The sequence below is a fragment of the Schistocerca serialis genome, chromosome 4 (genome assembly GCF_023864345.2).
Source record: "Schistocerca serialis cubense isolate TAMUIC-IGC-003099 chromosome 4, iqSchSeri2.2, whole genome shotgun sequence".
Taxonomy (NCBI): domain Eukaryota; kingdom Metazoa; phylum Arthropoda; class Insecta; order Orthoptera; family Acrididae; genus Schistocerca; species Schistocerca serialis.
Window position 1 is genome coordinate 861,576,612 of NC_064641.1, and position 72,089 is coordinate 861,648,700.

Here is a 72,089-nt window from a genome sequence, read left to right on the forward strand (position 1 = left end):
GTTGATACGGGGATGACCTCTTGGTTTAGCGTGGTGACATTTCTTAGGAGTGAGCCTCAATGTGCACGACACCAGGGCGTTGTCTGTGTTGCAATCAGCACTATGATAACTTCGTGTCAGTAGCACATTTTTGAGATCAGTACGCCTACCTATGACTAAGTCAAGTTGATGCCAGTGATGAGAGCGCGGGTGTCTCTAAGACACCTTGTGCTGATCCTTAAGCTGGAAATATGTGTTGTGATACAGAGTCCATAAAAGCAGCAAACTTCAAGCAGTCTCTGGCCATTTTCATTCATTTTTCCCACCCCATGATGTCCCAGGCAATTAGGCCATATGTCGTTATCTGATCCAACTCTAGCATTAAAGTCCCCTAGAATATACAGTGTCTCGGTGCTAGGTACCTTGGCTATTCTGTCACTGAGTAAGTCATAAAACAGATCCTTCTCTTCCATGCTGGATGATAAGGTGGTAGCGTACACATTTAGGATGTTGACAGTGCCACTTGAGGAGCATGTTTTAAATCAATAATTCGCTATGTTCCACCGGATGGTGGCACAGTACAGTCCAGGAGGGCGTTTTTAACAGCAAATCCTACGCCATGAAGTCTTGGCTCGTCTTGAGACTTCCCCTGCCAGAAGAATGTGTAATTATCCTCCCTGATACAGCCCGCGTCTGGAAGCCGCACCTCCTGCAGTCCCGCGATGTCTACATTCAAACGATGGAGCTCTCTGTCAATAACGGCAGTCTTACGGATGAAATCAACCTCTTGGGCATCGTCAATGCACCTTGGACACATGGTCCTAACATTCCAGGTGCCAATACGAAATAGTGATTTCTTTATTATTTCATTTTTGTTGTTGGTAGGTGTACTATATCAAACCGCTTGTCGAAGATTACTTCTAAGCTTCACACACCCCGTGAAGCAGGCGGATAGTGGCGGGACAGCACCTTATTGGCTGGCGGCTGCCCAGCTTGAGGGGGGCGGTAGCAGTCCAATGAGATGCAATGATCTCTCCCACCGTCGGAAGTGGCCCCTGGCACTCGAGTCTTACGCCAATCAGACAGAGCTTATAACCGGTAACTGCCTCTTCCCGTGTTGTGCCGAAGTCCTTGGACGTCGCTGAAGTGTCCTCTCCACGATGCTACAAGCCTGAGCGATAAATATGAAGACACGTGAGTTGCCCAATCATCACGGTTTCCCTCTCGACCTAAATGATAATATCCAGAGGAAAGGCAAACCAATACGTCTGGTATCACTTCGGTTGCAGGAGCTGCCGAAAGGGGACGTAGTATGCCTTCCAACCGCCTTTGGGGCCCCACTCCAGATTTTTTTTTTCAGGGTTTTCTCCCTTAGCCTTCATCCCTCCCGAGACCAACCACAAGGCACTGGTGTGTTAAGGTAATTAGAGAAATAAAAGGAATGGTAACTGAGGAGAGGGTATGGAATAGGATGTATAGGATATAGGATGTAAGACGGGTTCGTTGTGAGGCACACTTTGTCTGGCTCCTCTGCTGAGACCTGCCCGGCTAGGTTGGACCTGCCAGTAGCTACGCTACCGCCGATATAGCTCTCAGCTTCCTTGGAGCACACAAACTCTCCCGCCCACACGTACAGTGCTACGATGAGGCGGTGCCTCATGGGAGAGAATTCCCATCATACCCCGCAGACAACCGTGCAGTTTGAACATTCTAACTAGAGATGGGTCGTTCGCGAACTAACTGGTCCAAAGGAACGGTTCACCAAGATGAACGGAACGAGCGAGGAACGAATTCTAAGGAACGGTCTTTCATAGTTCACTTCGGTCGCGGCTTTCTACTGATAGTTGCCGGGAACGGGAAACGGTCGGTCTCATTCCCGCAACAGCACGTCGGCCGGTCTCGTTCTAGCCTCGGTCCCGTTCCCGTCTGTCTCGCTCGGCCGGACTCGTCCTTCTTCGCGTGGCCACTCGTCTCAGTTCCACTGCCGACTGCTCATGGTTAGTTCAGTATCGAGTTGTTGTTCGTTTCGTTCGCTGCTCACCCCTATTCATCTGCTTCAAACCTTTTTTGAACTTTAAACTTCTGGTTTGTTTTGTATTCCATTCAGCGTCCACGACTGGTAATTAAAATGTATTTATAGCTACGTTAATTACATAAAAATTACGTGTTATGTAATATACACATCTTCTCAGGTAACAAAATGGCATATCAGCTTACTTCACTATTTCGATAAACAGCAGAAGAAATACTTGTAAAAAGGCAAGGCACACAAGAGAGGCCATTTTCCGTCGTTTTTGATCCAAGGTAAAAAGGCTTGTTCATTGTTATGGAGGGCAGACCGACTTACAACCGAATGAAGCCCGTGCTATGTAATAGAGTGTTTGGTGTCAGATTTTGTAAAGAGAAAACTTCTACAATATTATTTCAGTGGTACAGGGTGGCGCATCACTGCGATCAGCCACATAACGCTACAGTTGGCTTAACGAGACGTTTTACAGAATCACGAAAATTACAAGCGTGTGAGAGTTCTGTTATGAATAAAAACTCTGTGCTCCATGGGAGGGGGTGGTGGTGGTGGTGGTGGTGGTGGTGGTGGTGGGGTGGGGGGGATGGGCGCCTTCCATCTTCAGTCACCTATGCTACTAATATTCAGTTTTTCATAAGAACCACATACCAAGCACCAATGAACGGTGAACGAGTAAAAATGAACGGTTCCCAAAAAAGAGCGATCACCCGTGTATTAATTCTCAAGAATGAACGAGATTGCCCGTCTCTAGTTCTAACGCAAGCCGCTCAGAAGTTAGACGATTTTATTTCATACAGTTCTATAATTGTAACGCTAAAAGTCGTACAAACCATTTTATTACACTTCACATTCCTGAACACTACCTTTTTAGTACAATAATCAGTGTCGTAAAACAGTAGCACAAGCTGTTTCAGAGACTAGGTAACGGGAAACAATGTATGAGAAAATGGAGTCAGACACATGAAGTAGAGTTGCTGTAGGAATTGTTTGGTTCACATTTTATTGTACAGGCAAATAAAACATACACTGTAAAGGGTGCGTAGAGCGGGCGAGTGCAGCTCTAGAGGCGTGGCAGGCGCGCCTCACTTGTGGAGCTGCGGGAAGTGCACCTCGTAGTGGTCTCCCAGGTTCGAGACCCACGCAGAGCCGGACTCGGCGTTCCGGATCACGTGCATCAGGCCCTCCGCGATCTGCTCCGGCCTGCAACACAGCAGTGGCTGCTCTGTACGACTCACCACCTCTCCCTCCTCATAGCTACTTTGCAACACACGAGGTGTATGGAAAACGGTGAGCAACAATGAAGCATCGGCTTAATGATGTATAAAGAGGAAGGGAAGTAATATCAAGACGGGTTTGGAAATGCTTAGTTAGCAAGATAAACTGTTTACTGTAATGTCAAAAAGCCTCAGAAGGGAGCTTAGGAACGTTCCTTGTGTAACAGGTTCTCTGTTTCCTTGAATAACAAGAGCTGTCTTCATGGACTACTGCATTCACGACTGTGTGATCACCGATAACTAAGTGCTAATTAAAATGGTCAGTGGATGGTGAAAGAGTGTAGCATCTTTTATTTTAATATTGTTTCGCAAGTAAATTATCAAAAAAAAAAATGTTCAAATGTATGTGAAATCTTATGGGACTTAACTGCTAAGGTCATCAGTCCACAAGCTTACGCACTAGTTAACCTACATTATCCTAAGGATAAACACACACACCCATGCCTGAGGGGGGACTCGAACCTCCGCCGGGATCAGCCGTGTAAATTATCAGTACAATAGATTTAATGTCACCAGATAGATCCGGCCTTTTTCGAAATTTTCTCACTGAAACTGATGTGAGTGACCGTTAGGCACTTGTGATAACAATGATTACCCACTTACCAAAGCAAACTAAAGGAACAAAAAAAGAGGTTATGTAATGTCTATAAGTGCAGATATTTCTATTGGTGACTGAGAATGGTGTACTGAACAACATTTCATCAGCATTTACATCATTAGCACACTAAGAATATACACTACTGGCCATTAAAATTGCTACACCACGAAGATGACGTGCTACAGACGCCAAATTTAATCGACAGGAGGAAGATGCTGTGGTATGCAAATGATTAGCTTTTCAGACCATTCACTCAAGGTTCGCGCCGGTGGCGACACCTACAACGTGCTGACATGAGGAAAGTTTCCAACCCATTTCTCATACACACACAACAGTTGACCGGCGTTGCCTGGTGAAACGTTGTTGTGATGCCTCGTGTACGGAGGAGAAATGCGTACCATCACGTTTCCGACTTTGATAAAGGTCGGATTGTAGCCTATCGTGATTGCGATTTATCGTATCGCGACATTGCTGTTCGCGTTGGTCGAGATCCAATGACTGCTAGCAGAATATGGAATTGGTGGGTCCAGGAGGGTAATACGGGACGCCGTGCTGGATTCCAACGGCCTCGTATCACTAGCAGTAATGTAATGACATGTCAGTTCTAGTATAATATATTTGTCCAATGAATACCCGTTTATCATCTGCATTTCTTCTTGGTGTATCAATTTTAATGGCCAGTAGTGTAGCTATTAGGAGCTATATGTTTTTAGGTTGGATAGTACCTCCAAATATGTGTGACAAGAGCAAGCCATTAATACTTATTTTCCCCTGGGGAGCAGGTCAGGTGTTGAAGGGTGGACACGAAACAGTTACTCTATAGTGACAGCAGCAGTCCATTCGGTGCTGCAGTTACGACTGTGCAGAACACATCAGGTCATAAAGTTTGTGACGTCTTTGTGGGAAGAGTGTTAGACACAGAGGAAAAACAACCAGTACCTTGATATTTATACATATTAACGTGCCGTATATAAAAGTATCAGCAGTTACACTCGTTACATCCTGCGACAAAAAAAAATTATAACACGAAGAAGGAGTTGTGTGAAACAAATGAAAGTTGGTAGGCATGTTTCGACATATGAAAGACGAGATCTATTCATATTTCGCTCCAGTCGCATAAGAGTGGCGCTGTTGCGTCGCCGTGAGAATTCAAACCAGTTTTGCTTTAAATAAGCTCCGTAGCGGGTGAGGACGATAGTTACCTTTGAGACTGGACATAGTAAGTTGATGCTGGTCAAGAATCCATTTAAGACGACAACGACACCATTATCAGCACCTCGCTGAGTTTGAACGAGGTCGCGTAATAGGGCTACGAGAAGCTGGATGTTCCGTCTGCAGAAACACTTGGCAAGAATATAGCCACTGTGCCTGATTGCTGGCAGCGGTGCTCACAGGAAGGGACAGGGGCAACAAGATCCGGCTCCAGGCGGCCACGTGGTACTGCCGAGACGGAAGAGTGTCGTGTTTGCAGTGTATGGTTCCGGGGATTTCGTTTTTGCTTGTTCTTCAATTGAGAACAACTTTGTGAGGTGAAATGACAAGTTTAGTGTCGCAATATTTATCACCAAATTACAGCTTTTCACACAGTTTTCAACTCGCCAACATAAAAACAGCGCAATGGATAACGCATCTTGCCAACATCAAAAAGTGAAATAAGTCTATACACAACAATGTTAAATATTAAATCTCTGAAAGAACATTGATCTTAAGCACAATATTACGAAAGTTTAATTCGTAGTTTCTTTACATTAATCCTAAGCACAATAATATGAAACTTTAATAGGACGTTTTTTTACAAAATTGCTCCTACACATACGTTATGATGTTGGTCAGTACTACGAAAATCGACCGACTCCGGTTCAAAGTTCGGTGCTATTTAGAATGACAATCAAGTCTACGGTGGATGGTTTGTCAAGTGACAAATGTGAGCGCAAGATTACCCAAGGCCGCTCGAGTTTACAGTGGACGCAAGCTGGGGAACCAACAAAGTTCACACCTCTGCACGCATATTTACCTTAAGCTGCGACGTGCTGCTGTCTGCAAGGCAGCTCTCTCCCACTGAAATTTCTACAAAACCAATCTGGCCTTTGCTGAACTTTCCAGCAGAACTTTCCCTCTGTTTCTCGTTATGCTAGAAAACATGTACTCAGCCCTAGTCTTATTATGTGGCGATATACACGTGCATGGTTGGAGCAGCGTGCATACTATAGTGCCCTCTCAGTTCTCGCAGGAACAATTAACTAATCTGGCTGGTTCGTTTCTCCACAGTTGGAGCTAAACTTGCTACAGCTAATTTTAGCTGGAGTGCAGCCACAGTGAATGCAGTGTCCACACCAATTTCTTCTCTGCTTCGTACAGAGCGTTAAGCACTCCGTTCTGCACTTGACGCCAGTTCAGAGAAGTCCCAACACAAAATTTCTCTCTTGTTGTACTCATGACAGAACTGCCTCCCTCCACTTGGGTTCCTTTTTCACATCAAGGCTTTTTTCGACCAATAGGAGCGTTCCTCTCATTTTGTAGAAGCATCCTCTACCAACTGCAGTGTCCCTTCTATCAAACTGCATCGAACATTCAGTAGGTTTCTCCTTCCTAGGGAGTTTCCGCCAGTTGGGCGTTTTGCGCCCATTCTAGACGCCGAGAGTACATTGACCTTTCCGTGTGTCGCATTCGCTGGACGAAAATGCGTCACTTGCTTTTGTTCGTATCCCGTTGGAATTTCGAAACGCAGTTTTCTAAAGCTTCTTTTCTGCTCTTGTACTGATGCCCTCGCTTCAGGCGGCCCTCCAGCTTGAATCACCTGGCCCGGGGTCGCTGTCCTCCTTTCTGCCACCCCTTTAGGTGGTTGCCGGCGTAACTCCTGCAGCACAGTTTCGCTACACCGTTGTGGAGCTGGCTTTTCAAAACTAAGAGCGACTCGACTCGTGTTCCCTGTTCTACCTTCTACTCAAAGACATAGGAATCGTGTATTAATTTCCGTCGATTGACTGTCATCTCTTTTTACATTACATATTGATAGGAAAATGTTCTCATAACTGCCGGTTTACGTTAGGTGTCATCTTCACCTTCTCATTGCGATTTGTAAAGGTCTCATGTAAGGTGCGAATCTGACCATTTATTCTGCCACCTTACAGTAGTATACCTATGGCACATCATTCTGCGTCTGCAGCAGACATTAGAGCAGCAGTTGGCACCGTACTGACTCAACCAATTATGACAGATCGGTTACTTTAAGGACAGCCTCGAGCCAGATGCCCTGTAGCATGCATTCGGGAGGACGACGGCTCAATCCCGCGTCCGGCCATCCTGATTTAGGTTTTCCGTGATTTCCCTAAATCACTCCAGGCAAATGCCGGGATGGTTCCTCTGAAAGGGCACGGCCGACGTCCTTCCCCATCCTTCCCTAATCCGATGAGACCGATGACCTCGCTGTCTGGTCTCCTTCCCCAAACAACCAACCAACCTGTAGCATGCATTCCACTGACCCAAAACTACCGCCATTTGCGACTTCAGTGGTGTCAAGAGAGAGCTCATTGAAGGGCAGGGTGGAGGTCTGTTGTGTTTTCTGATGAACGCCTCTTCTGCCTCAGTGCCAGCGATGGCCGTGTGTGAAGGAGGCCAGTTCAGGACCTGCAACCAACCTGTCTGCCTGGACCTACACCTGGAGTTATGGTCTGTGGTGCGATTTCGTAAGACAGCACGAGCACACTCGTGGTTATCCCTCACACCCTGACTGGAAATTTGTACGACAGTCCAGCGATTCGACCTGGTTTGCTGCCAATCATGAACAGTATTCCAGGTGGTATTTTCCAACAGGATAACAACCGCCTGCATACCACTAATGTAACCCAACATGCTCTACAGAATGTCAACATGTTGCCTAAAGCTACACGAAGATACCTGTCGGCAATCCAGCACATACAGGACACCATCGGACGACAACTGCAGCATTTACCATCCCTATATTTACCGACCATGTGTAACAGGCGCGGAACTCAATCCCACAAACTGACGTCTGGAACCTGTACAACACAAAGCATGCACGTTCCGGCGGTTACCATGTCACCATTCCACATGTGCTTGGCTTGTCTCGCGCGTGCATTAACTTGCGATCATGGAATGTTATTCACTTAAATATATTACCTAGACGAATGTATTCCCGAAATTTCGTTACTGTACTTTGATTATTATTTTTTGTTGCGATTTTTTCTGTCAGTATGTGCACAAGAAATACAGATCGGTGGATAGGGCATCTCTCCAAGTTTCTGTTCGTAACGCATGCCGTGACGTAGTTGCAAGCGAGTCAGACCGCGCAGACAGATCGTCCGCTCCGAACTGTCGCACCGAATTACTCCGCGCCTGCAGACAGGCGACCCAATGAACAGATTTCCAAAGCGAGCTGCTGTCGTAGCTACGGCAGCAGTGAGTTTAATTAATTACACGCATGTGCCCTGCCGCCTGTATTGGCATTTTCCGTCTCGTATACTGTTCTTATTTTGAGCGCCTATAATGTGAGTCAAAAACTTGGAGAGATGCTGTATCCACTGCTACGTGTCATTTTTCGTTACGTCTTGTACATTTCGTGCAGTCGTCTTCTGAAGCCCTGGAGGTTCAGCACTGCGTATATATGGGCAGGAGCGTGTAGGAGCATTCTAGTTCATAATCAGAAGGCTATTTGACCATCCAATGGATCGATATGTGTCAATCAGAACAGTTCATCATTGGAGGAACCTTTCCTCGTACAGAAATACTATAAAGAAACTTCTAAGGATACAGCCGCTACTGCACAATACATACAGCTATATACAGAGTGAAGAAAAAAATGCCGCACTTGGAGATCGGCATGCGATTCCTCACCCAGAATAAAACATATGTATGAAAACGAGGATCTGGCAACATTGCCACTAGTGCAGCATATCAGAATGTACAGAGGAACGTGTACCACCTCACACTGCCATACCAGCCGTTATAGCCCACTATGTAGACTGCTGCGCATCATACTCACATCGGAAGCTATACCTCGAATCCTCGTCAGCTTTTTTTTGTATTTTTTTTTTCTTTTTGTTTGGTTTTTAGATGTCCGTTCCATACTTCTCGCCGTTTACAAGCAGGACACCATTTTGTCATGTGACAATAGCCTATCACATGACAATGGGATCCATTTAAGTGCATGTGTCTATGCCCAACGGCCTTGCCGCAGTGGTAACACCGGTTCCCGGCAGATCATCGAAGTTAAGCGCTGTCGGGCTCGGCTAGCACTTGGATGGATGACCATCCAGTCTAAATGGTTCAAATGGTTTTGAGCACTATGTGACTTAACATCTGAGGTCATCAGTCCCCTAGAACTTAGAACTACTTAAACCTATCTAACCTAAGGGCACCACACACATCCATGCTCCAGGCAGGATTCGAACCTGCGACCGTAGCAGTCGCGCGGTTCCGGACTGTAGCGCCTGGAACCGGTCGGGCACAGCGGCCGGCAGACCATCCGGTCTGCCGAGGGCTGTTGGCAAGCGGGGTGCACTCAGCCCTTGTGAGGCAAAATGAGGAGCTGCTTGATTGAGAAGTAGTGGCTCCGGTCTCGTAAACTGACATACGGCCGGGAGAGCGGTGTGCTGACCACATGTCCCTCCATAACCGCATCCAGTGACGCCTTAGGGCTTAGGATGATACGGTGGCCGGTCGGTACCGTTGGGCCTTCCAAGGCCTGTTCAGACGGGGTTTTGTATGTGTATGTGTATTGTGTGTGCATAACCGATCCTGTCAGGGTGATATAGGGCGGCTTCCCGATGGAGTACACAAACGCTGAATACGTCGATATGCTTTTGGTGCTAAAAGCATCCGATAACCAAGCTGCTGCTGCTGTTCTTGCGTGTGCAGCACAATACCCTCAAAGGCGCCATCCTGATAAGAATGTTTTTCGTCGTCTGGAGCAACGCCTCCGGGAAACTAGTAATCCTCGTCCACAAGTAATGGACAGAGATCGTCCAAGGACTAGACGTACTGCACAAACAGAGGACGCGGTTCTTGAAAATGTTCACGAATCACCTTGGTGAAGTACCTGTGATATTGCAAGGCAGTTCCAGATGTCTCGAAGAATGGTTGTTGAAGTATTACACGACGAAGAACTGCGTCCATATCATTACGTGTTAACTCAACGCCAACGGTCAGAAGATCGCTTTCGACGAGTACAGTTCTGTGAATGGCTTTTGTATCAATCGAAAGAAAATGAACAATTTATAAATAATGTGATATGGAATGACGAATCTAGCTTCACTCGGGAAGGTATTTTCAGTCTTCAGAAAAGCTGTTATTGATCGGAATACAACCCAAATGTCGCCTGTCATCGCGGCTTTCAGGTACGCCTTGGCGTAACACTGTGGGCTGGAACTGAGGGAGGAGTGCTTTTGGGCCCTTACCTGTCGTCTGACAAGTTGAATACGCCTCTGTGTCGTACGTTTCTTCGCGATACTTTGCCTGACGCACTAGAAAACGTTCAACTTGATGTTTGGCGATAGCAGTGGTTTCAGTACGATGGTGCACTGTCATACTTTGGAATATTTGTGCGTAACTATTTAAATGAAGCGTTTCCTGGGTTATGGATTGGTCGTAGAGGTTCAGTGTTTTGGCCTCTGCGCTCCCCTGACCTTAATTCACTAGGTTTTTATTTTTGCGACACTTAAAGGAACGTTTACAGTAATCCACTAATGGATGTATACGAAAGTGGTCACTTTGAACATCTGCTCCAATGTGATCGTTGCTAGTACTTGTATGCACCAGCCCTTTGCAGGTAAGCCTGGACGTCAAACGTACAGAATGGAATTATTGCGCATAGCATTATGTTCAATTTATTATAACCTACCTGTTATGTTTTTTGTACCTCATTGAATACAGACGATGTTGCTGCATCCATTATTATTATTTTCTGTTGGCTTTATTTGTGCCATGGACGAAACAAAGTTGTCGTTTACGTCAGTAAGAAGTTCATGTTATGTCTTAATATTTAAATAAACGTATCAGTAACAGAAAGAAACACACAAAATACGGCACTGTGGAGGTGTAAATTGGATACAGTTTGATGTTTGAACTGCAAAAAATATATTTGGTGCGAACGCGACTCTAACATCACCGAGTCTGCATATCGCTATGCAGGGCATTTCCTCGTCTCACAGTTGTGAGTTAATGGGACAGCTCGGGCACAGCGCAGAGTTCGTGCTGTTCTTGGCCATGCTGCACGCTGTTATAGCATTCCCAGAGCCTGGTTTTTTACATATAATTTCTGTTAAACCTATTGGCAAGGCTTGGTTTTGCTAGATACACTTTTGTCTTGAATTTCGATGAGCAGTCGCATGCCGACCTCCAAGTATGGAAATTTTTTCTTCATCATGTATAGAGAGAGATGCTGAAGGAAAGGCAGTGGCTGTCAAAAGAGTAATGCATGATGCGTTCAATGGTCAGCGTAGTAGAATCTTATCGAAAGAAAAAGCAAAAAGAGACCTTTCTCTTCCATGTACAGGCTGTAAGATGTCAGTGGCAGTGCGCCCAGTTACTCAAAGGAACTGATAATCAGGAAATCAAGGCAAAAGCAGAAATGGTTTACACAATGTCTGTATTTATAAGGAGCTTGTGTATTACATTATAATGACATTTAGACATGCTTGAACGTCTGAAGGAAGAGAGACGTTCTGAAGATTGAAGCATTAGTAAATATTACGAAATGGATTCGCAATTTGAGTACAGCTGAAAGTAAAAGGTAAACCGTAACCGTTACTTTTTTTGACGACGTATAGCTCTGCTATGTGATTTGATGATGATGGTATCCTTCTGGGTAGAATATTCCGGAGGGAAAAAAACGCTTCATTTGGATCTTCGGGTGGTGATTACTCAGGAGGATGTTGCCATCAGGAAAAACAAAACTAGCGTTCTTTGCGTCGAAGCATTTAATGTTAGATCACTTAATCCGAGATGTACAGAATGTAAGACAGACATGACAAAATTAGATGCAGTGGGAACTAGTGAAGTGTGGTGCGCGGAGAATAGGATTTCTGGACGGAAGACCACAATATATTCGATGTAAAATCAGTTAGAGGTAATGCAGTACTAGATGTAATAATAAATATGAAAACAGAAATGCGGGTGAGCTACTGTGAATAGCATAGTGAACGTAATATCGCAGCCGTGGATACAAAGTCGACACAAAACAGTAGGACAAGTTTATTAGCCTACTAATTCCGCCGGTGACGAAGAGCTTGAAGGAATATACGAGAAGATATAAGAAATTTTTCAGAATGTTAAAAAAGACTAAAAGTTAATTTTGATGTGAGATTGGTATTAGAGAGCAGGAAAAGGAACAGAAGGAAGAGTGGTAGGAGCATATTAACTGGAGGAAAGGAATAAAAGGAGAAGCAACCTTGTTTAATTTTACGCAGAGCCACGTAAAACAAGACTGTGTACGTGTAAGAGGCCTAGACAGAATGGAAAGTTGCATGCAGTTTACCTAATGGTAAGCCACATCTTAAACATTTCAGAAATTTATTGGTTACTAGCTACAGATTAAAAATGAAGAAATTGTAAGAAGTTAGTATATTAAAAAGAAGGGACGGGGATATGTTGAAACGAATTGAGGTTCTTGAGAGCTTCGAAGAGAGTATTAGGCGCAACTGATTGAAACAGGGAGAAGGAATACAACAGAAAATGAATGGGTAGCTTTGAGAAATGAAAGAGTGAAGCCAGCAGCGGATCACATATCCAAAAAAAAACAAAGCCCAGTAGAAATATATGGATAAGACGAGTTATCGAAATTAACTGACGGAAAGAAAACATATAAAAATGCAAGAAATAAAACATGCAAATGGGGATACTGAAGTCTAGAAAATGAGACTGACAGAAAGTGAAAAGCAGCAAAGCTCGAGGAGAAATACAAAGCTGTAGAAGAGACCATGAGGCGATATTAACTATAGGAAAACTAAAGATAGTTCAGTAGGAAAGAGAAGAAGCCGTATGAACATCAAGAGCTAGATAATAAGACAGTGGCCAAACAAGGCATGGTCGAAAGATGGATAAAGATGCCTGAAGATGATATTATGGAAACAGAAGAGGAAGTAGATGAACATAAAATAGGAGAAGCGATACTGCGAGAAGAATTTGATATCACATTGGGTAACATATGTTATCCTTGGATAACACATGAGACATGGAACTGAATTGACACAGCACGGAACCACACAAGTCGAAATAAGGAAAAAATTCCCCAATATTATTGGGATACTTGAGGCAACCTATTCCACGTGCTGTGCGAGATATATAAGAAAGGCGCAATACGTCTGAGCTAAAGAACAATGCAATAGTTCCATTTTGCTATAAGTTAGATGCTTACAGGTGTGAGTATCACCAAACCATCAGTTTATTAAGTCTTAGCAGCCAAATACTGACACAAATTAATTACAGAAGATTGGTAGACGCTGACGTTGAGGAAGATCAGTTTGTATTCCGGAGAAATGCAGGAACACGTGATGCACTGTGACTATGAGCTACCAGAATGTAAACTGAAGAAAGGGAAACCTATGTTTATGCTATTTGTGGGTTCAGAGAAAGCATTTGAAATTCTCGACGTATCAACAAAATTTATAAAAGGGTTAATAAATATAGTCGAATTAAATCAGGCGACATTTGAAGAAGTAGATAATTTTTGTTATTTGAGCAGAAAAATGACTTGCGTTGGTCGAAGTAGGGAGGATATAAAATGTAGACTGTTAGTAACAAGAAAAGCTTTTCTGAAAAACAGAGATTTGCTCATATCACATATAAATTTAAGGTTCAGGAAGTATTTTTAAGTATTATTTTTTGGATTTTAGCCTTGTACAGAAGTATAATGTGGATGATAAACAGTTAGACAAGAAGAGAACGGAATCTATTGAAATGTGGTACTGCAGAAGAATGGTGAATATTAGATGGGTGGCCATGCGGGGTAGCCACGCGGTCTGAGGCGTCTTGTCACAGTCCGCGAGGCTCCCCCCCCCCTCCCCCCCTAGGAGGTTCGAGTGCTCCCTCGGGCATGGGTGTGTGTGTTGTCCATAGCACAGGTTAGTTTAAGTTAAATTAAGTAGCGTGTAAGCTTAGGGACCGATGACCTAAGAAGCTTGGTCCCGTAAGGTCTTACCACAAATTTACAATTATTAGATGGGTGGATCGAATAACTGATGGGAATCATCCCATGTAGGCTTTCACGGCCGGCGTCTTCATCAGTAAACACTTCCGGGCTAAGTTGCCGTGGTCGATCTGTAGAACTTCTTCTCCCTGACGTTTCGTTCTCAACTACGGAGAACATCTTCCGAGGTGAGTCGACTCATCTCGGAAGATGTTCTCAGAAGTTGAGAACGAAACGTCAGGGAGAAGAAGTTCTACAGATCGATCACGGCAACTTAGCCCGGAAGTGTTTACTGATGAACTGATGGGAAGGTACTGAACTGAGCTGGAAGAAAAGAAATTTGTGGCACAACTTGAGTAAAAGAAGGGATTGGTTGATAGGAATTCTGAGGCATTAAGAAATCGTCGATACATTTGGTAATGAAGGGACGTTTAGATTGCAGAGGCAGGTTGAGGTTTGACTTCTTGGTCACCATGCACTGTTGCTGGATTTGGGCAGCTGACTCACTCTTAAGTGCCAAAGCTACCGATAGTGTTATTGAAGAGGTGGAGAATATGATGGAAAAGGCTGTAGATATGGAGATGATGGAGATGGCGATGATGATGGAGATCGACAAAGTGATGGAGAAGGTGATGGAGAAAATGATGGAGAGGGTGACGGAAAATATGACGGAGAAGATGACAGAGAAAGTGACGGGGAAGGTGAGGGGGAAGGTGACGGGGAAGGTGACACAGACCATGACAGAGATGGTGGTAGAGATATTACAGCACTATGAAAGTGGTCACTGTGCGTTTTGCTGTATGTGGCCAGCAAGCTCACTTGTAAATGCCAAAGGTGTCAACAACGTTCCGGAGATAATGAAGATGGTGATGGAGATGGAGAAGATGATGGTGATGGGGATGGAGATGTATATGATGAGGGAGACTGTACAGCATTGTGAAAGAGGCCACTGTCCATTCTGATAGGTGATGGCACCAGGTTCGTTTCTACATGCTGAAAGTGTCGATGGCATTCTGGATGAGATAGAGTTCATAATAAAGAAGATGATGTAGGTGGAGAAGGTGATGGAGATGAATATGATGGAGATGGAGAAAGTAGCTACCGCGCGTTTAGTTGGACGTGGCCATCAGACTCACTTGTTCATGCCGAAGGTGTCGATGGCGTTCTGGAGGTCGCCGGCCAGCTGTGGGTGCAGCAGGTAGTGCTTGGCGTCATTGAGCAGTGGCGTGTCGGTGGCCCCGGGACACAGCGCCACCACCTTCACGCCGGTGCGCTCCACGTTCACCGGCATCTGAAACACCACGTCGCACCAGTCACTACGGCATCTTACCAGCTGTACGTAAAGTAATAGGCATAAATCTCCATTTAACAATACAGGAATTGGATGAAAACACGAAAACACCGCGTGAAATGCTCTCTTGAACACAAATGCAGATACGGACCAAGCCTGCGCGTTCTGCTGTTGTATTTGACCACGAACGGCGCATATGCTATGTCTTCAGTACACTGCAAGTGCCAATCGTTCTCAAAAAAATGTTGCACATAGTTCTGAGTGCACTATGTCGGAGCCAAGCGAATGCCACCGTGGGCAAATTGTTGGCACTCGTGTGGTGGGTGCTTGCATAACCAAGGTGGTGTAACTGCGACCGGGACGGTCGTGGGGTTGAAATGACGGAAAGCGCGGTGGGACCCGCGGAGAGGCCAGCCAACAACACAACGGGAGAGACGGACACGACCAACTAAGGACAGAACGAACAACAAGATCGAACAACAGTCACAAGGAAACCTAAGAAACACGTCCACTCGTACACAGAACAAGAAAGTAAGTAATCTGTCTAACGCGAGGCGATGTGTCCACAGACGTACGCGAGATTGGACTGGCTGGCTGAGCGAGAGGCAGGCGCTTAAGTAGTCTATCGGGGGCGCCGCTATTGGCCGCTGGAACCACGTGTTCTACTGTGGCGCCCTCACACTAAAAGGTGTGCGCCGCCACTGCTTACGGCGCGATGGTGCACAGACCTCCAGGGGTCTTCGATGTCCATGACGTCTGGCGGGGATTCAAATTCCGCGGCGCGCTGTACCAGACAAGGGAGCCAAAATGTTTGGTGTTTCAAGAGACACAGTACCGAAGATTCATACCGCATTTAAGGAAAATGGGAAAACATCATCCGCTAAGTCACAATGCGAACTTGAGTGTGTGTGGAGTGATCGTGACAAACGGTCGTTGAAGAAAATTTAAACGAAGAAAGAGAGATGACATCTGGAAGTCGCTGCAGAACTGAATGTCACAATTGTGAACCCTCTTCGCATCAAAACAACACGAAGGGAACCCCATAAGCAGTGAATTGAGGGCCAGATGGAATTCCAAAAACACTCATTAGTGACGCAAATGGCCGTAACTTGAAAACGCAGTGGTGCAGCCGTAATACATGGATTATGGAACAATGGAAGAAGTCATTCGGTCACGTGAGTCTTGTTCCACACTATTTGCAACTTCTAGTCGCGGTCACAAGAATGAAGCATGACAGGGGTTTGGTGATGGTTTTGAGCAGCCATATTGTGGTAGTGAGGCAGCCGTAATACATGGGTTATGGAACAGTGGAAGAAGTTATTCGGTCATATGAGTCTTGTTCCACACTATTTGTAACTTCTAGTCGCGTTCACGTCCCAAGAATGAAACAGGACAGGGGTTTGGTGATGGTTTTGAGCAGCCATATTGTGGTAGTGAGGCAGCCGTAATACATGGGTTATGGAACAATGGAAGAAGTTATTCGGTCACGTGAGTCTTGTTCCACACTATTTGCAACTTCTAGTCGCGTTCACGTCCCAAGAATGAAACATGACAGGGGTTTGGTGATGGTTTTGAGCAGCCGTATTGTGGTATTCCACAGGCCCCACGTTTACTCTGTAAAGTTGCATTACTGACCATTTTGGTTGATCAGGTCCATCCCACGGTACAGTGTTTGTTCCCCAGTGGTGGCGCTGTGCCGGCCGCTGTGACCGAGCGGTTCTAGGCGCTTCAGTCGGGAACCGCACGCCTGCTACGGCCGCGGGTTCGAATCCTGCCTCGGGCATGGATGTGTGTGATGTCCTTAGGCTAGTTAGGTTAAAGTAGTACAAAGTCTACGGGACTGATGACCTCAGATGTTAAGTCCCATAGTGCTTAGAGCCATTTGAACCATTTGGTGACGATGTGGTCCTAGACAAGTCCCCCGTTTACACAGCTCGCATAGTCCAGGACTGTTTTTGTGAGCACAAGGATGAATTCTCATATCTCCCCTGACAACCACAGTCACCCGATCTCAACATCGTTGAACCTGTTCTGGATAGAAGGGAGCTTGATCATTATCCATCTCCATATTCGTTGTTTGAACTTACCACTCTTATGCAGTAACAAAGATGTAAGATTCCCTTGAAAACCATACAGGACCTGTATTAAGCCATTCCAAGACGACTGAATGTCATCGGGTTTCGTAACTTTATTAGGCTTGGTAATGTGTTGTGGTTTTGATGTTTTTGCGTTATTAGGCTTTCACGTGTAACATATCATTGCAAGCAACAAGTCATTATAGTGGCCATTAGTTGTACTTTGTAACCGTCCATCTATATCCATTTATTCTCCCTGTACCAGTAAATTAGAGGAGAACAATGGGGTAAATTTCTTCCATTAATCAGTTTCTTGTTGCTGGCTGCCTCAGAACCACTGAGCCATCGCTCAGCATCGCATATGGGGGGCTAAGTACCTGGGAAAGTAATGTGAATGCGACGGAAGTGGAGAAGAGTGGCCGCACAGAGTACGATGGGGCGCACACTCGGATGCGTTTTTCGGTAGGGACAGTTATTACTGTTTTGTAAGTGAATCAGCCAATGCTTTATATCCGAATTGGACTGTTAGTTTTGTTAGCGCCAGGCCGGGTTATGTTTGATTCACTTCTCCGTATAAAAAAGTTAAAAATGGAGCGAGACAGTGCCGTAACGTATCCCTGATGTTATTCAGTTTGTACATGGAGTAGTAAAGGAGCAGTAAAGGAAACCAAAGAAAAATTTGGCAAAGGAATTAAATTTGAGGGAGAAGAAATAAAAGCTTTGAGGTTTGCCAATAATATTGTAATTCTGTCAGAGGCAGCAAAGAACTCCGAAGAGCAGTTGAACGGAATGGAGAATAAGATGAACGCTAACAAAAGCAAAACAAGGGTAATTGAATGTGTTAGAATTAAATCAGGCGATGCTGATAGAATTAAATTCGGAAATGAGACGCTGAAGCTACTAGATGAGTTTTGCTGTTTGGGCAATAAAATAATTAATGATGAGCGAAGTAGAGATGATATAAAATGTAGACTGGCAATGGCAAGAAAAGCGTTTCTGAATATGAAAACTTGTTAACATTGAACGTACGAAATGCAAGTGTTAGGATATTTTTTCTGAAGGCATTTGTCTGTAGTGTAATATTGACATGTAACGTGAACGATAAACAATTCAGACAGGAAGAGAATAGAAGCTTCTGAAATGTGGTGCTATGGAAGACTGCTGAAGATTAGAGGGGTAGTGTATGAAACTAACGAGGAGGTACTCAATAGAACTGGGAAGAAACGATATTTGAGGCATAACTTGAGTAAAAGAAGGGATAGGTTGATAGAAGACATCAAGGGATCAGCAGTTAAGTACTCGAGGGAAGGGTGAGAATAAAAATTGTAGAGGAAGGTCACTAGATGAATACAATAATTAGGTTCAAAAGGATGTAGGTTGCAGCTGTTATTCGGAGACGTAGAGGCTTGTACATGACAGAGTAGCATGTAGAGCTGCATCTAACCAGCCTTCGTACTAAAGACTATAGCAACAAAAACATGCTTAAGTTTACATAAGACAGCGAGCGACACGTTGTGTCTGAAAATTTGAAAGAGAAAATTTCAAGTGTTTATTGTTTACCAACCTCACGCTTACGTGTGTGTGTGTGTGTGTGTGTGTGTGTGTGTGTGTGTGTGTGTGTGTGTGTGTGTGTGTTTGCGTGCGCGCGAGTTCGTCATGAATTGCTGTTAACAGACGCGAAATGAGTATTAACAAGAGTTTTATTTTATAAAAGTGCAGCTAAGTTTTTAACGAAAAATCAATGTATACAGTCTAGGGCAGTTGTTTATTCCTTGGAATTCCGAAGAAACTTGGAACAATAGGGGAACATTATAACTCGCAGTCAGATGAACATTCAGGACCCCAGCAATGTATATTTTGCTGGTAAAAATAATTTTCCCAGGGGATTTTTAACCAGGTCCTTTAAAAGCGGTTGCTCACCCAAGCTGAATGGCGCAGAAACAATTAATGCATTACATCCGCGATTTGGATAAAGGCTATATCAATTCTAGTGAGACAGACGTAGGAAGCTGCCAGGACTTCGCGAAAGACAGACAACACATGGCGCTAGCTGTGTGTTCTCAGGGTGTTTCGCGGCGGAGAACATTGGCGTAGTCCCATGGCTCATAATATTTCCACAGCTATCTGTTTATTTATTTAATCGCTACTATTTACTCTAGTATTCATTGTCGAGTCCTCATGCTTGTTGAAACAACACGGTGTTATCGTATTGTCTGTCTCATACAGGGTGTTGTTGCTAAATGGGGGTGAACTGCAGTAAACAACGCATGAGAGGATGATGAATAAAAAAAGGTCTTATTGACATGTGGCTGGAAATATGTTGCAAATAAGGCACACCGACTTGAAGCAGGAGATAAAAGATCTTTGACAGTGTAGGTTTCAGTGACTGAAAGCACACATCAGAAGACACTTGGCTGTCTGTACTAGTGTTCTAGATTCACACCTAAGAGAGTGGCAATGCTGTCCACAACTGCCACTATGTGTATCCATTGCACCGCCTGCAGGCCTCGTTACCTACAAACTTGCCTCTGCGGGGACCCTGCACCATACATACCACGCACGCCTTACTGACTGTGGAGCTAAAACCTTAATACAGTAGTGCAGACAGAACATTGTCAATCGCCTGGAATGTTCTTATGTACAATTCAAATCACTGAAACCTAGCCTGTCAAATATCTCTTACATTCAGGTGGGCGTAGCTCCCTCGGAACGCATTTCCGACCATACGTCCAGATGGCTTTTTTTTACTCCTCATCCTGTCGGGATTTAGCAAAATCACCCCGTATAGGAGCCAGACCACACGTAACGTGTGTTTGCTCACTGACCAAGGGACGTTTATCTCAAAGTATACACTCCTGGAAATGGAAAAAAGAACACATTGACACCGGTGTGTCAGACCCACCATACTTGCTCCGGACACTGCGAGAGGGCTGTACAAGCAATGATCACACGCACGGCACAGCGGACACACCAGGAACCGCGGTGTTGGCCGTCGAATGGCGCTAGCTGCGCAGCATTTGTGCACCGCCGCCGTCAGTGTCAGCCAGTTTGCCGTGGCATACGGAGCTCCATCGCAGTCTTTAACACTGGTAGCATGCCGCGACAGCGTGGACGTGAACCGTATGTGCAGTTGACGGACTTTGAGCGAGGGCGTATAGTGGGCATGCGGGAGGCCGGGTGGACGTACCGCCGAATTGCTCAACACGTGGGGCGTGAGGTCTCCACAGTACATCGATGTTGGCGCCAGTGGTCGGCGGAAGGTGCACGTGCCCATCGACCTGGGACCGGATCGCAGCGACGCACGGATGCACGCCAAGACCGTAGGATCCTACGCAGTGCCGTAGGGGACCGTACCGCCACTTCCCAGCAAATTAGGGACACTGTTGCTCCTGGGGTATCGGCGAGGACCATTCGCAACCGTCTCCATGAAGCTGGGCTACGGTCCCGCACACCATTAGGCCGTCTTCCGCTCACGCCCCAACATCGTGCAGCCCGCCTCCAGTGGTGTCGCGACAGGCGTGAATGGAGGGACGAATGGAGACGTGTCGTCTTTAGCGATGAGAGTCGCTTCTGCCTTGGTGCCAATGATGGTCGTATGCGTGTTTGGCGCCGTGCAGGTGAGCGCCACAATCAGGACTGCATACGACCGAGGCACACAGGGCCAACACCCGGCATCATGGTGTGGGGAGCGATCTCCTACACTGGCCGTACACCACTGGTGATCGTCGAGGGGACACTGAATAGTGCACGGTACATCCAAACCGTCATCGAACCCATCGTTCTACCATTCCTAGGCCGGCAAGGGAACTTGCTGTTCCAACAGGACAATGCACGTCCGCATGTATCCCGTGCCACCCAACGTGCTCTAGAAGGTGTAAGTCAACTACCCTGGCCAGCAAGATCTCCGGACCTGTCCCCCATTGAGCATGTTTGGGACTGGATGAAGCGTCGTCTCACGCGGTCTGCACGTCCAGCACGAACGCTGGTCCAACTGAGGCGCCAGGTGGAAATGGCATGGCAAGCCGTTCCACAGGACTACATCCAGCATCTCTACGATCGTCTCCATGGGAGAATAGCAGCCTGCATTGCTGCGAAAGGTGGATATACACTGTACTAGTGCCGACATTGTGCATGCTTTGTTGCCTGTGTCTATGTGCCTGTGGTTCTGTCAGTGTGATCATGTGATGTATCTGACCCCAGGAATGTGTCAATAAAGTTTCCCCTTTCTGAGACAATGAATTCACGGTGTTCTTATTTCAATTTCCAGGAGTGTACATCTACATCTACATGATTACTCTGCAATTCTCATTTAAGTGCTTGGCAGAGGGTTCATCGAACCGCAATCATACTATCTCTCTACCATTCCACTCCCGAACAGCGCGCGGGAAAAACGAACACCTAAACCTTTCTGTTCGAGCTCTGATTTCTCTTATTTTATTCTGATGATCATTCCTACTTATGTAGGTTGGGCTCAACAAAATATTTTCGCATTCGGAAGAGAAAGTTGGTGACTGAAATTTCGTAAATAGATCTCGCCGCGACGAAAAACGTCTTTGCTTTAATGACTTCCATCCCAACTCGCGTATCATATCTGCCACACTCTCTCCCCTATTACGTGATAATACAAAACGAGCTGCCCTTTTTTGCACCCTTGCGATGTCCTCCGTCAATCCCACCTGGTAAGGATCCCACATCGCGCAGAAATATTCTAACAGACGACGAACGAGTGTAGTGTAAGCTGTCTCTTTAGTGGACTTGTTGCATCTTCTAAGTGTTCTGCCAATGAAACGCAACCTTTGGCTCGCCTTCCCCACAATATTATCTATGTGGTCTTTCCAACTGAAGTTGATCGTAATTTTAACACCCAGGTACTTAGTTGAATTGACAGCCTTGAGAATTGTACTATTTATCGAGTAATCGAATTCCAACGGATTTCTTTTGGAACTCATGTGGATCACCTCACACTTTTCGTTGTTCAGTGTCAACTGCCACCTGCCACACCAAACAGCAATCTTTTCTAAATCGCTTTGTAACTGATACTGGTCTTCGGATGACCTTACTAGACGGCAAATTACAGCATCATCTGCGAACAACCTAAGAGAACTGCTCAGATTGTCACCCAGATCATTTATATAGATCAGGAACAGCAGAGGTCCCAGGACACTTCCCTGGGGAACACCTGATATCACTTCAGTTTTACTCGATGATTTGCCGTCTATTACTACGAACTGCGACCTTTTTGACAGGATATCACGAATCCAGTCGCAAAATTGAGGCGATACTCATAGGCCCGCAGCTTGATTAGAAGCCGCTTGTGAGGAACGGTGTCAAAAGCTTTCCGGAAATCTAGAAATACGGAATCAACTTGAGATCCCCTGTCGATAGCGGTCATTACTTCGTGCGAATAAAGAGCTAGCTGCGTTGCACAAGAACGATGTTTTCTGAAACCATGCTGATTACGTATCAATAGATGGTTCCCTTCGAGGTGATTCATAATGTTTGAGTACAGTATATGCTCCAAAACCCTACTGCAAACCGACGTCAATGATATAGGTCTGTAGTTTGATGGATTACTCCTGCTACCCTTCTTAAACACTGGTGCGACCTGCGCAATTTTCCAATCTGTAGGTACAGATCTATCGGTGAGCGAGCGGTTGTATATGAGTGCTAAGTCGGGAGCTATTGTATCAGCGTAATCTGAAAGGAACCTAATCGGTATACAATGTGGACCTGACTTGCAAGTAATCTTCTTGCGACCGGCTCGTCAGCCACACGGACAAAAGACTGGCGCGAAGATTCCTCCTGAGCATTGCTTGCGAGTGCGTAGACACTTCTCACAAGGGAACATCCCCATCGCACCCCCCCTCAGATTTAGTTATAAGTTGGCACAGTGGATAGGCCTTGAAAAACTGAACACAGATCAATCGAGAAAACAGGAAGAAGTTGTGTGGAACTATGAAAAAATAAGCAAAATATACAAACTGGGTCGTCCATGCGTAAGATAGGCAACATTAAGGGCAATGTGAAGCGAGGAGCGCCGTGGCCCCGTGGTTACCGAAAACAGCTGCGGAACGGGAGGTCCTTGGTTCAAATCTGCCCTCGAGTGAAAATTTTAACTTTTTATTTTCAGTTTATGTGAAAAACTCTTATGTTTTCATCACTTTTTTTGGAGTGATTATTACATCCACAAGAAAACGTAAATCGGGCAAGGTAGAAGAATCTTTTCACCCATTCGCCAAGTGTACTAGTTAGGTGGGTCGACAACATATTCCTGTCATGTGACGCACATGCTGTCACCAGTGTCGTATACAAAATATCAGACGTGTTTTCCTGTGGAGGAATCGGTTGACCTATGACCTTGCGATCAAATGTTTTCGGTTCCCATTGGAGAGGCACGTCCTTTCGTCAACTAATCACACGGTTTTGCGGTGCGGTCGGAAAACACAGACACTAAACTTATTACAGTGAACAGAGACGTCAATGAACGAACGGACAGATCATAACTTTGCGAAAATAAAGAAAGCAAAATTTTCAGTCGAGGGCAGATTTGAACCAAGGACCTCGCGTTCCGCAGATGTTCACGCTAACCACGGGACCACGGCACTCCTCGCCTGATATTGCCCTTAATGTTGCCTATCTTAAGCATGGACGACCCAGTTTGTATATTTTGCTTATTTTTTCATAGTTCCACACAACTTCTTCCTGTTTTCTCGATTGATCTGTGTTCAGTTTTTCAAGGCCTATCCACTGTGCCAACTTATAACTAAATCTGGGGGGGGTGCGATGGGGATGTTCCCTTGTCAGCGCGCGTCAGCATCGTCTGCAATAGGCCCGAGCGCTCCTTTCTGTTCACCATATGAACCGATAACATCTTTGTTGATCCATTATGGACTGTGGGGCAACGGCTGACATGTATTTCTTGATACAATAATTTATCAATTACCGTATGTATTGTAGAAATTTATTTTATGAACTTCTTATATGCAATCAGTTTCGGCATTACATTGCTGCCATCTTCAGGCCCCATACGTCATAGTCGTAAAGCCGCTATACACGGAGGGAGACATATAACTGGATCCGTGAATCAAATCGCTATGCAACAGTTCTTGGTGGCCAGGCGACACTCGCCTTAAGAGTGACGCTGTGCAGTGGGCGTGGCGGCGCTCGAACTCACCCCGTAGCCGCGCGTCATGGCGACGACGGCGTGCTTGGTGCCGCAGTAGATGGGCAGGTTGGCCACCACGGAGACGCCCACGATGGACGCCACGTTGACCACCAGCCCGCCGGGGCCGCCGCCCTCCTTGCCCATGTGCTTGAACGCCAGCAGCATCCCGTGCACCACCCCCTTCTGCGGAACAGACCAGCAGCCTGATGATTACAGCGGAACAGGCAAGGAAACACCCATCTGCCGTCTACCCAGCAGCTGTCTGGCATTCACAAGAGCGTGCAACGTCAAGACTGCTGTGGACATCAGGAAGATGAAAACGACATTGTTAGTGGCGACAGCAACAAAGACACTTGTCAATCGATTTTCAATTTACTCTTTTGACCTGCAGTCTGGAGGCCAACGTAGATCTTATTTCACAAGAGACAAGCATAATTTTAAATTACTCCCAGAGGCAAGTAAATTACTTTTCACTTCTCTTTGTAGAACTACTGCAACTAACTTATTCTACTGTACCTAAAATAAATATGTGTTTCAAAAATGAGACATAGAAATAGATATACAGAGAAGAAGAGTTAATGTCAACCTATATACCTGTATTTCTATAGTTACGTGCATTCCACACAATATATCTACTCATACGCTGTAACTATAACTTTTCCTGAACTTAAAAAAAAAATAGTTCAAATGGCTCTGAGCACTATGGGACTTAACTTCTGAGGTCATCACTCCCCTACAACTTAGAATTACTTACACCTAACTAACCTAAGGACACCACACACATCCATGCCCGAAGCAGGATTCGAACCTGCGACCGTAGTCTAGAACCGCTCGGTCCCAACGGATAGCTAAAATGAAGGAATACAGCTACTTTTACTTGTAATCAAGAGTTATTTGAAAATGACATGAAAAACAGATGTTACAAATGTTAGTAAGAAATTTATACAATAATGTTTTACCTTAGTGTGCGGTGTGTAGTGTTATTTATACCTGGCGATGTATGCAGACGATGTAGTGCTTCTCCATGTTGCTGTTACAGTTACTTGAAAATAACGCTTAGTCGAAATTAGATAATCGCACGACTTAAGTGTAAGTATAACGAAACTTCTGTCAAGTTTTGTCCTAAATATGACGAAGCGTTTCACCTTTTCTATTATGTAACTGTTGGTGTAAAATGTCTTCATGCCCGCCAGAGTGGCCGTGCGGTTCGAGGCGCTACAGTCTGGAACCGAGCGACTGCTACGATCGCACGTTCGAATCCTGCCTCGGGCATGGATGTGTGTGATGTCCTTAGGTTAGTTAGGTTTAAGTAGTTCTAAGTTCTAGGTGACTGATGACCTCAGAAGTTAAGTCGCATAGTGCTCAGAGCCATTAAAATGTCTTCCTCTTCACGACTGAACTGCAGGCTATTTGTACGTGGTGCACTCAGATAGCGCGGTCAAATAAAATACTTAACTTCTATTTTCTCCATTCCGTAATGACATATGGCTTTCGTTATAACTTTAAAAACAATTTAGATATGTCAGCCATATTTAGTACACAGCAAGGTATCGCCTAAAACGAACGAGCGATGTAGCCGGCGACGACATTTTTTACTGCAGTGCACACCCTTCAGATTTTATGCTGCAATGGACTTGGATAATAGGTAACACAGTAGCTATGTCCAATATTGAAAAAATAGGCATTTCATCATCAGGATGTGATATGAAGCTGTAAGACACGAAACAAATCAAACCTGTGTTCCCGTTAGTTTCCTCAGAATCAAATGAGAGGTATCATATAAAGAGCTGAAGAAAACACGCAAATGCAAAAGGAGTCGTTTCTTTTTAAAGAACAAGGAGAACATCTTCCGAAAAACTAGCTCGAGGAGCTGATGTAGCTTTGCTTCATTTACAGTCAATATGTTTTACCGTTTAGCCGCGCGGGGTTAGCCGAGCGATCTGGGCGCTGCAGTCACGGACTGTGTGGCTGGTTCCGGCGGAGGTTCGAGTCCTCCCTCTGGCATGGCTGTGTGTGTTTGTCCTTAAGATAATTTAGGTTAAGTAGTGTGTAAGCTTAGGGACTGATGACCTTAGCAGTTAAGTCCCATAAGATTTCACACAGATTTGAACATTTTGTTTTACCGTTTAATGAGCTTCTGTTGCAGCAAGAAAATCGGAAAGCTCATTTTTCTGATGTACTGCTGTCAGCCACTTCGTGGAAACTGCTCGTTCGTTACTTTCCTGTGTGGTCTTTTCTCTTACTACTGCTTGTTATATATGGTTCAAATGGCTCTGAGCACTATGGGACTTAACATCTATGGTCATCAGTCCCCTAGAACTTAGAACTACTTAAACCTAACTAACCTAAGGACATCACACAACACCCAGCCATCACGAGGCAGAGAAAATCCCTGACCCCGCCGGGAATCGAACCCGGGAACCCGGGCGTGGGAAGCTTGTTATATATTTCTAACTTTTACATAGCATCAAACAACTGTTTACTTGTAGGTAAGCACAGCAGCTAAAATTCACAACCAATGAAATGTACAAAACATACCCGTTCGCATCTCGCTTCAATATAGCAGACTTCCCACATGTGCATTAAATTTTGGCGCATGGATTTCAGCCGAGTTTCCATTCTCTGTATTCCCTATTCTGCGACTATAAACTATGGCAAATAAAACTAAAGTAAACTCCTCCCGAACAGGCCATGAAGGCCCAACGGTACCGACCGGCCGCCGTGTCATCCTCAGCCCACAGGCGTCCCTGGATGCGGATATGGAGGAGCATGTGGTCAACACACCGCTCTCCCGGCCGTATGTCAGTTTCCGAGACCGAAGACGCTACTTCTCAATCAAGTAGCTCCTCAGTTTGCCTCACAAGGGCTGAGTGCACCCAGCTTGCCAACACAGCTCGGCAGACCAGATGGTCACCCATCCAAGTGCTAGCCCAGCCCGACAGCGTTTAACTTCGGTGATCTGACGGGAACCGGTGTTACCACTGCGGCAAGGCCGTTGGCAAACTATGGCAAATATCCGCCGCTTTTCCAGACGTTCACAGACAGGTCTAAAAATCAAATGATTTTTCGGGCATCAGCAGGCAGAAGTCTAAAAATCACATAATTTTTAGACTGGCGTCTGTAAACACCGGGAAAAGTGGCTGATATGCAGTGATGAGACAAAACATTGTGACCACTGCTCACCCCATGGATGTATGTTGACTGGTGGCACTGCGGGCATGTGACGCAGTAAGAGAAGTGTGTGGTCGGAGGAGCAGAGGAGATTGGGGAATCAAAAAAATGTTCAAAAATGTGTGATATCTTATGGGACTTAACTGCTAAGGTCATCAGTCCCTAAGCTTAGCCGGCCGCGGTGGTCTAGCGGTTCAGGCGCTCTGTCCGGAACCGTGGGACTGCTACGGTCGCAGGTTCGAATCCTGCCTCGGGCATGGATGTGTGTTGTGTCCTTAGGTTAGTTAGGTTTAAGTAGTTCTAAGTTCTAGGGGACTGATGACCACAGATGTTAAGTCCCATAGTGCTCAGAGCCGAGCCCTAAGCTTACACACTACTTAACCTAAATTATCCTAAGGACAAACACACACACCCATGCCCGAGGGAGGACTCGAACATCCGCCGGGACTAGCCGCACAAATGGGGAATCATTCTAGCAATGGCACTGCGGAATTTGACAAAAGCCGGATTGTTGTGGCCCAGTGTCTTGGCGCGAGCATCGCGGAAACAGTGAAGCTGGTCTAATGTTCGCGTGCTATTGTCGTAAGTATCGACGGAAAGTGGTTGAAGAACGAGCAGGCGACAAGAAGTTGGACGTCTATATCTCATCACAGAAGGTAGGGATCAGAGGCTTGTCTGCTCTCTAAAGCAGAATAGGCGGCGAACTGTGGCAGACCTGACGACAGAGCACAGTGCCCGGCAGGCATAAGTGTTCTGGAGCTCACCGTTCAGCACACAGAGGACCCCTACGTGTTCCCATGCTGACCCAACAACATCGTGAATTACGATTACAGTCGGCGCGAGATAATCTAAAACGGGGCCACGGATCAATGGAATCGTGTCGCCTGGTCGGATGAATCCCGTTTATTGCTGGACCAGGTCAGTGGCCGTTTCCGGATAAGCTGTCATCCAGGCGAACAGTTGCTCCAAACACGTCACGGACGCAGGCCGGCGGAAGCAGTACTACACCACTGGCCATTAAAATTGCTGTACCACGAAGATGACGTGCTACAGACGCGAAATTTAACCGACAGGAAGAAGATGCTGTGATATGCAAATGATTAGCTTTTCAGAGCATTCACACAAGGTTGGCGCCGGTGGCGACACCTACAACGTGCTGACATGAGGAAAGTTTCCAACCGATTTCTCATACACAAACAGCAGTTGACCGGCGTTGCCTGGTGAAACGCTGTTGTGATGCCTCGTCTAAGGAGGAGAATTGCATACCATCACGTTTCCGACTTTAATAGAGGTCGGATTGTAGCCTATCGCGATTGCGCATTATCGTATCGCGACACTACTGCTTGCGTTGGTCGAGATCCAATGACTGTTAGCAGAATATGGAATCGGTGGGTTCAGGAGGGTAATACGGAACGCCGTGCTGGATCCCAACGGCCTCGTATCACTAGCAGTCGAGATGACAGGCATCTCATCCGCATGGCTGTAACGGATCGTGCAGCCACGTCTCGATCCCTGAGTCAACAGATGGGGACGTTTGCAAGACAACAACCATCTGCCCGAATAGTTCGACGACGTTTGCAGCAGCATGGACTATCAGCTCGGAGACCATGGCTGCGGTTACCCTTGACTCTGCATCACAGACAGGAGCGCCTGCGATGGTGTAGTCAACGACGAACCTGGGTGCACAAAGGCAAAACGTCATTTTTTCGGATGAATCCAGGTTCTGTTTACAGCATCATGATGGTTGCATCGGTGTTTGGCGACATCGCGGTGAACGCACGTTGGAAGCGTGTATTCGTCATCGCCATACTGGCGAATCACCCGGCGCGATGGTATGGGGTGCCATTGGTTACACGTCTCGGTCACCTCTTCTTCGCATTGACGGCACTTTGAACAGTGGACGCTACATTCAGATGTGTTACGACCCATGGCTCTATCCTTCATTCGATCTCTGCGAAACCCTACATTTCAGCCGGACAATGCACGACCGCACGTTGCAGGTCCTGTACGGGCCTTTCTGGATACAGAAAATGTTCGACTGCTGTCCTGGTCAGCACATTCTCCAGATCTCTCACCAATTGAAAACGTCTGGTCAATGGTGGCTGAGCACTGGCTCGTCACAATACGCCAGTCACTACCCTTGATGAACTGTGGTATCGTGTTGAAGGTGCATGGGCAGCTGTACCTGTGCACGCCATCCAAGTTCTGTTTGACTCAATGCCCAGGCGTATCAAGGCTTTTATTGCGATCAGAGGTGATTGTTCTGGGTACCGATTTCTCAGGATCTATGCACCCAAATTGCGTGAAAATGTAATCACATGTCGGTTCTAATATAATATATTTGTCCAATGAATACGCGTTTATTATCTGCATTTCTTTTAGCTGTATGTTTTATGTTGTTCCATACCGTACCTGTCTAGCTATATTAGAACACCTATCGAACTTTTATGTACTTCTGACACGAAGTAAATAAAGAAATAACCAGCAGAACCAATAACAAAAACTACAAAAGAGTCGACTGCCACTCTAAACGTTATGTATGGAAGACTTTTTCATTTGCTTGGTACTTAGTACGACCTCTATGTGACTCACCATATTAATGTCGATTTGCTTTTCCCAGATGCTGTCCCGCATGATACCAGCATTGTTGATGACGATGTCCAGGCGCTTGAAGGTGCTTTTCGCTTTTTTGAACACTTCTGAAAAACGAAACAAACAGGAGTATGAAAACATTGCACCACCTTTTGCGACACAGACGTTATCAGACTCGTCTATGTACATGGCACCCGCTGTTATGCCTCCGTTTTCAAAAATTTCACGCACCGAATACCAAAGACGAGTCAAGTCAAGCACGAACCTGGCACGGGAGCAGCAGAGTGACGTGTTGTAATTCGAAGTTAAAAATATGCGGATACTCCGTACTCAAATAGAATATCACTCTTCTCTTCCGGCTGAGGACAGCAACAACAAATGAAAGAGATGGCCCAGGTATACAGTACATCGGGTGTCTCCAATTACATCTGATGGCGTATGCTTCACCTGATCTGCCTGTACCAAGAATTTGCAAAATTCAACCAATGAAAGGAAGGAGTTGTGTACGAATATCTGTTTCTTTCTGTTGACTTGTTATACTGGAACAGAGCTGCTCACGCTCGGAAAATAGGGGCACGGTAGCAGGCCTGTCACAAGACCACGGATTTTGGACTGTTAAACTCACAGCTGTCCGAGGCAACTGCTTTTCATTCCCCTAATAAGTTTTCCTTTGATTTTTCTCTTCGTCAGATCCTGGCTTAGATACATTTCTCTAGAAAAACTACCTTGCTTCCGCTTTTATACGTCGCCAGTCTGGCGTCTTCAGTTTCATCTAGACTTAGGAGCAAAACATCTTCTTGTCATCATCCATTTGTCTCGGACAAAACCTAGTTTTGAAATGATGTAATCTGTGAGCTGTCTCCGTCATTTGTTTACTTGCTATTGGAGTACGCATTGGGAGAGCACAAGCTTTATGTTTATGGAAATGAGTGTTCTAGATAAAACAAAAATAATGAAGGGAAGCTTTCTAAATTAGTGTGTTCACTTTGTAGTAAGCAATATTCTCACTACCTCTATACTGTGCACCATTTATATAGTAAATAATTTGTTAGAACCACTTGTGAAAGTTACACTAGATATTGTTGCTTCTCTTACGCACACACTGGGAAGCTAATGAGTTGGTGGTGATCTTGTTGTGTTACTCGAAAAATAATTTTGTATCACATTTATTAACTACAAAAAATGTGCTTGACTGCAGCGTTTGCAATCAATAACAAATTGACATATTATGTGTGCCAACTGTTGAAATGTAATTACATTAAAATTGTTTATTTTCATAAGATATTCTGTTTTGTTCAACGGGCCAAATGACTGCAGTTACACTTTACAACATCTACTCTGATGTACTCTCTTTCCATCACACACTAAGATTTAAGATAATGTTAATAGGGCTATTGCGTTAATAATTATCTCATGGTTAATTCTTTGGGTATAAGTTATTACTTTCAGAGAAATAAAGCATAGAGAAACATGTACGTTGCAGGAGGGGATATTCAGCTCTTTGTTAATTGTTAAAATTCATGGTGTCCTTTATTTTGCGCGATCCGCTTCGCTACTACTTTCGGTCAAACAACCATTAACAAGTATAAGCTGGCATGAAGTGCTGGAAAGTTGTGTCATAATAAGAGTAATTTGTTCTTTTGAGCCCACCATAGTAGCACAAATTTTTTACAATAATAGCTGAGTACAATAGATATCATAAAGACGCAAAGTTCACAACGACAACTAGTCACACACTAGCTAGAAGATGACTCACTGCCGTGCTGAACTTTGCTTCTTTATGAAATCTATTGTACACAGATACTACTGTAAAAGAGCAGATTACTCTTATTACAGTATAACTTTCCAACCGTTCATGCCAGCTTACGCTTGATAATGCTCATTTTATTGAAACTAGTAGCGAAACCCACTGTGCAAAATAAAGGACAGCTGAAGGTTCACAATGAATTTTAACAAAGCATACAAAGCTAGAATTTGATAGCAGTGCCTTAGTTCGTGGTATTAGCAGGTGGTGATTGGTCTGTGGATGGTGTCTGCTGCTCGACAGAAAAAAAATCTCTCTGCGAGTGGCGGTAATCAGCTGCATTTCATGCATTTCAGTGGTCTAGTTGAGTTGCGTTTACTGGCGTTGGGTCTGAAAGATAATCAATGCCGTCCTGCAAAATTATTCTCTAGGCAGCTGCTTACTTTTGATTTGCCAGCTTGTGCCTTCAATTCAACTGCATGTTCTGTAAGAGCCTTACACTAGCGTCTCCATTATGTAAATATTTCCTACCTTGTAGTCCAACAAAATGCTGTCCCTTCTGGATGGACCATGGTGCTCAAATGAAATGGTTCAAATGGCTCGGAGCACTATGGGACTTAACATCTGAGGTCATCAGTCCCTATAACTTAGAACTACTTAAACCTAACTAACATAAGGACATCACACACATCCACGCCCGAGGCAGGATTCGAACCTGCGACCGTAGCGGTCGCGCGGTTCCAGACCATGGTGCTTTGGGGCTCTCCTTGAACGTCAATTTCTGATTACTTGTCAGTCTCCCTGCCTGCATCTGCAAGTGATTTCAAGTCTTCTCTTATAGATACTTCATGACTTTCAAATCGCTGAATATTGGTAGTGAACATCGGTGGAATGATTCATTATTGTGTCTTCAATATTAATTGTTTGTAATCTTAAACATGGCTGAAATCATTATATTCGTTACTTTACAGCGAAAGCAACTTGTGATTTGCACAAGCCTCTCCTACAGCTACACATTTGATCCATTTCCCATCTTTAGTTTTAATGTCGTTAAAAATATGCTTTTGACGTCTGGCTATTGGTCTTTCTCCAGAAATGTTCAAATCAACGTGTGCTCAGACTTTTGTGAAGACCCATTCCCTCCATATGATACACCATTACAATCGTTTTACTTCATGTATCTTAAATAAATTATTGCATATCCTTGTTGTTATCAGATATTTCCAAACTTTGTTTTATATATTTTTGTCATATGAGAACAAGAACAGAAGATCCTTCCTTTCTATTACTTGAAGATGTGTTTAGCTGATCCAGTGACTGCTGTTGCCTCTAAATCATAGGCCACAAAGGCACATGTCGCGTTTAGAAGGCTGTGAAAATATTTCATTCCAATGTACTTGACACACTACACGGTAGAGTTTGGTATCTTTCTGTTTTCTGTTCCAATACCCAAAGAGCGCCACTCAAGTGCTGTAAGTTATTTACAATTTCTATCTCTTCATTTCCTACAGAACAGGAAGCAAAAAGTTTCCTTATATGGATCAAGTAATTTAAATAAGTTTGCCACTTCATCTAACTGGGGTGAAATTACATTAGGTGTTCCACAGAGTTCAGTCATGGGTCCCCTCCTTTTCTTGATGTATGTGAACGACCTCCCTTCCTATCTGAAAAGGGAAGCTGAACTGACATTGTTTGCTGATGATAAAAGCATCATTATTAATCCAGTAAAAGAAAGTCATATTGAAAATGATACAAATATGGTCTTCTGCAAATCGGCTTGCTCTAAACTTTCAAAAAACGGAATACATTCAATTTTCTGCTGCAAAAAGTACAATTCCTTCAGTAAATATAACACATCAACAGAAATCAGTAGACAGGGTAGAGCATACTAAGTTTTTAGGTGTACATACAGATGAGAATCTTAATTGAAAAATTCATATTTTGGATCTCCTAAAGCGACTAGGTTCAGTAACTTTTGCGATCAGAATAATTGTCAATTTTGAGGATATAGAAATTAGTAAGCTAACATACTTTGCATACTTTCACTCTCTGATGTCATACAGAATAATATTTTGGGGTAACAACATTCAGACAAAAAGTATTCACTGCTCAAAAGAAAGTGGTTAGAATAATGTGTGGGGTTCATAGTCGCACATCTCGTAGGCATCTTTGTAAAAGATTGGGAATTCTTACAACAGCCACACAATACATCTACTCACTAATGAAATTTATTCTCAACAACATGGACCAGTTTAAAATCATCAGTGACATTCATGGTTACAATACCAGAAAAAAGAAAGACCTACACTATCCTTTACTTAACCTATCTTTGGTACAGAAAGGGGTAAAATATGCTGCTATAAAACTTTTTGATAAATTACCAGATGAAATAAAATGTCTGACAGACAGTAGTAATAGCTTCAAGACATATTGAAATCATACCTCCTTGCAACTTCTTCTATACCATAGGTGAATTCTTGAATAGGAATAAATAAATCTATAAATATAGTATATGCATTTTGTGCCATTTAAGAGAATGGGGTAATAAAAATAAATATTAATCTTTAACTCTGTATTGTAATATATAAATATATATTAAAAATTTGGTTAAATATGTGCATTTCTTGTGCACTTGACATGTTTCACATCATAACGGCTACTGTACCGTGCGATTGATCAATGGAACACATAACCAACTAACTAACTAACTTTGCAATTCTTAGAGTGATGCAGAATTTCTGTGCAACGCATAACCTACTTCCTTGTTTCTCCATACATTTTTCGTGTGAGACAGTGGTTTAGTTTATATTTGTACACTATACCATTAAAGTTAATGAAGACTAGAGCACTAGATGTTACATCCTTTCTTTCAATTGCTTTTAGTAGTACTTCAATTATGATAAAAGAAGCGTTTCCCAAAAGGGTAAAACCTTGTCTATGCCTGGAAAACAGACAGTTGACGAAGACATGTGGGGCGTAGAGTTGAAAACTTGCTAGCATGGCAGAGAAAGATCCTCAGGTGTGAAATCAAGAAACACCTGAAATCTTCAAATATCAGTTGCTAGTATGCAAACAGCGTTGTCGCCAACGGTCCCACTTGACTCACCCTCCAGCTGTGCTGGGTTGGTGACGTCCGCCTTGACGAAGACGACCCGCCCGCTGCCAAACTGCTGCTCCAGCTCCTGCGCGAACTTCTGGCCCACGGCCGCGTCCACGTCCGACAGCGCCACCTGCAAACATGGCGCCCGCTCAGCCCTCTCGCTACCAGCAACGTAAACAAAGTGAACACACGAAGTGGCTTCAAAATACACTACTTGCCATTAAAATTGCTACACCAAGAAGAAATGCAGATGATAAACTCGTATTCATTGCACAAATATATTATACTGGAACTGACAAGTGATCACATTTTCACGCAATTTGGGTGCATTCATCCTGAGAAATCAGTACCCAGAACAACCACCTCTGGCCGTAATAACGGCCTTGATGCGACTGGGCGTTGAGTCAGAGTTAGGATGGCGTGTACAGGTACAGCTGCCCATGCAGCTTCAACACGATACCACAGTTCATCAAGGGTAGTGACTGGCGTATTGTGACGAGCCAGTACTCAGCCACCATTGACCAGACGTTTTCAATTGGTGGGAGATCTGGAGAATGTGCTGGCCAGGGCAGCAGTCTAAAATTTTCTATATCCAGAAAGGCCCGTACAGGACCTGCAACATTCGGTCATGCATTATCCTACTGAAATGTAGGGTTTCGCAGGAATCGAATGAAGGGTAGAGCCACGGGTCGTACCACATCTGAAATGTAACGTCCACTGTTCAAAGTGCCGTCAATACGAAGAAGAGGAGACCGAAACGTGTAACCAATGGCACCCCATATCATCACGCAGGGTGATACGCCAGTATGGAGATGATGAATACACGCTTCCAATGTGCGTTCACCGTGATATCGCCAAACACGGATGCGACTATCATGATGCTGGATTCATCCAAAAAAATGACGTTTTGCCATTAGTGCACCCAGGTTCGTTGTTGAGTACACCATCGCAGGCCCTCCTGTCTGGAAGCATGTATTCGTCATCGCCATACTGGCGTATCACCCAGCGTGATGGTATGGGGTGCCGTTGGTTACACATTTCGGTCACCTCTTCTTCGCATTGACGGCACTTTGAACAGTGGACGTTACATTTCAGATGTGTTACGACGCGTCGCTTTACCCTTCATTTGATCCCTGCGAAACCCTACATTTCAGCAGGATAATGCACGACCGCATGTTGCAGGTCCTGTATGGGCCTTTCTGGATACAGAAAATGTTCGACTGCTGCACTGGTCAGCACATTCTCCAGATCTCTCACCAATTCAAAACGTCTGGTCAATAGTGGCCGAACAACTGGCTCGTCACAATACGCCAGTCACTACCCTAGATGAACTGTGTTATCGTGTTGAAGGTGCATGGGCAGCTGTACATGTACGCGCCATCCTAGCTCTGTTTGACTCAGCGCCCAGTCGTATCAAGGCCGTTATTGCGGCCAGAGGTGGTTGTTCTGGGTACTGATTTCTCAGGATCTATGCACCCTAATTGTGTGATAATGTAATCACATGTCAGTTCTAGTATAATATATTTGTCCAATGAATACCCGTTTAGCATCTGCATTTATTCTTGGTGTAGCAATTTTAATGGCCAGTAGTGTAGGACGCTAGTGTCCAGTGCGGCGATCCGGAATTTCACGCTGCCGCCTCTCTTGCTCTTTCTGGTCAAAAAGTGGTGCAGGAAGTTTCTTCCACCACCAGTGTAACGTACCTTCAAGAAATAAAGCCTGTGTTCGTGTGTGAAAATGGACTGGGTTATCAGTAATCGGAATCTAGCCTGCATAACTCTACGTGCGTGTTTTATTCGTATCAGTTTCACTATCATTTAAACCCTCAACAGATCGGTACATGAAAAACGTAAAACTTATGTTTCGATAAGCTGTCTGACTGCGTATTTGAATGTGAAAAACTACAGGAACAAATGAACCTGTAACGGTGAATACCTAAGCTATCTGACTGTGTATTTGAATAAGAATTTACAAGTGATACAGAATCTGGCTTGTGCAACGGAATGTACTGGATTAGAGTACATGACCTGTTGTGGTGTGTCAGTGTCTCTGGTTTGCCCTAAGTTTTCGCACTCACCTCTTTAGATGACTGCCTTTTTCCAAGTGGTTTACAGCAATTCGCAGCGGCATGCAGCAGCAGCGGCTAGTGCTTCCTGCTACTAAGGACGAATTTAATAAAAAGGAGTTTGCTTGGGACCTGTTAACTACTAAATAACATGCAAGAAAGGATTTCATACATCAAGTCTATTTAAAAACTGTAGAAATCATCATGACCAATAATAGTTGGAGAAGTATTAATAATGGCGAAATGCTTGACAATGATCTTATAAGTGTCAATAATGGGTGAGTGCCAGATTAACAAATTATTTCACTTTCGAAGTTACATTAACATTTAATAACCACAGTATATTTATGAATTAGATGTGGAGAATTATAATTATTATTCGATGGGTAAGGAGGCTTATAACTGACAAGCAAAACATGGGATTATTGCAAACTCGGGCTAACAATCAAGAGCCTAACCCTGTAATTGCGCTTTATGCAATGCTTGCGAATTTTACCTTGAGTTCCATCTTCAAGCGTAGTTAAGCCATCTAAATCTCTCCTGGCCATATAAATGAAATCAGGCTTTGAGTGTGGTAAGATCTGCCATCAACGACGTGAGGGCAGCGTGACACATCTTGATTTCTGAGGTTTTAAAATAGACTTAATTTATGAAATCCCATCTTACAAGTTATTTAGTAGTTAACAGGTCCCAAGCAAACTTCTTTTTATTAAATTCATTCTTCGTAACCATAAGCTTTAGCTACTGCTGCTGCATGCCTCTACGAATTGCTGTAACCCAACTGGAATAAGGCACTCACCTAAAGAGGTGAGTGTAAACTTAGGGCAAACCAGAGACACTAACACTCCACAAAATGTCATGTATTCTAATCCAGTAAATGTCGTTGCACAAGCCAGATTATGTATCAGTTGTGAATTCTTATTCAAATACAAAGTCAGATAGATTAGGTATTCATTCTTACAGGTTCATTTGTTCCTGTAGTTTTTCATATTCAAATACGCAGACGCCGGCCGCTAAGACCGAGCGGTTCTAGGCGCTTCAGTCCGGAACTACGCGGCTGCTACGGTCGCAGGTTGCAAACCTGCTTAGGGCATGGATGTGTGATGTCGTTAGGTTAGTTAGGTTTAAGTAGTTCTAAATCTAGGGGACTGATGACCTCAGATGTTAAGTCCCATACTGCTTAGAGTCATTTGAACCATTTGAATGCGTAGTCATGCTTAGAGCCATTTGAACCATTTGAATACGCAGTCAGATAGCTTATCCAAACGTTAGTTTTAAGTTTTTCGTGTAACGATCTGTTGAGGACTTAAATGGCAGTGAAATAACGCGTACACAATGTTATGCAGATTAGATTCCTATTACTGATAGCTCAGGTTGCTTATCGATTCCATTTTCACAGACGAAAATGGAGTTGTACGAGGGTAATCCTTAAAGTAAGGTCTCCTAATTTTTTATAAGTACATAGACCTGCTTATTTCTACAATGGTTTGCATCAGTTTACAGCTTGAACTTTTAGCTATTTTTCGACATAATCACCATTTCTGTCGATGCATTTTTGTAGACGCCGTGGCAGTTTTTGTATGCCCATGTCATACCAGCTCGGCGTCATGCTGTTCAGAAAGTTATGAACCTCTTCTTTCACCTCGTCGTCGGAGCTGAATCGCTTTCTGGCCAAATGTTCTTTTAACCCAGGGAATAGGTGATAGTCACTGGGCGCCAAGTCAGGACTATAGGGAGTGTGGGTGATTGTGTTCCACTGAAACTGTTGCAGGAGAACAACGGCTTGCCGAGCGATGTGTGGGCGAGCGTTGTCATGGAGAATGTGTACGCCCTTGCTCAACATTCCTCTTCTCCGGTTCTGAATTGCCCGTTTGAGTTTTTTCAGAGTCTCACAGCACCTGTCAGCGTTAGTTGGGATCCCAGCGATTCAGCTCCGACGACGAGGTGAAAGAAGAGGTTCATAAGTTTCTGAACAGCATGGCGGCGTGCTGGTATGACATGGGCATACAAAAACTGCCACAGCATCTACGAAAATGCATCGACAGAAATGGTGATTATGTCGAAAAATAGTTAAATGTTCAAGCTGTAAACTGAAGTAAACCAATATAGAAATAAACAGGTCTATGTAATTATAAAACAGTAGGAGACATTACTTTTGAGATTACCCTCGTACGTACTTTATACCAGGAGTCGCACGACTACTACGCGTCGAATGACACCCCACAAGATCGACTTAGCAACATCGACTGCACAAACCGCTCGTAGGAAAACGAGGTACTAGTCTTCTGACGTCTGGTGCACAATGGCAGATGTGTAAAGAAGGTCGACCTTGTTGCGGACAAATCGGTGGCTTGCGCAACAGTGCACATCCCGCGAGGCGCTCTTCAGCGTGGCTTATCAGCGCTGTGCGGACGCTGCGCACTTTCCTCGGCCTTGATCCAGACGCCTCGAACACGTGACCTGCGGCCACGTGACTCACGCCCACCCACCCACACACACACACACACACTGACCTTGGCGCCTGCAGTCAGCAGCGCCCTGCTGAAGGCTCTGCCCAGACCGCCGGCCGCTCCCGTGATCAGCGCCACCTTGCCAGAGGGGTCCATCCTGCAACACGAGAGAACTGCTGTGTGACGCGCGGCAGGACGAGAAGGGTGCAAACGATGCTCTGACAGCTCTGGAAAACATAGTTGCATAAATATATACAGGGAGGGCCATTGATCCTGACCGGGCCAAATATCTCACGATATAAGCGGCAAACGAAAAAACTACAAAGAAGAAACTTGTCTAGCTTGAAGGGGGAAACCAGATGGCGCTATGGTTGGCCCGCTAGATAGCGCTGCCATAGGTCAAACCTATATCAACTGCGTTTTGTTAAACAGGAACCCCCATTTTTTATTACATATTCGTGTAGTACGTAAAGAAATATGAATGTTTTAGTTCGACCACTTTTTTCGCTTTGTGATAGATGGCGCTGTAATAGTCACAAACATATGACTCACAATTTTAGACGAATAATTGGTAACAGGTAGCTTTTTAAACTAAAATACAGAACGTAGGTACGTTTGAACGTTTTATTTCGGTGGTTCCAATGTGATACATGTCCCTGTGTGAACTTATCATTTGTGAGAACGCATGCTGTTACAGCGTGATTACCTCTAAATACCACATTAATGCAATAAATGCTCAAAATGATGTCCGTCAACCTCAATGCATTTGGCAATACGTGTAACGACATTCCTCTCAACAGCGAGTAGTTCGCCTTCCGTAAAGTTCGCACATGCATTGACAATGCGTTGACCCACGTTGCCAGGCGTTGTCGGTGGATCACGATAGCAAATATGCTTCAACTTTCCACACAGAATGAAATCCGGGGGCGGCAGATCCGGTGAACGTGCGGGCCATGGTATGGTGCTTCGACAACCAATCCACCTCTCATGAAATATGCTATTCAATACCGTTTCAACTGCACTCGAGCTATGTGCCGGACATCCATCATGTTGGAAGTACATCGCCATTCTGTCATGCAGTGAAACATCTTGTAGTAACATCGGTAGAACATTACGTAGGAAATCAGCATACATTGCACCATTTAGATTGCCATCGATAAAATGGGGGCCAATTATCCTTCCTCCCATAATGCCGCACCATACATTAACCCGCCAAGGTCGCTGATGTTCCACTTGTCGCAGCCATCGTGGATTTTCAGTTGCCTAGGAGTGCATATTATGCCGGTTTACGTTACCGCTGTTGGTGAATGACGCTTCGACGCTAAATAGAACGCGTGCATCGTCCCGTAATCTCTCTTGTGCCCAGTGGCAGAACTGTACACGACGTTCAAAGTCGTCGCCATGCAATTTCTAGTGCATAGAAATATGGTACGGGTGCAATCGATGTTGATGTAGCATTCTCAACACCGACGTTTTTGAGATTCCCGATTCTCGCGCAATTTGTCTGCTACTGATGTGCGGATTAGCCGCGACAGCAGCTAAAACAGCTACTTGGGCATCATCATTTGTTGCAGGTCGTGGTTAACGTTTTACATGTGGTTGAACACTTCCTGTTTCCTTAAATAACGTAACTATCCGACGAACGGTCCGGACACTTGGATGATGTCGTCCAGGATACCGAGCAGCATATATAGCACATGCCCGCTGGGCATTTTGATCACAATTGCCATACATCAACACGTTATCGACCGTTTCCGCAATTGCTAAACGGTCCATTTTAACACGGGTAATGTATCACGAAGCAAATACCGTCCGCAGTGGCGGAATGGTACGTGATACCACGTACCTATACGTTTGTGACTATTACAGAGCCATCTAACACAAAGAGAAAAAAGTGATCCAACTAAAACATTCATATTTCTTTACGTACTACACGAATATGTAATAAAAATGGGGGTTCCTGTTTTAAAAAACGCAGTTGATATCCGTTTGGCCTATGGCAGCGCCATCTAGCGGGCCAACCATAGCACCATCTGGTTTCCCTCTTCAAACTAGACGAGTTTCGTTCTTTGTAGTTTTTTCGTTTGATGCTTATTTCGTTAGATATTTGGCCCGGTCACTATCAATGGACCACCCTGTATGAATTATCTCAATGCAGACTCACCTGGGGACTAATACTTTGTAAGGATATGGAATGTAACGATCGTGTCGTGTCAGTGGTAGCAAAAGTAGGTAGCCGTCTTCGGTTTATTGTCAGGACTCTAGGAAAATGCAATCGGTCAACAAACGGGATTGCATAGGAAACCACCATGTAATACTTTCCATAAAATGCGATAAAAAAGTTTCCTTTAAAAAGGCCGTACATTCCAAAATCGGTGTGCCAGTCAGGCAAAATTGTCGTGAGTGTTGAGGCAATCATGTACCCGGCGCACCAGGTTGAAGATGTCCTGCTGCGTGAAGAAATCCGTAACTGCCTTCGGGAGATCCTCGTCCTTTTTTGTTAAAGGAAGCGAAGGCGTGATAATCGCATGGGGAAAGATCAGTACAGTAGGGCGGCTGTTCGAGTGCCTCCCACTGGAATTGGCGTAACTTCTGCGTTACATTTGCGATATAGGTACGTGCGTCATCATGGAGCAGCATCTTTCCTTTATTCCTCAATAGTGCTTTCCGACAGACATGCTGCTCCATACCAGTGAGATATCAAATTGATTCCATATTTTTAGATTTCCTTTTCACACCGTTCCTCACAAACGAATCCTACAAAATTGCATGCCTATGGAGTATCGTCCCAATAGCGCCACTCGACTAGTGATTTCCTGTGAAGAAGGTCACAAGGTCACAGTTCCCAGAAACTGAGCGAAAGTCATCGAATAAAACAGAATTAATAGCTGGCGTTCCCCAAGAAGTTAAGCGCTGTCGGGCTGGGCTAGCCCTTGGATGGGTGGCCACACGGTCCGCCGAGCGCTGTTGCCAAGCGGGGTGCACTCAGCCCTTGTGAGGCAAACTGAGGAGCTACTTGACTGAGAAGTAGCGGCTCCGGTCTCGTAAACTGACATACGGCCGGGAGAGCGGTGTGCTGACCACATGCTCCACCATATCCGCATCCAGTGACGCCTGTGGCCTGAGGATGACACGGCGACCGGTCGGTACTTTTGGGCCATCATGGCCTGTTCGGGAGGAACAGCAGCAGCAGCAGTTCCCCAAGAAAGTGTTATGGGCCCTGTGTTATTCCTGATCTACATAAGCGATTTAGGAGACAGTCTGTTGTTCCGATCTACATAAATTATTTAGGAGACAGTCTGAGTAGCGCTGTTAGATCGATTGCTGTCTTTTGCCGTATTTTAAAGTCATCAGATGATCAAAATAATTTGCAAAACAGTTTAGTTAAGATATCTGTATGGTGCAAAAAGTGACTCTTTATTCTAAAAGATGTAAAATGTGAAGTTATCCACATGAGTACTAAAAGAAATCCACTAAATTTCGGTTACACGAAAAGCACACAAATCTAAAGGCTGTTAGGTCAACTACATGCTTAGGGATTATAATTACGAAAAACTTCAGTTTAAACGATCACATAGATAATTTTGTGGGTAAAACAAACCAAAGACAGCATTAGAAAATACAACAGGGCTACTAAAGAGACCGCTTACTCTACTCTCGTCCGTCTTCTTCTGGAGTATTACTGTGCGGTGCTGGAACCGCATCAGATAGGATCGACGAAGGACATCGAAAAAATTCAAACAAGGGCCGCTCGTTTTGTACTAGAGCGAAATAGGGAGGAGAATACCACGTATATGATACGAGAGTTACGGTGGCAAACGTTAAAACGATGGCGGTTTTCGTTTTGACAGGATCACCTCATGGAGTTTCGATCATCAACTTTCCCCTCAGAGTGTGGAAATATTTGCTGGCGCCCACCTACACACGAAGGAATGATCATGATAAAAACATAAGAGAAATCACAGCTCTCACGGAAAGATTTAAATGTTCGTTTTTCCCGCGTCCTGTTCCAGAGTGGAACGGTAAAGAAATAGCTTGAAAGTGGTTCGATGAACCGTCTGCCAGGTACTTAATTTTGAATTGCAGAGTAATCGTGCAGATGAAGATGTAGATGTAGACACACATTCTTCATTCTCCTATGGAAGAACTTGCCCCCCTTCTAACAGCCGTGTACCGCAAGTCTCTAGAGGAACGGAGGGTTCCAAATGATTGGAAAAGAGCACAGATAGTCCCAGTCTTCAAGAAGGGTCGTCGAGCAGATGCGCAAAACTGTAGACCTATATCTCTGACGTCGATCTCTTGTAGAATTTTAGAACATGTTTTTTGCTCGCGTATCATGTCATTTCTGGAAACCCAGAATCTACTATGTAGGAATCAACATGGATTCCGGAAACAGCGATCGTGTGAGACCCAACTAGCTTTATTTGTTCATGAGACCCAGAAAATATTAGATACAGGCTCCCAGGTAGATGCTATTTTTCTTGACTTCCGGAAGGCGTTCGATACAGTTCCGCACTGTCGCCTGATAAACAAAGTAAGAGCCTACGGAATATCAGACCAGCTGTGTGGCTGGATTGAAGAGTTTTTAGCAAACAGAACACAGCATGTTGTTATCAATGGAGAGACGTCTACAGACGTTAAAGTAACCTCTGGCGTGCCACAGGGGAGTGTTATGGGACCATTGCTTTTCACAATATATATAAATGACCTAGTAGATAGTGTCGGAAGTTCCATGCGGCTTTTCGCGGATGATGCTGTAGTATACAGAGAAGTTGCAGCATTAGAAAATTGTAGCGAAATGCAGGAAGATCTGCAGCGGATAGGCACTTGGTGCAGGGAGTGGCAACTGACCCTTAACATAGACAAATGTAATGTATTGCGAATACATAGAAAGAAGGATCCTTTATTGTATGATTATATGATAGCGGAACAAACACTGGTAGCAGTTACTTCTGTAAAATATCTGGCAGTATGCGTGCGGAACGATTTGAAGTGGAATGATCATATAAAATTAATTGTTGGTAAGGCGGGTACCAGGTTGAGATTCATTGGGAGAGTGCTTAGAAAATGTAGTCCATCAACAAAGGAGGTGGCTTTCAAAACGCTCGTTCGACCTATACTTGAGTATTGCTCATCAGTGTGGGATCCGTACCAGATCGGTTTGACGGAGGAGATAGAGAAGATCCAAAGAAGAGCGGCGCGTTTCGTCACAGGGTTATTTGGTAACCGTGATAGCGTTACGGAGATGTTTAATAAACTCAAGTGGCAGACACTGCAAGAGAGGCGCTCTGCATCGCGGTGTAGCTTGCTCGCCAGGTTTCGAGAGGGTGCGTTTCTGGATGAGGTATCGAATATATTGCTTCCCCCTACTTATACCTCCCGAGGAGATCACGAATGTAAAATTAGAGAGATTAGAGCGCGCACGGAGGCTTTCAGACAGTCGTTCTTCCCGCGAACCATACGCGACTGGAACAGGAAAGGGAGGTAATGACAGTGGCACATAAAGTGCCCTCCGCCACACACCGTTGGGTGGCTTGCGGAGTATCAATGTAGATGTAGATGTAGATGTAGACGTAGATGTTACCGGTGTTTGCCCTATGCTGGCAAGCGTAAAGTTATGCACCAGCCAAGAACTTTTTAACTACTGGGGCCCAAAGTTTTGCTTCTATCCTGGGTTTGTGATGTCATCTCAAAGAGGTGAATAATTGAATTAGGTTTGCTCGTTTCATAATAGGTCTGGGGATACATACATCTGTCTTTTAATTTCTAAAATTTGTAATTGGTTGAGTTTGACCCCCTTTTCCTCTGTGTATAAGACTTTCACATCTATTGTATATTGTTCAGGCGATGTTCTGCAAAGGCTGAACCAGGCTTCTTCAATCTCCAGCTTCTGTGGTGTTCTTTAAGCCTGGTACTGATTGACCTCCCCGTCTGTCCAACGTAGCAAGACTGACACTCAACGGCATGTGATTTTTTAAACCCCACTTTTTATGATGGCTGGTTGTTTGTCTTTTGTATTGAACAGGGAACTAGGTATCGTCTGAGGGACATAGCAAAACACAGAGAAACCCTTTGCCTTGAAGATGTCACTTATGCTACTTGATATTTTCCATATGGAAGGTAATCTGCCGCATTTCATTTCCAGTTATTCTGTGTTTTTCATTGGGGACAGTAGGGACCTGACTTGCTTCTTCTTCTTTTTAACTTTAGTAAGTTTTTAACTTTAAGTGGTGTGTTATTACTAATCAGTGTTAACTTTGCAGCGTAGTTCTAAGGTACTGCACTGAAGGGATTGAAAGATACTCCTACTATGCTTATGGATAAGCAGAATTCTAAAGAAAAATGGTATTCAGACATTTTTCTTTAGTTAAAACAAACTAAAAGATTTTTTCCGACGGAAAACGGATGCACCTCATTGCCTCCACAATGCAGGCGTCTATCAAGTGACATGTGGCTGCGGCAAAGTGTATATAGGCGAAACGGGAAGAACTGTTAAGGAACACATTAAGGAACACAAACGCCACATGCGGCTAAAACAAAGTTCAAAATCGGCAGTAACGGAACATCAGGAGAACTGTGGCTCTGACATCGATTTTAATAACGTACGTGTACTGGCTAAGGAAACAAACATTTATAGAAGGAAAGTCCGAGAAGCGGTTGAAATCTCCAAGAATGCATGTAATTTCAATAGAGAGGACGGCTATAGGCTTCCGGCATCATGGCTCCCCGCCATCAAGGAAGTGAATACGCGGCCGCGGTGTGCGAGCGACATGAACAGCGCGCTGTAAGTCACCTCGGTGGACAATAACATTATGGGTAAACATTCCCCCTCTGTTGCTCTGTCCGTTTCGAATCTAGCCAATGATGACGACCAACCAATGGCAGTAGCAGGAATTTCAACCAATACTCCCTTTTCCAGGTTAAGTGTGGAATAGTGAATTTCTATCCAATGACGATGGGCCGCCAGTGGTAACCACAGGAGATTAGCTAACAACGCCCCTTCTTCCGCATCAGAGCGGGAATATTAGCCTATGACTATGGCCCAGTGGTAGCCACAAGAACTGTAACCAATACTCTCACTTCTCCAGCATGAGCGCGAGAAAACTCCCTTTATAAGAGGACACGACACCAGTCTCTGACAGTGTTCTAGCAGTAGTGGACTCCATAAGATCCTGAGGAAGATCCCAGTAGAGGAGTCGAAACGTCGATCATTTTAGTAGAAATATGACGCGGCCTAATAACCCAGGAGATTTTAACTTCAGTGACAAAGGCCACGAAAGCCTGCAGAATTACATAATTCAGGAACGGTTAATGCCGGTTGTGGATGACGCTAGAGCTGTCGTACGATTATGTCCCACATGTGCTCGATTGGAGACAGATCTGATGATCGAGCAGACCAGAACAACAAGTCGACACTCCATAGAGCACATTGGGTCATAATAGCGGTATGCGGGCGAGCGTTATCCTGTTGGAAAACACCATCTGGAATGCTCCTCATGAATGGCACCAGAAAAAGTCGAATCACAAGGTTGACGTAAAACTTTACTGTGATGGCGCGTGTGATATCCACGAAAGTGCTCCTTCTGTCATAGGAAATCGCACCCCTAACAATAACACCAGGTATAGGTGCAGTGTGTCTAGTCGCACACAGGTTGGTTGCAGGCCAACTGTTCTATCCAACACCCGGCCATCACTGCCACAGAGGCATCAGAAAACACAACCGACCTCCGCTCTGCACTCCTATGAACTCTCGCTTGATCCCACTGGAGTCTCAAGTGGTTGTGGTTTAGGGTCAGTGGAACGCACGCTACAAGGCATCTGGCCGTCCTCGAAGCAACCGATTTGTAACAGTTCGTTGTGTCATCGTGGTGGCGGCTGCTGCTCAGATTGCTGCTGCAGTACGACGCACCAGAACCATACGCCAAATACGATGGTGTTAGCTCTCGGTAGTGCCGCATGGCTGTCCGGAACTCGGCCTTATGCGACCGATCATCGCTGCCAGCAATCATGCACAGTGCCTCCATTCCCGCCAAGCCTTTCTGCTGTATCGCAGAAGGAACATTCAGCTTCTTGTAGCCACATTCCAAGACCTCATTCAAATTCAGTGAGGTGCTGATAATGTCGGCTTGTCGCCTTAAAGGCGTTGTTGACTAACATTAACTCGCCACGTGACCCTAAGGTACCTAACGCTCAGATCGTTACAGAACCTATTTAAAAGGAACCTAATTTGCATCCTCATAGCGGCGCAACTAGCCACGGTGTTTCTGTTTGACGGTGTATATCAGGGCATTAGCAGTGCTCGTATCCCTGACTAAAGATTTGTGGTTAGTTCAAGGAGGAGTGTCAGCTTCCAGGCTTCCCTAAATGAAAGGAACATCTCCGCTCCATTACATTAGGAAGCGACGTCCTATTGCACAACGTGGCGCCATTGGGTTTGTGAAAAACCATCCGGAAAGTCAAACTTTCGAACAGATTAAAACTGTGTGCCGGACCGAGACTCGAACTCGGGACCTCTCTCTTTTGCGGGAAAGTGTTCTAACACCCCCACGCTGTTGCTAAGTCATATCTTCGCAATATTCTTTCTTCCAGGAGTGTTAGTTCAGGTGCCCGCATCCCGTGGCCGTGCGGTAGCGTTCTCGCTTCCCACGCCCGGGTTCCCGGGTTCGATTCCCGGCGGGGTCAGGGATTTTCTCTGCCTCGTGATGGCTGGGTGTTGTGTGCTGTCCTTAGGTTAGTTGGGTTTAATTAGTTCTAAGTTCTAGGGGACTGATGACCATAGATGTTAAGTCCCATAGTGCTCAGAGCCATTTGAACCATTTTTTTTTTTTTTTTTGTTAGTTCAGCAGAGTCTGCAGGAGAGCTTCTGTGAAGTTTGGAAAGGAGACGAGGTACTGGCGGAATTAAAACCGTGAGAATGGGTCGTGAGTCGAGCTTGCGTAGCTCAGGTGGTAGAATTGCCCGCAAAAGGAAAAGGTTCCGACTTCGAGTCTCGGTTCGGTACACAGTTTTAATCTGCCAGGAGGTTTCATATCAGTGCACACTCCGCTGCAGAGTGAAAATTTCATTCTGGCAGCCGGGAAGTACCTGTCACGGCGCAATATGTGAGCGGCTTCTCTTATTGCCGTGTACCTACGGCTGTTTTATTCACACGTAATACAATGAATCTTCTTCTTCTTCTGCAGTGGTCAATCCAAGGATTGGTTTGCAACAGCTACAATGGCGGCTTGTGTCCATTCTGTGCGTCTTTCAGCTTTTCTCTTCACTTCTTTATAGGTGTTACATCCCACATCTTTCACGATTTTCTCCATGTACCTCAGCCGTGGTCTTCTTCTTGGTCTTTTTCCCTCTATATATCCCTCTATGTGTTCAGGAGTCCTTTATGTCTTAATAGATGGCCTGTAAATTGCACTCTTCTTTTAACAATGAAACTCCAGAAGCTTCTCTTCTCACCTGCTCATTTCCAGAACCACTTCGTTTGTGACCTTGTCGATACATTTTATTTTGAGAAGCGTCTATAGCACCACATTTCAAAAGAATTTAGCTTCTGGTCTTCCTCTGTCCCGAGAGTCATGTTTCACACCCATTGCATACCCCACTCCACACATATGATTTCAGAAATCTTTTCCTGATTTCAGGGCTGATGCTCTTAGATGTTAAGATGTTTTTCTTCTTGTTAAAAGCAGCCTTTGCTTGAGCAATTCTACTTCTCACTTCTGCCTTGCTCCCTTCATCCCTTGTAATGTTACTGCCCAGATAAGTAAATTTATCAACTTGTTCAAGCAGTTCATTGCCTACGTGAACTTGGACTTTCACTTGCTCTTTTTTGTCAGATGCCATTACTTTTGTTTTTGCTTTATTAATTCTCATATTACATTCTTCCCCCCATAACTTCATCCATTCTATTCAGTAGGACTACAAGATCATCTTCACTTTCAGCTAGGACAGCTATATCATCGGCATATCTTATCATATCTATCCGTTGGCCATGAATTACTACACCTGTCAGTGAATTTTCCCTTATTTTTTTCAGCGCCTCTTCAATGTATAGGTTAAAGATAACAGGGGATAGTGCGCAACCTTGTCGGACACCTTTCCGAATCTGCACCTCTTCTTGTTTTGGCCGTCTTTCTTAGCACAACTGGCTACAGACGTCGCTTAAAGTAATGCGTGGTGAGGATCGAGAGGCGTGACGACACAAATCTGGAGAACGTGTGGCAACTAGGTTTGCAGGACGTCGTGTGGCCCTGAGCTTCCTGAAAAACAGTTGTAATTAGGCTGGTTATGTTTTCTTATTGGCAACGTTACATAGCGCTCTGTATGAAAATCACTGGCTGTGCTGTGTGCAGTCTGTGGCTAGTTTGCATTGTTGTCTGCCATTGTAGTGTTGGGCAGCGGCAGCTGGATGTGAACAGCGCGTAGCGTTGCGCAGTTGGAGGTGAGCCGCTAGCAGTGGTGCATGTGGGGAGAGAGATGGTGGAGTTTTGAAATTTGTAAGACTGGGTGTCATGAACTGCTATATATATTTTGACTATTAAGGTAAATACATCATTTGTTCTCTATCAAAATCTTTCATTTGCTAACTATGCCTATCAGTAGTTAGTGCCTTCCGTAGTGTGAATCTTTTATTTAGCTGGCAGTAGTGGCGCTCGCTGTATTGCAGTAGTTCGAGTAACGAAGATTTTTGTGAGGTAAGTGATTTGTGAAAGGCATAGGTTAATGTTAGTCAGGGCCATTCTTTTGTAGGGATTATTGAAAGTCAGATTGCGTTGCGCTAAAAACATTGTGTGTCAGTTTAAACACAGTCAAGTATAATTTTTCTAAGGGGACGTTTCATATGTCGACCCTTAGCCGAGGATACCTCACTGGAATCTTCTGATTTTTTCATGTAGTTTGTGTAATTAGTGTAGATTTTGTTTATTGCTAGCGCGTAATTGTAGAGAGAATTTCCTTTGTAGTTGCAGTCTTTCATTGTTGTACAGTAAAACAGGTGTCGCATGCACGTAAATTTGCACCAAGTATTTCGCAGCTTGCAATTAACTAGATATTATTTTCAGCGCTATGTTAATGTGTTCTCTTATTTTCTGTTTTATCGTGTGAAATATTGTGACAATAATGACGTGTGAAAAACGTAACACTAGGCTCCAAAGTAAACAGAGGAATAATAGTGACGACGAGCGTAGCTTACCAGCACCGTTGTGTAATGAATTAACAGACATTCAAAGTAGTAATTTGGTAACTGTGCATAGGGAAATGGAGCGGGCGTCAAATAATGGTGTAGACAGTGAAACAGGTAGTGAACAGGGAAGCATTATCGATCGATCGGTCGGCAACAGCTCGCCTCAGGAATCGGGAATGACAGAACACAGTATTGCAAATACTGTAGACTCAGGTTTTGGGTTCTCACCGTTTTCTCAAATGAGTCAAGACACATTATCCGCTTGTCAAAAAGTGAATGTTGCCGGTGCAAATTCACTGCCAAAAAGCACTGAGGAACATGTTTCAGACACCAGTACATTGTTATTACAATTAATGCAACAAATGGGACAAAAGCTTCAAAAGTTAGACACAATGGAACAAAATCAGAGACAAATACAGCAAAAGCTTCAAAAGTTAGACACAATTGAACTAAATCTTCAAAAGTTAGACACAATGGAACAACACCAGAGACAAACACAGCAACAGTTAGACGCAATGGAACAAAGTCTTCACACCACGCTTGAACAAACACGTAAAGATTTAACTACTGAGTTACATAAAATCGAATCGAAATGTCAAAAAGTCTGTAACGACGTAAAAACACAAATTTGTGAGCATTTTCAACCTATTTTTTCGCGGCATGAAAATGCATTACAGAATCACGAAGCAGCCATAAAAGAACTGCAAATTATTGTTCATGAAAATCATGAGACCTTGCAAGCTAAAATTGACTCAGTTGCATCTACCAATTCGGTTACGCAACTTGCAAAAACTCAGGAAAACTTAAAGGACACAGTAGAAAGACACATGGAAGAAATTAGTTCATTATCAGAGAAAGTAGTTGAACTTTCGGATCAGCTAAATAATTTATCTACGAAGGTAGATGATAATCTGAATGACACAAAACCGGTAGTCTTTAATGACACAGAAGAGTGCGAACAAATTAGGAAATTCAAACAAAATCAGAATCAAATTAATACGCAACACCAAAGAGAAATCCGGGAAGTACAAGATCAGCTGACACAAGTAATACAAAAATTACATATTTCAGAGGACACTCGCGCTCCAGTACGGGAAGAGGGACTTCGAAATACGGAAAAGTTACAAAACAATAACACAGGGCATTTCGGAAATTATGAAAGAAATTGGCAAGGTACACCGAATTTTGAGATGGAACCGCCGAAACGACGTAACAATGACCGACATGCGACTCGCCGACATGATGATTTTGACTATAAGCTGTTCATTACTACACGTAAATTCAAAATACACTCCTGGAAATGGAAAAAAGAACACATTGACACCGGTGTGTCAGACCCACCATACTTGCTCCCGACACTGCGAGAGGGCTGTACAAGCAATGATCACACGCACGGCACAGCGGACACACCAGGAACCGCGGTGTTGGCCGTCGAATGGCGCTAGCTGCGCAGCATTTGTGCACCGCCGCCGTCAGTGTCAGCCAGTTTGCCGTGGCATACGGAGTTCCATCGCAGTCTTTAACACTGGTAGCATGCCGCGACAGCGTGGACGTGAACCGTATGTGCAGTTGACGGACTTTGAGCGAGGGCGTATAGTGGGCATGCGGGAGGCCGGGTGGACGTACCGCCGAATTGCTCAACACGTGGGGCGTGAGGTCTCCACAGTACATCGATGTTGTCGCCAGTGGTCGGCGGAAGGCGCACGTGCCCGTCGACCTGGGACCGGACCGCAGCGACGCACATATGCACGCCAAGACCGTAGGATCCTACGCAGTGCCGTAGGGGACCGCACCGCCACTTCCCAGCAAATTAGGGACACTATTGCTCCTGGGGTATCGGCGAGGACCATTCGCAACCGTCTCCATGAAGCTGGGCTACGGTCCCGCACACCGTTAGGCCGTCTTCCGCTCACGCCCCAACATCGTGCAGCCCGCCTCCAGTGGTGTCGCGACAGGCGTGAATGGAGGGACGAATGGAGACGTGTCGTCTTCAGCGATGAGAGTCGCTTCTGCCTTGGTGCCAATGATGGTCGTATGCGTGTTTGGCGCCGTGCAGGTGAGCGCCACAATCAGGACTGCATACGACCGAGGCACACAGGGCCAACACCCGGCATCATGGTGTGGCGAGCGATCTCCTACACTGGCCGTACACCACTGGTGATCGTCGAGGAGACACTGAATAGTGCACGGTACATCCAAACCGTCATCGAACCCATCGTTCTACCATTCCTAGACCGGCAAGGGAACTTGCTGTTCCAACAGGACAATGCACGTCCGCATGTATTCCGTGCCACCCAACATGCTCTAGAAGGTGTAAGTCAACTACCCTGGCCAGCAAGATCTCCGGATCTGTCCCCCATTGAGCATGTTTGGGACTGGATGAAGCGTCGTCTCACGCGGTCTGCACGTCCAGCACGAACGCTGGTCCAACTGAGGCGCCAGGTGGAAATGGCATGGCAAGCCGTTCCACAGGACTACATCCAGCATCTCTACGATCGTCTCCATGGGAGAATAGCAGCCTGCATTGCTGCGAAAGGTGGATATACACTGTACTAGTGCCGACATTGTGCATGCTCTGTAGCCTGTGTCTATGTGCCTGTGGTTCTGTCAGTGTGATCATGTGATGTATCTGACCCCAGGAATGTGTCAATAAAGTTTCCCCTTCCTAGGACAATCAATTCACGGTGTTCTTATTTCAATTTCCAGGAGTGTATTTAAGAATTCTGGCAACGACATTCATCCACTTGAATCAGCAGTTGTCTTGTGACAGCCAGAGCGAGAGCACCAGCAGCAGCGAGTACTGTTTGTATAAATCGTTTATTTTGCATTTTGTTTACGACCTTCCACTAAGGAAGGGATTCTATTTGTGTTTATCTGCTCTGCATAGTAACTAACAGTTCTTGATAAAACTTTACGTAGTTTTCGTGTTAGATTTCTTAGCGTTTTCTTGATCGTTTAGAACAGAAAGCGCCCTAAAACCGTCTTTTGTTTGTTTCGCGGCCGTTAGCCACTAGTCACTTGAATCAGCAGTTGTCTTGTGACAGCCAGAGCGAGAGCACCAGCAGCAGCGAGTACTGTTTGTATAAAGCGTTTATTTTGCATTTTGTTTACGACCTTCCACTAAGGAAGGGATTCTATTTGTGTTTATCTGCTCTGCATAGTAACTAACAGTTCTTGATAAAACTTTACGTAGTTTTCGTGTTAGATTTCTTAGTGTTTTCTTGATCGTTTAGAACAGAAAGCGCCCTAAAACCGTCTTTTGTTTGTTTCGCGGCCGTTAGCCACTAGTCACTTGAATCAGCAGTTGTCTTGTGACAGCCAGAGCGAGAGCACCAGCAGCAGCGAGTACTGTTTGTATAAAGCGTTTTTGTACTTATTTGCTGCGCTTAGCTTTTAAATAGTTTTTCTGGGAAAACCTAGCGTAGTTTTCGCGTCTCGTATTTCAGTGAGTGTTTCTTGATTATCAGAGTAGCTCATCAGAAGATTATCTTGGGAATTTGTCACCGTATAGAGTAGGGTAAACATAGTCATGTGTAGGGACTGTGGTTGTTGTGAGCGGACGCAAGGAGAATTGGCCACTCTTCGGGGCAGGTGGAGGCTTTGTCTGCTAGGCTCATCGAGCTCGAGGCGCAGGCGTCGGCTCGTAGTGGCGTTGGGGCAACTGTGGTGAGACCTATGCCTACTTCGGTGGCCTTGGAATCACATGGAACCCCTGATGTCGCTGCGTCTTCCGGCAGTGAGCTTCTTACCGATCAACCATCACTCCAGGGTGAATGGCGGACAGTGGTGGGCTCGCGCGTGCCTGGCCGAAAGGCGAAGGTGGGATCTGGCCGCGTGGCAGCTGCCTTACCCCTTTCCAACAGGTACGGGGTGCTTCCTAGTGGTGATGACATCGTTTCCGAGCCTCCACAGGATGCCTCGCCTGTTGGGCCAGTGGCCGATTCTCCGGCAAGGTCCCGACAGTCACAGAGGGCGGGCCTATTAGTTATAGGGAGCTCCAACGTTAGGCAGGTTATGGAGCCCCTCAGGAAAATAGCGGGTAGGTCGGGGAAGAATGCCAGTGTGCACTCGGTGTGCTTGCCGGGGGGTCTCGTCCGTAATGTGGAGGAGGCCCTTCCGGCAGCTATTGAACGCACTGGGTGTGACCGGCTGCAGATAGTAGCACATGTCGGAACGAATGACGCCTGCCGCTTGGGTTCTGAGGCCATCCTTGGTTCCTTCCGGCGGCTGGCTGATTTGGTGAAGACAACCAGCATCGCACGCGGAGTGCAAGCTGAGCTTAATATCTGCAGCATAGTGCCCAGAGTCGATCGCGGTCCTCTGGTTTGGAGCCGTGTGGAGGGTCTAAACCAGAGGCTCAGACGACTCTGCGACTATAATGGTTGCAAATTCATCGACCTCCGTTATTGGGTGGAGAACTGTAGGGCCCCCCTAGACAGGTCAGGCGTGCACTACACACCGGAAGCAGCTACTAGGGTAGCAGAGTACGTGTGGCGTGCACACGGGGGTTTTTTAGGTTAGAGGGACCCCCCCTTGGGCGAAACGATAAAATACCTGACGGCTTACCAGAGAGGACATTATCATCGTTGATAAAGAACGTCCTTCCTCAGAGACCAAAAACAGGAAAAGTTAACGTAATATTGGTAAACTGCAGGAGTATCCAGGGCAAGGTTCCTGAATTAGTATCTCTTATTGAAGGAAATAGTGCGCATATAGTATTAGGAACGGAAAGTTGGTTAAAACCGGAAGTGAACAGTAACGAAATCCTAGACACAGAATGGAATATATACCGCAAGGATAGGATAAACGCCAATGGTGGAGGAGTATTTATAGCAGTAAAGAATTCAATAATATCCAGTGAAGTTATTAGCGAATGCGAATGTGAAATAATCTGGGTTAAGTTAAGTATCAAAGGTGGGTCAGACATGATAGTCGGATACTTCTATAGACCACCTGCATCAGCAACCGTAGTAGTTGAGCGCCTCAGAGAGAACCTGCAGAACGTCGTGAAGAAGTTTCGTGATCATACTATTGTAATAGGGGGAGACTTCAATCTACCAGGTATAGAATGGGATAGTCACACAATCAGAACTGGAGCCAGGGACAGAGACTCTTGTGACATTATCCTGACTGCCTTGTCCGAGAATTACTTCGAGCAGATAGTTAGAGAACCAACTCGTGAAGCTAACGTTTTAGACCTCATAGCAACAAATAGACCGGAACTTTTCGACTCCGTGAATGTAGAAGAGGGTATCAGTGATCATAAGTCAGTGGTTGCATCAATGACTACAAGTGTAATAAGAAATGCCAAGAAAGGAAGGAAAATATATTTGCTTAACAAGAGTGATAGGGCACAAATCGCAGAATATCTGAGTGACCACCATCAAACGTTCATTTCTGAGGAAGAGGATGTGGAACAAAAATGGAAAAAATTCAGAAACATCGTCCAGTACGCCTTAGATAAGTTCGTACCGACTAAGATCCAAAGCGAGGGGAAAGATCCACCGTGGTATAACAATCATGTACGAAAGGTACTACGGAAACAAAGAAAGCTTCATCATAGGTTTAAGAGTAGTCGAATCATAGCTGATAAGGAAAAGCTGAACGAAGCGAAAAAGAGCGTAAAGAGAGCAATGAGAGAAGCATTCAACGAATTCGAACATAAAACATTGGCAAACAATCTAAACAAGAACCCTAAAAAGTTTTGGTCATATGTAAAATCGGTAAGCGGATCTAAATCCCCTATTCAGTCACTCGTTGACCACGATGGCACGGAAACAGAGGACGACCGAAGAAAGGCAGAAATACTGAATTCAGTGTTCCGAAACTGTTTCACTGCGGAAAATCGTAACACGGTCCCTGACTTCAGCCGTCGCACGGACGCCAAAATGGAAAATATTGAAATAAACGATATCGGAATTGAAAAACAACTGCTATCACTTAGTAGCGGAAAAACATCCGGACCAGACGAGATACCCTTAAGATTCTACAGTGATTATGCTAAAGAACTTGCCCCCTTTCTATCAGCAATTTATCGTAGATCGCTGGAAGAACGTAAAGTACCTAGCGACTGGAAGAAAACGCAGGTCGTTCCCATTTTCAAGAAGGGTCATAAATCAGATGCGAATAATTATAGGCCTATTTCGCTTACGTCAATCTGTTGTAGAATAATGGAACATGTTTTGTGTTCTCGTATTATGACGTTCTTAGATAATACAAATCTCCTTCATCATAACCAACATGGATTCCGCAAACAGAGATCATGTGAAACTCAGCTCGCCCTATTTGCCCAAGAAATTCACAGTGCCGTAGACACTGGCGAGCAGATTGATGCCGTATTCCTGGACTTCAGGAAGGCATTTGATACGGTTCCGCACTTACATTTAGTGAAAAAAATACGAGCTTACGGAATATCAGACCAGGTTTGTGATTGGATTCAGGATTTCCTAGAAGAAAGAACACAACATGTCATTCTTAACGGTTCAAAATCTGCAGATGTAGAGGTAATTTCGGGAGTACCGCAGGGAAGCGTGATAGGACCTTTATTGTTTACAATATACATAAATGACTTAGTTGACAACATCGGTAGCTCCGTGAGGCTATTTGCAGATGACACGGTTGTCTACAAGAAAGTAGCAACATCAGAAGACTCGTACGTACTCCAGGAGGACCTGCAGAGGATTAATGCATGGTGCGACAGCTGGCAGCTTTCCCTAAACGTAGATAAATGTAATATAATGCGCATACATAGGGGCAGAAATCCATTCCAGTACGATTATGCCATAGGTGGTAAATCATTGGAAGCGGTAACGACCGTAAAATACTTAGGAGTTACTATCCGGAGCGATCTGAAGTGGAATGATCACATAAAACAAATAGTGGGAAAAGCAGGCGCCAGGTTGAGATTCATAGGAAGAATTCTAAGAAAATGTGACTCATCGACGAAAGAAGTAGCTTACAAAACGCTTGTTCGTCCGATTCTTGAGTATTGCTCATCATTATGGGACCCTTACCAGGTTGGATTAATAGAAGAGATAGACATGATCCAGCGAAAAGCAGCGCGATTCGTCATGGGGACATTTAGTCAGCGCGAGAGCGTTACGGAGATGCTGAACAAGCTCCAGTGGCGGACACTTCAAGAAAGGCGTTACGCAATACGGAGAGGTTTATTATCGAAATTACGAGAGAGCACATTCCGGGAAGAGATGGGCAACATATTACTACCGCCCACATATATCTCGCGTAATGATCACAACGAAAAGATCCGAGAAATTAGAGCAAAGACTTACAAGCAGTCGTTCTTCCCACGCACAATTCGTGAATGGAACAGGGATGGGGGGATCAGATAGTGGTACAATAAGTACCCTCCGCCACACACCATAAGGTGGCTCGCGGAGTATAGATGTAGATGTAGATGTAGATCCACAAGCATGGCTCCATCAATTCTCTCATTGTTTTCCTCCCAACTGGTCGTTAGAACACAGATTAGAATTTATGTGTGGCTACTTAGAGAATGAACCAGCTGTAAGAATGCGATCGGTCATTCACGATTGTCACAGTGAAGGAGAATTTTACCATACCTTCCTCTCAGCATATTGGGCTCAAGCTACACAAGACCGAGTAAAACATAGCATCATAATGATGAAACACTTTGAACAATCTGAATTTTCCAGTCTTGTAAAATATTTTGAAGACATGTTGCACAAGAATCAATACCTGTCAAACCCATACAGCCCCTCAGAACTCATCCACATTTGCTTAATCAAATTACCTGAACATTTACGACATATTATTTTGGCAGGACGTTGCAAAGACGATATTGAAGCATTTCAGGGACTCTTACAAGAATTAGAAATTGATACTGACAATCGCAGAACGCGAAAACAGGAACACAATAATTACAGGTCACATCCATCGCAATTCCGCGATGAAAGAAATAATAACTGGACAGGACAAGACTATTCTCACAACACAAATCGTGACCAAAACAGACACCACCCGTATGACAACCGTTGGCAGAGTAGTAATAATTACAGGGAAAGGTCACCTCTCCGCGGGAGTGACTATCACAGAGACAATCAGAGAAACAGACAATATGGGAACCAAAATAATTATTATCAAGGGAGACAGAATAACTTTAGACGCAACGGTCCAGCGCGCAGTTACGATTCAGGGAGAAGTTCTCCACCACGTGACCGACAAGAAAGTAACTATGGAATCTACCGACATGACGACAGACGATATAATCATAACGACAGATGTCAATTTCATCAGAACTGGCGGGATTCTAACACGGCTGGGCCCTCTCGGCAAGCCGAATTTGTTGAAGTTAGGTCTCCCAATCCCAGTAACGACGCGCGCCAACAAAGAAACAGACAATGACTCGCACCGCAGGCAGCCGCTTGCGCCGGCTGGCTCGAAGAAAAATAACATAGACGCTAACCTTGAGAAAAATTCCAGTATTGTTTACCGACGTATACTGCATGATAATTGCGTTTAATTTGAAACTCTGAGTACTATGAGGAGTAAAGGATTGCACCACATTTCACATGTAAAACCGTTTATTGAGAGATAATCTGCTTTTTAACTTAGTCTTTGCTATAAAATTTTTCACTTCACGTTACTGGTATGCTTTGTCACACATAGAAACTGTTAACATGCAACAATGTTTGAAGTTAAATATCCAGTCTAGAACCTAGGGAACATTTTTAAACAGAAATTACGAATGCATTGTTATAGTGAACAGATGACACAGTGTTGTATTTGTACATTCTTGCTTGTTAGTTGCACGATTACGTAATGACTATCAGGCTTACATACTTAGGACATATACTGGTACTGCTAATGAGATTTTAATGCAACATTTTGGTTTACTTGAAAATACATTCTGGATTGAAAGTACTTTCTGTGAGATACCAGAGGACACAGTGGTTAGTTTATGTGACAGCTACACGATTTTTTCACGAAGCTACTAATGAGTGACAATTTACAACGTTGTTTTTGCGGTGTATCTGTTTTGTATCTGCACAGTTTTACTGAATTCTTCTGGAAAGTAAAACATGTTTTAGTAGTACCTTTTGTGGTATAGCTACAATGAGACAGCCTTTTTCATAGCACAACAATACGTTACAGTATAGTACTTTCTTAATCACGGTAATGTACGTGATAACTACGATATCTATATGCATAGCATTTCACTTTTGTTTATCATGAGGTAAGTACATTGACTTCTGCAGAACTTAGCTTTCAGAGGACGATAACTACGAGACTTCCACAGAGATTATCTTACAACATGACGCACAGTTTAGCGCTACAGTACACGTATTTGAGTGATTAATTTCGCACTTAAAACATTTATTTTTTTAGATATTTGAAGTACAATGATACAAGGGTTTTCCGTGATACATTTCATTCCATTGCTGTAATCTGTAACACCTGAGGGTATAATTAATCCTCAGGGGGGGTACACGCTTACTTTGTGTACCATGTGTTTGGCAAGCAAAAGGAGCCCTAGCTAATATGGTATTTGCTTATACAACTTTACACATTGGTACCATATTTCTCTAACACAGAATTACACAGCTATCTGATCATTTAACTGAGAGAGACAAATATTTATTTTACTACATCAGTGACAGATGTTTACGTAATTACACAGTTGGATAACTTCACACTTATGAAATTGTATTTTGTCTGTACTTTGTGAAATGCTCATATTTTTCCGGAACCATTGTGATACTATGAGAGCTTTGAATGATGTATTTGGTAAGGGAGCATGATTTTAAAGTAAGTTTGAGGTAGATGACACTATTGAAATGAGCAGAGAATTTTTTTTAGGTTTTGACATTATTGCAGAAAGCTACGACGTTTTTGAGATTTGACTGAGGTGTTATGATGTTATTTTTACAATGACGATGTGTATTATGCTGTTGAGGTATGTTTATGATCAATAAGCTGATGCTATATGAGGAATTTAATTATGCTACGTATTTATTATGATATGATCAATAAGCTGATGCTATATGAGTTATTTGATTATGCTACGTATCTGTTATGATGAAATATTGAAGAAGTGTCGACGAATAAGGTAAGGAATAATGAGTGGTTAGGGACTCTGGTTTGTGAAAAAGGTTGTTGGAAACCAAGAATCGTACTTCAAGAGTTATGAAATGTATGTAAATGCGTGAATGTATTACAATGCCGACGAAAATTTTTTGGACACTCTTATATCAATAGGATTTTGTAACGCAAATTCTCGACCTGTGAAATTTTTATATGAGACTGTCACTGTAGCAAACTGCTGTCGTAAATATTTCGTTAAGAAAGGTAAGTGACCTTGACGTAAGGCGTTTTGGTCGTCCAGCTGAGAGGTAGTCGTCTGACAAAAGAAAGCCATTAGGTGGAGAGAAAAAAAAAGGGGCCATTATCCTCGCTATTGACGTTCCTTTGTAGAAAGCATCGCAAATATGACACGCTCATTGCTTGAAAACATACGATTACTCGTACTTTGTGCTACTTACTGAAATGCTTATGAACTGATGGGAAATATTGGTACATCTGCACACCTGATTATGACAAGTGTCTTTCTACGAGAATTGAGAGAATTTCTACTAACTTATGAAATGTCATATGGCTAATGAATGATGTTTCATGCCTTCCTTTGTACATATTTGCTCATTTTGTTTAATATCTAGTTTCTAGCTGCACTGTAGCAATGGTTAAAATAAAATTTTATAGATGTACTAATATAAATATTTTCTGTCTACAGATCGAGTAAATAATAATTTTTTTCAAACAAATGAGGGAGCACAAAAAGACATTTACCTTCACAGGAACTGCATACATAATTTTCTTTTCAAGTACTTGCTAATTTATTTTGTAGAATAAGTTGTGGTGGACCACTTTAATGATATACATATTAAGATGTGAATAGACATTTCCCTTAACTGCATTGTTGTCTTTAGTGTAATATTTTTTCTGCTTGATCTTTGCCATGCTTAGGCATTAGTTATAGCATTTGCTGCTGCTGTTTGCCATGCATAGTGCCACTGAATGTCACTTTGTATTACTCTGTTAAGCTAGTTTTACTACTGATTTATTTTTCTTGTTGCTGCACATTGGCTCATATTAGTTGTAATGTTGCATTACTTGGTAATTTAGATTTACTGTAGCTTGCTTTGCCATTTGAATATTTTGTCATTGCTGTTTCTGTTAATTGTTTTGTGCTGCTGCATTGCCTCGTCCCTTAGTTTAGCATCTGAGCTCAGTAGATTTAAGTTAGCTTAAGAGGGGGTAGACAATATAAGAAACTAACTATGATGGATTGGAAGAAATGCATTGAGAAGCTATAAGAAAATGGTTTGGCCAAAACAGTATTTTGAAAGAGGATATGAACCAAAAAAGTAGGGTTTAGGGACAACAGGTTTAGGTAGGATTTTCTTGGAAATAAATGATGTAAGATAATGGAAAATACATAACGAGGTAAGAAATATGTGAACATATAAATACAAAAAGCATGCTTGGATAGGATGTTTTGGTGAAAACAAATGTTGAAATAAGACGAAAGATCTACAGAATAAAGTTTTAGGTTGGACTGCAGTACCAAATGTTACACTGAAAACAAACCCTGCCCTTTCCTCTTGTGTTATTTTGCTATGTGTTTGTGTACTCTTGTATATTTGTGTTTTTCCTGTCTTTATGTGTTTAGCTAACAGGAGTTATGTTGTAGAATTTTTCAAATAATATGTTATTTTCTTTGTAAAGAAGTTTAGACATTATTTATTCTGTTCTCTGTTTTAATGCTCATGTGTGAAGTTGATGTTTCGAAAGTTATTCTGATCTTTTATGTATGTACTCATGTCATAATTCCTGTAACACTGATGTATATGTTATTTCGATTCCTTTGTAAAGCCTGTATTACTACAAATGTTATCTGTATTATTATGTTTTTAATGATGTTTTCTGTATCTTTGTAATTGTATTCTCATGTTATAAAATTGTAATTGTCACCAGTTCATCATATTATTAACTTGTAAGTTACATTTTACCTGCACACATTTCTGTTGGTCATAGTATATGGACAATATGTGAGAAGTAGGGACTGTTAGTGTTTGCACGTGTGTTAATAATTTAGCAAGGGACTGGATAACAGCATTGCTGGTTCTAAGGACAATTCCAAAAACTTTGTGAGTGCACAAGTGGTGGTTATGGACTTGCTATATTATCCGCAAGACTCTTCAATGGTGATTGTGCACCTGCACAGTCACAACAGATGGCTGCTGGCCATCTCTACAAGGACTACAGTGGGTCTGCATCTTTGATTACCCACCAATACCATTATTTCTACAAGGACTACAGTGGGTCTACACCTTTGCTGACTCACCAATACCATTATTTCTACCAGGACTGCAGTGGGTCTGCACCTCTGGTGGCCCACCAATACCGTAATCTCTACCAAGACCACAGTGAGTCTACTCCGTGATGACCTACCTACCAATATTCTTCAAAACTTCGACTGACTCTGCGGTGGGTTTGCTCTGTTGTGGCCCATTACCTGTCTGCATGTCAAGAGTCAGCACTGTCTTTTCGTTGGAAGGACAACACTACTTCTTCAAGACTGCATAGAAATCCACTACTTCCCTGTGCATTTTCTTCTACTGCTCAGACTTTGAGAAAACACTGCTATTTTACTGTGATGAACGATCAGGACTGTCTTTATCGACTGTGAGAAAATTTTAGCTTTTGACCAACATTGTATCAATAAGTGTGTGCATTTGATTTCTTTGTTATTGTAATTATGAAAATTTTTTTCAAATCATTATTGGCCACTGCCCAAAACAATTCGTAAAATTTTTTGTGGGGAGCATGGGGGCTATGTAAGTGGGCTGTTTATGTTTTCTTATTGGCAACGTTACGTAGTGCTCTGTATGAAAATCACTGGCTGTGCTGTGTGCAGTCTGTGGCTAGTTTGCATTGCTGTCTGCCATTGTAGTGTTGGGCAGCGGCAGCTGGATGTGAACAGCGCATAGCGTTGCGCAGTTGGAGGTGAGCCGCCAGCAGTGGTGGATGTGGGGAGAGAGATGGTGGAGTTTTGAAATTTGTAAGACTGGGTGTCATGAACTGCTATATATATTTTGACTATTAAGGTAAATACATCATTTGTTCTCTATCAAAATCTTTCATTTGCTAACTATGCCTATCAGTAGTTAGTGCCTTCTGTAGTTTGAATCTTTTATTTAGCTGGCAGTAGTGGCTCTCGCTGTATTGCAGTAGTTCGAGTAACGAAGATTTTTGTGAGGTAAGTGATTTGTGAAAGGTATAGGTTAATGTTAGTCAGGGCCATTCTTTTGTAGGGATTTTTGAGAGTCAGATTGCGTTGCGCTAAAAACATTGTGTGTCAGTTTAAACACAGTCAAGTATAATTTTTCTAAGGGGACGTTTCACAGTTTGCTTGTCAGTTTCGATGCTTGTTCTCTGAAGTGTCTTATCATTAGGTCTCACGAAAGAGCGGGTTCTATCCCAGTCCTTCCGACGGCATAAAAGTCTTGCATGACAACCGGGAATCGAATCTACGGCCTTCGCGTCGGTCGTAACCGACTGTAACGACTAGATGACGAAGACAGACTGTCACTGCAGAGCGTTCGACGCGTTGGCAGCCGCTGCGTACGTGCCTGCCTGCAGTCGCACTCCCAGCCACGCCTCCGTAATCTCAAGGCTCGATGCACTTGTCAAGCCCGCTGCGATAACGTGACCCTGACCGAGACAAGTGGGACAGTCACTAAACGCGGTACCGAACGGCCGTTAGCTAAACTTGTGTCGTAACATTATGAAACCAAGGAAACTAGCTCGCTAAGGGGAGATAAATGTAGATTTACGACTCAGCATCCTGTCAACTCATCGTTTTTAACGTGGCGAAATCGATCGATATAAAGAAACCCTTTGAATTTTTCCGAAAGAGTATTACAGGGCCGTTGTTGATCTTGACAAATGTAGACAGCTGTTGTTGTTGCGGTCTTCATTCCAGATACTGGTTTGATGCAGCTCCCCATGCTACTGTATCCCGTGCAAGCTTCTTCATCTCCCAGCACCTACTGCAGCCTCCATCCTTCTGAATCTGCTTAGTGTATTCATCTCTTGCTCTCCCTCTACGATTTTTACCCTCCGCCCTTCCCTCCAATACTAAACTGACGATCCTTTCATGCCTCAGAACATGTCCTACCAACCGATCCCTTCTTCTAGTCAAGTTGTGCCACAAATTTCTCTTCTCCCCAATTCTGTTCAATACCTCCTCATTAGTTAAGTGATCTACCCACCGTATCTTCAGCATTCTTCTGTAGCACCACATTTCGAAAGCATCTATTCTCTTCTTGTCTAAACTATTTGTCGTCCATGTTTCACTTCCATACATGGCTACACTCCATTCAAATACTTTCAGAAAAGAGTTCCTGACACTTAAATTTATACTCGATGTTAACAAATTTCTCTTCTTCAGAAACGCTTTCCTTGCCATTGCCAGTCTACATTTTATATCCTCTCTGCTTCGACCATCATCACTTATTTTGGTCCCCAAATAGCAAAACTCATCTTCTACTTCAAGTCTCTCATTTCCTAATCTAATTCCCTCAGCATCACCTGATTTAATTCGACTAAATTCCATTATCCTCGTTTTGCTTCTGTTGATGTTCATCTTATATCCTCCTTCCAAGACACTGTCCACTCCGTTCGACACTGTTCTAGGTCCTTTGCTGTCTCTGACAGAATGACAATGTCATCGCCAAACCTCGACGTTTTTATTTCTTTTTCATGGATATTAATTCCTACTCCAAATTTTTTCTCTTATTTCCTTTACTGCTTGCTCAATACACAGAGTGAATACCATTGGAGATAGGCTACAACCCTGTCTCACTCCCTTCTCAACCACTGCTTCCCTTTCGTGCCCCTCAACTCTTATAAGTGCCATCTGGTTTCTGTAAGTAGTACAGCAGAAAAAGTTGGAAGTTCCTTGGCGTTTGTTTGGGGAATATGCTCTGGTCTATAGAATCGGCGATTGATGAACAGACTGGCTTAAGATCTTGAAAGTAGGTAACAGTAACGTATCAACATTACCGATCGGCTACACTAACCCGCCTGAGTATCTAGCGGCTTCCAGGGGTGCCAAAAATTTGATTTTCATTATTTGTCATAATTATTGACCAAATTTAATATTTTAAAATGGTGACCAAATTACCCAGATTGTATTCATTCAATATTTGAGAATGAGAGCAGTTAGCATCTTGCAACAAACTTTAAACATAATTCCAAACCTTTTCTAAAATTTTGGTTTTTCGTCTTCGACGGCAGTGGTTTTACATTGTTAATGTCAAATATTTAACACATTAACTCATCTCTAAAGTAGTCGGTCGTTTGAAGCTGTTTTGTCCATGGAACTGAACAATTCTTTAAAAAATCTTTGCTTGCGGAGGGGGCGGGGGGGGGGGGATGATTGCTGGTATTTGTATGATTTGGCCCAGCAGACTTCATGCTGTTCCCGAAACTGGAACGTATCTTCAAGGGGAAGAATTTTCAGAGCTTGTTCCGTCGATTCGGCAGAATTAACGGAAATTCGTAACAACTTTTCAGTCGAAGCTTTCGCCAACTTCTTGTAGAATGTGTATGGTGCTGCGAGTGTTTAACGAGAGGAGGAATTATCTGTATGTTGAAATCTAAATCGATTATATGTTTTTAATATCACTTTGTATTTTATTTCGATGTAGTGCCGGGACTTAACTGAACTAACTGTGTACAGCGTGGCACAGTTAACTCAAGAGAGAGGCAGTGAAAGGTCACACATTGATCGCAGCACAGAAGGTAATGGAACGTACGCCGGTAAACCGAGCACATATGGCATAAGAACTATCTACTGCATAAGACGGAATTTAAATGTCCATTAAAAAACTAACGACTTATCGATAGCTTAATCGTATTGAGCGTTATTTTCTAGTTCCAAGAGATATTGATACAGGCCTACCTGCCTGGGTGTAGTATTGCTCAAACGATGAAGGAACGCGCTTGCCGTCTGCACGTAAGTGATTATATAGGTCGCCGCGGAGACCACACACGGGCCAATCGAGATTGGTTAGATAGTGGCGACGCCGCTATTTGCTTGTCAAGTCAAGTCTTGTAAACATGGCGTCGTGTCCCGATAAAGCGGCGTTGTTTCAGATGAAAAGTGGCGACCCTTGCGCTCCCTTGTATGATGCGACAGTGCTTAAGGAGTTGCTCATTCGTTGTCTTCTGTCGCACTACGGGCCTTCTTCGGTGTTTACTTTTGCATGCGAATCATTTCACTTTATATTAAAGCTATAAATAGTAACAATTAGTGTAAACATGAAATGGAATGACCACATACACTCAGTCATAGGTAAAGCAAATGGTGGACTTCCGTCCACTGGTAGAATACTGGACCGGGTAAAGGCAGTCGCTGAACAAAAGAGATTGCTTACAAATCTCTCGTGCATCCCATCCTAAAATATGTCTCAGGTATGTAGGACCCGTACCAAGTAGGACTAACAGCTGATCTTGAATGTAACAAAAAAGGGCAGCATTAAGTGTCCAAGGTTCGTTCTATTCATGGGAGCGAGTAACTGAAATGCTGAAGAATATAAGCTGGCAGTGCTTAAAGTAGAACTCCTTTTATTCTTTGAAAGCTTACTTGCAAAGTTTCAAAAATGCAAATGGATCGATAACAGATCCTAATCTGTAACTGAAAGTGCCTTCTACTTAACTCTTCACACTGGTTTGCAGAGTGTGAATCTAGATGTAGACAGATAAATCTCAGTCTCTTTTATTAACCATTTTCGATTCGATTCACTTCTCCCAAAAAGAGAATGGAGCGTTTTTGCTGCTTTCGCAGCAGGTTGACAGTCTGGTGTTAAGAATAGTTGGGGTGTGACAGTGATGACTTAACGCTGCAATGCAGTTCTTACCCTGTTGTTCTTGCCATTGAATCACCTTACCTTGTGCATTTTGTTAATTCCACACAGCAGGGCTCAAAACTTTTTAATACTCGCTCTTCAGTGGTTTTTAAAACAGGTTCAGGTTCTAGGCAGCACTACAGAAAACCGTCTCTAATATGTCCCCAAAATCTTTAAACCTATATTTCGCACTACTTTAAATTTTGATAAAAAACAACATTGTGTTTCTTTTCTCAGTAGGTGGTCTTTCATGCAGGAAATGAAATATTTAAATAAATTAATAAAATAAATTAATAAAAAAGAAATTAATAAAAGTGCAAAAGACCTGGAGATACCCAACAAAAGAGCTCGATGAATATCAGCTTGATCATGCTGCCATCTCGTATCCCCCACAGGAGGAAATTCATGACATACAAATTCATAGAGGTGCAAACATAAATTCAGACAACTAACACGAATAAAAATTAAATTTACTCCAAAGAGAGTCCACACCACAAGGAAGTGCACCTGCAGAAATTTGACACCGGAAGAATCAAAGAAACTAGGCTTGGAGAAGAACAGGAAAAAGTTCAGGCAGATACTTGGGAAAACTTCACAGTAAAATAATCCAGAAAGCTAAAGATTTAGTCCCCCTGAAGAAACACACAAAACATCCATGGTGGGATACAGCGTGTGATAAAGCTTTGGAAAAACGAAAAAAAGGTTTTTCTTAACTACAACAGAAAGAAAACACCGGAAAATCTTCAATACTGTTATGAAACTAGGAAATAAGTGGCGAAAATCATTAGGCACACCAAAAGAAAATACTGAACTTAATCGAAGAAAACTTCGCAACTACAATTCACGAGATTTCTGCAGAACTTTTTCAGAAAAAATTCGCGGATACAGCCCACAAAATATATGTTTCAAGAAATCTGACGGAAAACTTGCACTCACTAATCAAGCAAACTTCAAGGAACTGGCACATTGTTTTTCAACACTCCTTAATTGTCCGGAACCACTTTCGAGAGTCCCTAAAGAAAGACCTACATACACGCATCCTGAATCGTCCCCACCAACAAATTCATAAGAACTTCATAACCACGTTGTTAAATTAAAAAACAATAGAACATCTTGTGAAGATGGGATTCTTGCTGAGCTACTGAAAACTCTAGGGCCAAATTCTCTCAGAGAGTTAACCCAAATCATTGCAGATATTCGGGAGATAGAAAAATTATCCCAGGAATGGAAATGTGCGCTTATGCATACGTTACACAAAAAATGAAACAAATCTGATGTAAAAAATCATCGAGGCATATCCCTACTTCAGGTCGCATACAAAGTTCTATCAGCCCGTCTTCTTCAAAGAGCACAAGAGCAACTGGAAAACAAAATTGGTGAATACGAAGGTGGCTTTCGCCCCAGTAGATAATATACAAAACAATTTTTCAATCTAAAGACCGTGCTGAAATACAAAGTAGTCAGAAACAGCTCAATAATTTGCACGTTTGTTGACTTTAAAAAGGCATGCGACTCAGTTGACCAAGAAACACGTTTTATATACTTGAAGAACAAGGGTTAGATCCAAAAACTCTTAACCTCATCAAATAAACATTGACTGATACTACCTCCAGGGTGAAATTCGTGGGTGAAATATCCGAGGCCTTCCTGATTAAAACTGGCTTCCGACAAGGTGATGTTTTGTCTCCTCTCCTACTCAGCCTTGTGCTGGACAAGGTCATCCGCGAATGGGAAAAATAATTCAAGAATAAAACTGCTGGAAACATATACAGATGGGGCGAGTCAAGGATGACATAAGAATTTCAAGTTTAGCTTTTGCTGACAGCTTAGTCTTACTAGCGGATGATGAGATAACAACAATCGAACTGGTTGAAACCTTTAAAGAATGTGCAGAGACAGTTCGTCTGCAAAAATCTTTCCTAAAGTCTGAGTTCATCGCCACAAAAACTGACCCCCAAAACTTGACTACAAAATACGGTTATGTGAATAGAGTCCCACTCGCTCAAAACATTCCCCTCCAAAAACTAAAGAGAGCCTACGGAAGAATTGACAAGGTGTAAAATAAAAAATGTTTGTCCGCAAACACTAAAACTAGTCACTATAATACAGCATGCCAGAGAAACCCTGACAGTCCACATAAAAGGTGACCTAGAAAATTTATTAAAGGAATAATGTAAAATCATCAGAAAGATACTAGGGCCAATACAACAGAAATTGTCCAACCTTGCAGCAGACATTATGAGAACGTCTCTAGGGTTCCCAAAACAAGACCTACACACAAAATTCTTAAATACATAGAAGGACGACTTAAAACTATGCCCTTGATACAAGAGGTCAAAAAGGACCTACAGAAAGCTCAGATAAATTATTCCGATATTTTTGACAGAAAGGTATTTAAGCAGAAAGTTGACAAGCGGGAAGTTAAGCCAGAGAAAGAAGCTCCGAAGAAAGCAGGAAAAAAATGGACAGAGGAAAGGAAGAGAGCCCATGCAGAAAAAATGAGACCAGTGTGGAAAAAAGGAAAAACAACCAAGAAGCTTTGTGCGATCCAAGAGGGTCTAATCGCACATAATAATAATCATAAATTAATTTTAAAAAATATGGGAAGCTATTCACAAACAATTAAGTCCTTTTCATGCCTATAATAATGTTTATTTTTATGTAAATCGAGATATACATACCGCTAGATATTTCACAAAAGTGAACTGGCAGACCCTACACTTAAACTAACAAAACAAAAAAAAAAGCTCTTTACAAATAGCAGCTTACAGCCGATGGTGTGTATGTACCTCCTTGTGATAAAAATGTCTCGTTATCTACACAGGCGCAGTCAGATGTCCATGGCTAACGATTCAACGAGTTCCATGACAAGTTTAACAACTGCAAAGATTGCAGAAGCGTAAGGTGGTGATGAAACAATAGAGTGTAACACACTGTTGCGACCAGCACATTCACAAGTGTCATATATGAGGCACTATATGGCAAAAAGCTAAAAATTTGCTTGAAAAAACATATATTTACATATATATTACTCATAGAGTCATATTCTCTGAAACAAAAGACGCTGTGTTGTTGTACGTTCTTCCCTTCTTCGTCATAAGAGTGCTGATGAGGAATTTGAATTAAGTTATTAAAACACAGCGGAGTGAAACAGTTTGAGCCCTGTAGCAGTCCAAAGTAAATATATATATATATATATATATATATATATATATATATATATATGTATATGTATATATATATATAGTTATCACAATATCCATATCTATGCTACGAGCTGTTCCCCTCTGCTGTGCTTCAGTCATTTCGTGCACGAAGAAAAAAATCCTAATATGTGATACGACTGGAAGGACCCTCCGCTGTCCACAGTGGTTTCCAAAATTCGACTGTGGATGTAAATTATTAGGGCAATGGCCTTGCCGCAGTGGCTACACCGGTTCCCGTGAGATCACCGAAGTTAAGCGCTGTCTGGCGTGGGCGGCACTTGGATGGGTGACCATCTAGGCCGCCATGCGCTGTTGTCATTTTTCGGGATGCACTCAGCCTCGTGATACCAACTGAGGAGCTACTCGACCGAATAGTAGCGGCTTTGGTCAAGAATACCATCATAACTACCGGAAGAGCGGTGTGCTGACCTCCTATCCGCATCCTCCTCTGAGGATGACACGGCGGTCGGATGGTCCTGATGGGCCACTTGTGGCCTGTAGACAGAGTGGACACATGTAAATTATTAGGAGTAAAGATATTAACGCGTTTCTGCTACATTCAGAGAAGGTCGAAAATAGGATTCAGACAACTGGAAACACAGAATACAAACACCACACTCGAGACGCGCGTACAACTCCACCCCAGTCGATCGTAACAAACCATCAGGACACGTCTAAGTTACATACACAATAACAATTTCAACAGTCAGCAAAGCCACTGTTTAAATTCTGAAAAAGATCATCAGTAATTAATGCCGAAGACTTCCTGTATAAGAAATCATCCTCGCTCAGCCAATGGCCTTGTCAAAGGGGGTAGATGAGTGGATGGAAGTTCAGGGTACTTTCTTTTCTGTGTTATGGGAAACTGCGTAAGAATGAGTAATGATCAAAGACATGAGGATGCAATATGCAATGGAAACTACTATACAGAAGACGAATAAGAGGTGACAATGAAATAAAGATTATGTATCCGACGAAAGGGCAACTCCCATTAGCAGTTGCAATATCTGAATGCAACTGAAATCTAACAAGAGGACCAAATGGAGTCTGGTTTTTTATATATTTCATTTATTTTTTGTGA

General features: G+C 43.7%; 1 protein-coding gene and 2 pseudogenes across 1 annotated transcript; 1 reads left to right on the plus strand and 2 right to left on the minus strand.

Moving 5' to 3' along the window:
- Positions 1-3,044: 3,044 nt before the first annotated feature.
- LOC126473505 (15-hydroxyprostaglandin dehydrogenase [NAD(+)]-like) lies at positions 3,045-39,511 on the minus strand. Its single transcript, XM_050100596.1, has 6 exons — positions 39,481-39,511; positions 35,166-35,289; positions 30,316-30,422; positions 24,562-24,735; positions 15,158-15,312; positions 3,045-3,205 (listed from the first exon to the last, which is right to left on the minus strand). Exons 3-6 carry the CDS (start codon positions 30,355-30,357, stop codon positions 3,088-3,090), a joined length of 489 nt encoding a protein of 162 aa, XP_049956553.1. The 5' UTR covers positions 30,358-30,422; positions 35,166-35,289; positions 39,481-39,511; the 3' UTR covers positions 3,045-3,087.
- LOC126476153 (5S ribosomal RNA) lies at positions 27,435-27,552 on the minus strand (annotated as a pseudogene).
- Positions 39,512-71,208: 31,697 nt separating the features above from the next.
- Positions 71,209-71,326, plus strand: LOC126475800 (5S ribosomal RNA; annotated as a pseudogene).
- The last annotated feature ends 763 nt before the right edge of the window (positions 71,327-72,089 follow it).

Bases quoted from the DNA above. Each gene is read 5' to 3' on its own strand.
- LOC126473505 (XM_050100596.1), bottom strand. From the start codon at position 30,357: ATGCGGGACAGCATCTGGGAAAAGCAAATCGACATTAATATG. The intron at 24,736-30,315 runs GTGAGTCACATA...TCTGTTCCGCAG, and splicing joins AGCAAATCGACATTAATATG to AAGGGGGTGGTGCACGGGAT. The intron at 15,313-24,561 runs GTGAGTTCGAGC...GTGGTGTTTCAG, and splicing joins CCATGACGCGCGGCTACGGG to ATGCCGGTGAACGTGGAGCG.